The 69,059-nt window shown below is 33.9% G+C and overlaps 1 protein-coding gene, 1 non-coding gene and 1 pseudogene across 2 annotated transcripts; 1 reads left to right on the top strand and 2 right to left on the bottom strand.

Annotated features, from left to right (window-relative positions):
* The first annotated feature begins 20,745 nt into the window (after positions 1-20,745).
* LOC110667961 (L-type lectin-domain containing receptor kinase IV.1) lies at positions 20,746-23,118 on the top strand. The gene has a single exon (XM_021828970.2). The coding sequence runs from the start codon at positions 20,945-20,947 to the stop codon at positions 22,937-22,939; it is 1,995 nt and encodes a 664-aa protein (XP_021684662.2). The 5' UTR covers positions 20,746-20,944; the 3' UTR covers positions 22,940-23,118.
* Positions 23,119-27,323: 4,205 nt separating this feature from the next.
* Positions 27,324-48,521, bottom strand: LOC110668004 (L-type lectin-domain containing receptor kinase V.9-like; annotated as a pseudogene).
* Positions 48,522-53,245: 4,724 nt separating this feature from the next.
* On the bottom strand, positions 53,246-53,352 carry LOC131178856 (small nucleolar RNA R71). The gene has a single exon (XR_009147864.1). It is a non-coding gene; the product is annotated as a small nucleolar RNA R71 (small nucleolar RNA).
* Positions 53,353-69,059: the final 15,707 nt, after the last annotated feature.

Below are 69,059 nucleotides of genomic sequence, written 5' to 3'. Positions count from 1 at the left end.
GCAACAGCAGCCGTGTTCCAATGGAGCCGAAATGTAAGCTAAAAAAACAAGATGGTGAACCATTTGTTGATGCCACTGAGTATAGAAGAATTGTCGGCAGCTTGAGGTACTTGGTAAACACACGTCCTGATCTTGCGTACTCCGTTGGTGTTGTCAGCCGATACATGGACACACCAACGGTGACACATATGAGTGCTGTGAAACAGATACTGAGGTATGTGAGAGGCACTATTGGAATGGGAATTGTCTACAAAAAGAATCAAGAAAAAGAAGAACTTGTAGGCTTTAGTGATAGTGACCTTGCAGGAGATACGGATGACAGGAAGAGTACTTCAGGGATTATATTTTTCTTTGGAGAAAGCCCGATCACATGGGTCTCACACAAGCAAAGAATTGTTGCGTTATCTTCTTGTGAAGCTGAGTACATAGCAGCAACAGGTGGAGCTTGTCAAGGGATATGGCTCAAAAAGATAATTGCAGAATTGAGAGGTGATGATAAAGTCAAACCAGTGTTGAAGGTTGACAACAAATCAGCCATATCACTAGCCTATAATCCGGTTTTTCACGATAGAAGTAAGCATTTTGACACAAGAATTCATTTTATTCGTGATTGTGTTCAACGTGGAGATATACAGCTTGAATATGTCAAGATCAAGTACAAAGTTCTTGATTTGTTAACAAAGCCGTTAGCACGGCAGAGGTTCAATGAGCTGAGAGATAGAATTGGTGTTAAACAAGTTTAAGGGGGTGATTGTAGTAGTTAAACTTGTTTTAAATTTGTTTTATTTATTTTTTCTTATTATTGCTTGGTCAATAGTTAGTGCCTATTTCGTAGGAGTAATTGCTGTTTGTGCAGATATGGAGCAAATCTGTTACAAGAGATTACTGCTAAGTTTTTTCTATATATTGCTGTGTATTTTAGAGGTTAAATATGAAGTTAGAAACTTTTTCCTCTATTCTGTTGTGTTGGTCTCGATTTCTGCTGTTTCTTTTTTGTTCAGTCTGATATTCTAACAATCTCACCTTTTGGTATCTTATTCTCCAAAAGTCAAAAGCGCTCATAGTGAAAATTGACATATAGCTGCCTCTTTGGACCCTTTTTTTTTTTTTAAATCTGATCTTTGGACCTATCATGTGACAACGTGTTTTGCTTGATTGGAAAATAGAATACAAACATGTTGAAAAAACAGAACAACTTTTTCAGAAAAAAAAAAAAAAAAGGTTTTCAAGCACAGAAACATGAGCAGCTCTTACCTTAGAAATAAAGGGTGAAAAGATTTGACTTTTCTTCGGAATTACTTGACAAGTTCTAAAATGTATTGATATATCAACGTATCAAATCATTTAGTTTGGCGTTTTCTCATGAGTGTGTCAAAAAATTATTTGCATAGTTTTTTTAGCTTTCTCATGTATAAATAGATTGCAAATATACCTAAAATGCTAGAATCTCAAAAATTGAATTAAAGTACGCTTAAACTTTTAATCAAACAATTATGCATTGAAAATAAAAAATAAAATTTTCTAAAGATTTCTTGATATTGACCTACCATTAATATGTGTTTTGACGTATGGGGGCTTGATGTGTCTTATCAATTGTTAAAATTATAAAATTTAAATACTTAAATATATAAAAATAAATTATTTTTAGTAAAAATAATAATATATTAAAGTGTGGGGTAAATTATAGGGATTTGAGACAGGGAGAAGATCTCTTTATCTTCAATCCACATAATATCAAAGTCGAGGCTAGATTAAAGAGAACTAATCGAGCTTAAACCGAGTCGGAACGGGTTCGAAAACTTTTTCCATCCCTACTATCCTTTTATTAATTGATCTCTTTCTGGTCCATTGATCTCCACTGGCCAATCATGTCCATCATCATTTGCAATAACATAACCATTACAGCAAAAGTTAATTAAGAGGACATACTTTCATCTGGATCAAGAAGCTTTGTACTGATAAACATTAGTATTTGAAGCAAGAATTTCTTAGGCTACTACTTCTATGTTGTCATCTACATGGTTCTCATATGGGACAAAACTACATGGTTTTAATTAGTTTTGTGCTTTTTCTTTAAACAAAACTATTTGGTTTAATTTTTTTAAATAATATTATGTAATTTTTAACCAAAAAATCTTTAAAAAAATTAGTTTAATTAATGAAATATTTGACTTCTGATATAAATTAATTATAAAGATAAAATAAAAATAAATGTTGTCATAAGAAAATTAAAAATAATGACAAAGATAAAAATTATATTGTAAACTTCAATCTAGATAATAAAGTGCCTAAATAATCAAATGGATTATGAGGATAAAATATACACAAATAAAACTTAAAACAAAGAGAAAATATACTGCAAATAAATAAAAAAAATTACAAAAAAATAAAATGAATAAAATAAATTATTTTAGATCAGATGCCCTAGCTAATTATCCATGTTAATGTCGTTACAATTAAAAAGATGAATTCATAAAAACTTATTATAAAACATTTATCTATCTATAATCTGTGTAAATGTGGGAAGGGGGAATATTGGCTTTTCCAAAGATGCCATTCATTTTTTTGAATTAATTATAATTATATTTTTATTATTTAAATTAATTTTAGTATTTGTGTAAATTTAAAATTCTTAATACTACTTATATTTAACTTTAATTAAATATAAAATTTCATCAGAAGTAATTAACTAAAATAAGAAATTTTATCTTTTGTAATTTTGATTTAAGTATTTCTAAATTTGAAAAAAATTTTGAGAATTAATGTTGTGATTAGGATGATGGTGAATTGCGAATTTGGGATGTACTTCAGTATCGAACAATGATCACTACAAAATAAAAATGAATTAGCAACCGACCGAATTGGCTACTAATCTATTAAAATCAGTTGCCAATCGATTTAACAACTGATATAGTCGGTTGTAATGATGCAGTTGCAAAATCGATTAATAATCGACTGATAAATTGATTGTTATTGACAACTAATTTAGTAACTAAAAATCGGTTGTAAATAGTAATTGATAATCAAATTGGTTGCTAAATTAATTTATTTAAAAAAAATAAAATCTTTGTCAAAAGAATATCGTTTGCTACTATTATCAACCGAAATCCATTGCTAATAGCAACGGATACATAATCGGTTATAAAAATTCAGCGTCTTTAATTTTGTAATTTTGTAATCATTTTGTAAATCAATCGCTATTTACTACAGCTCATCAAATTCTGGTCTAGATCATTTTTGGCAAGACACATGGAAGCTACAACTACCAAAATCTCAGTTTTCATTTGGAAATTAATGAGGGAGCATCTTCCTTGCAATGAACTTTTGAATATGAAAATGTCACATGTGCCAAAAGAATGTTCTATTTATAGTGAGATTGAATCGTTGAAACATCTTTTTTTCCTATGTCCAAAAGCAGTCAAAGTCTGGATTCATTATTTAGTATGGTTGGGATCGGATTAACTATGAGGGTCATCTGTTAAAGACTTATGGTCGAAAATTTGCTCCTATGCTAGAAAACACGAAAATGGTGGTGATCTGGTTCATATGTTGTGTTTCATATTATGCCAAATATGGAAGGGGCAAAATCTTGGTTCGTACTCCTCAAGTATACAGATCGTTCAAGCAGTAAAAAAAAAAGATATCATTCCACAGGGGTTTATTGTTTGAGTACAAAACTATAAAAGTTACGATTATTTCAATAAGGTGTGTCAAAAAGTAAAGTAAAAAATGCAAGAATTTAAATTAGAAAAATAAGAAAATTATAATAAAATAAGCAATTAAATTTCTAAACACTATATTAATTTATTAAAATTTCAGCAAGTAAATAAAGATTTAATTAATTAATGGCAAAGTTAATTCCAGAGTTGAGGTTCATAAAGTAAACTTCATTGGGATTTGGATAGGCAAAACCAAATTTAAGGGGAATACAAATTTGAAGAAAGTTGATTCTAATTCCCTTTAATTTCTCTTTCAAGCAAACTAAAGTTTATTTTAAAAGAAATTAAAGTCCATTCTCATACGATATTTAATTACCCAAAACCTCCTCTTAACCCACTATTTATTTTTAACACTAGGTGATTAGTTCATTATTTTGATTATCTATCATAAATTTGCACCTCTTGGTCCTTTAATCTAAGATTAAGAACAAAACCCAAAGGGTATCAATAATGGGTATTTAAATAAGCACACATGATAAGAATCAAAACTTATATACATTAAAATCTGGTTAAAACTAGTTCAAATCCACAAGTAAAACTTAAATAATTATGCCTACTCTGAAATCTTAATTATCTACTCACTCATGTTTGTATTTACAAGTAGAAAATATGAAATAAAGTAAGAAAACATGAAAATAAGACTGAAAATAAGACTAAAAATAAAAGAACTCAGAAGAAGAAAAAATCAAATCTCTGGGGAACAACAGCTGGAGATATCACTTTACAGGTGGCCTTCCTCTAAAGATGTCGTTCTGCACAAATTTCCCTAAGAAGATTTTCTCTCTCTTTCTCCTTATGGTAAAAATGAGAATATGATGCTTATATATCCCCTAAAGTTTTGCCCTAAAATTAGTCTCTAAAGAGATAAAGACAAAAGGTGTAAAAGATGTAAAAAGAGAAAATTCTTCCATGTTAGCAAATCTGCTAGCTTCATCTAATGTGCCTTATGTTGAAATTAGTTATTTTCAACATGCCTCTCATTGGTTCAGAAGAGAAGCTTTTAGGTTCTGCACGACTAGCTATACAAGGCATGTCAAAGTCCTTGAAACTTTCAGCGAGTTTGGTTCCAAAAATTCTATCTATACGACCCAGTGTTGAATCTACATGCCTCGTGTTGATTTCTGCTGACTGAATCTTGACTTCACACGCCCTTCAACATGGGGAATATTAAGGCCTTTGAAAATCTTTACCAGTCTTCTTCCTTAGGCAAATATTCTTTGTTTTTCTTACCACTTTAAGCTTTCAAAATTCCTTTCATATGTACCTTTTTACCTTTAAATCATATTGAAACCTATAAAAAATATCAAAAATCCAAAAATCAAATATAATGAAACTAAAATTAACAAATTAACTAAAATAAGATAAAAATCATAAAATACTAAATTAAAAGGGCAAAATAGATGCAAAACTACCCTAAAATACCTATATAAAATTATTTTATCAAATATCTTTATCTTTCAACAATAGAGGGCAATCCTTAATGAGATCATTGGACTAGTAATTAGGCATTTTGATGAGTACAACCAAGTGAATCAATCTTTTCGAATGAATTCTGCATCTCCACTCTCACATGGCTCTCAGTTCACCTTGCCTCCAAGGGATAAAATAAAAATCACGCTTGATGGAGCTACAAAAAACATAGAAATTTGGGTGTAGTGCAGCCATAGCAAGGGATCATGTTGGCAATCTATGTGGTTGGTCTCTTAGAAGATATCAAAGGGATTCTAGACCCTTTGTGTTGGAAAGTCTAGCATGTAGAGAGGCTTTACAGTTAGCTGTGTCTAAAAATTTCAAGCAAGTGATCTTTGAAGGAGACTCCAAAATAGTTATCTCAGCTCTACGATGAGGGTTAGTCCCATTGGAAATTTCCAACATCTTGCAAGACATAATCAACCTTACTCAAGCTCTACAGGAGGTATCTTTCTCCTTTATTAGAAGACAATGCAATATGGCTACAAATAGCCTTGCCTCTAAAGCACTGAGAGATGAGTCTTTCTTTGTTAATCCTCTTACCCAATGCTCTTTTCCAATATCTGAAATGCCTGTTTAAGGTTATCAATGAATTCTTACCATTTAAGGGGGAAAAAAAAGGATAAGGCTGAGATAAACTACAGTTTGTTAAGGGTAAGTACAAAATAAATCTTACAAAGTATATTCGTAACAAGTTTAACTTGTCTTAACAGTCCACACCTATTTTTATCCATTATCTATTTACTTCTTCTTATATTTATCTACTAACTATCCATATTTATCTATTCATTTATTGTAACGCCCTCACTTTAGGTAGTTCGTACATTATACTGTTCTGATGACTAATGTCTGTTCGAACAATCAGGATGAATGGAACTACACTTAAACTAGAGTGAGGAGATAAGAATTGATTCAATAAAGACCAAGTGAAATTAAGGAAAAATAAAAGAAATGAAATGCAAATAGGTTAAAGGAGCCGAGGTTCCAACGATGGGTAACTCTAACGGGAAGCGACTGTGAATACAGTTGCCAACCTTAGACTTGTGGGGAACCCTATGAGATAAATATTTGGGATTTAATTGAAGGATTAATGAGGATTAATGACAATCAAAATGTCAAGGGAATGCAAGAAAATTTATGCTAATCGGTAAAGACAATTATAACTCGATGAACACAATGAAGGGCATTTTGGTCATTTCACCCTCAGTGTTGAGTCTTGATCTAAATGTCAATAAAAAAGAGTGAGAACAAAACATTTAAAATAAATTAAAATTATGAATTTGTGTAATGGAGAAGGGAAAGGAAAAAAAAGAAAAATGAAATTGAATTATGACATAAGTCTTACCACAAGATGACCTAAGCATGATTTTAGCATGATGACAAAATGACATCATTAAAAATTTACTTTAATTACATTAGGATAAATATATATACATAAGACAAATTACATTAATTAAAAACCTCATCTTCTTCCTTGAAGACCCCTTGGCCGAACCACCATATGCAAACTCCTTCCACCATTTTCAAGCTTCAAAGCTTGATTTTCCATGTCAATCCACCACAAAACTCCTAAGTCCCTTCACTAAAAATTGATTCTAAACCTTGGGGAAGCTATTGGCAGCCAAGAAAGAGGGATAAATTGAAGTTCTAGCAAGTCAAGATTGGTCACAAGTGAGGTTAGTGCAAATTTCTAGCTTCCCTCTTCTTAAGTTCTTTAAACTAGGTTGAGGTATGCTAGAATTGATTAAAATTTGAAGGAACTGATGCACAATTGAAAGCCTAAAATTTCGGTCAACAAGGATGGTGGGATGGATTGATGTGTTTGATGGCTTTAAGCTTATTTATGTGTGTTGATGGATGTATACAAATGATTTGTAATGAAAGTTTAAGTGAATTGCGTGGTGTTGCATGAGTTGAGAATTTTGATAGTTAAGGTTTTAACCCAAAATTTAGGGTTTTGTGAATTGATGTCTAATTGACATTGTTGAGACCATTTATTGACTATTTGAAGTGCAATGAATGTGATTGAAGTTTGGTAGGTGGGTGGAATTAAGAGTGGAAGTGCTGAATTTCTGTGCAAGGAATTCTGGACCTTGAGTCCAATGTGGTTATGTGGCCATAAGTAGAGCCGCATTGCTCCAATTGGTGTGAGACTAATTGAAGATGAAACTTAGGATATAAAGCCACATTTTTCATGTAGAAACCCTACCCAGAAACTGAACCTAACATGACCTAAAATTGGCTTGAATCCGGGTAACCACCTGCTGGACCTAGAAAAATGATCATATAAATAGTAAATGTTCAAATGGGCATAACTCACTTCAGGAAGGTCAGAATGACCTGATTCTTGAACCATACATAGGAGCACATTTTTTATGAAGAACATAGAGCCCAATTCTGACTCTAACCTAATCAATTTGCTAAAACAATTTAGGTCAACAATTCTGACCAGAACCAAAACTGACCTGAAATTCTGGACTTTGACCTGTCCGATCAGTTTTGGTAAAAATACCATAACTTAGTCCACAAAACTGCAAATGAAGTGAATCCAAAGCCATAATCTTCATAATACCTAGAACTAAAATTTTGGCGTTTTGACCAAAATCCAAAACCTAATGCAACTTGGACAATTTGCTAGGACAATTCAGTAGTCCAAATCCTGAAATTGAACTAAATAGCCACTTGACCCCAGAACAGTATTTATATCATATCTCCTACTGGGAAACTCCAATTGAGATGAGCCAAACTGTTCTGGAAACTTACAAAATAGGACTCCAACTTTGATTTAGGAACTTTCCTCAAATTTTGAGTGCAAGAACCCTAAAATGAGAATCAAAGACACTAACCTGAACCTGAAATCCTGAAGGCACAGGGTTCAGGAGTCTAGGTCAGTTAATTGGCCATAACTCACACTACATAACCTAAAAATTGTGATTCTTGAACCTAAGTGACCCTAATACATAGGGTAACAACTCATATGAATTAGGCCTAAAAATGACTGTAGCATGCCCAAATGACTAGGACTCCAGAATCTACTTGGTTCTGGAATCATAAAGGGTCAATGGACCAGTCTTGGAAAATTGACCATAACTTGAGTTTTAAAACTCCAAATGACATGATTCAAAAAGAAACAAAGATAAGACATAGAGGAATAACTTTCATGAAGGAAGTGTAGCCAAACAGTGGCTACATCTTGACCAATTAGCTAGGTAAATTTAAGAAACCATTTCTGGACCTAAAGAAAGGTTAAGAAAATAACTTGTTATATGGTATGGAATTAACCTATATGATTTGCTAAACATGAAAGTGACATAAATATATACATGAGACCTATATTTCCATTACAAATGTAATGAATCGTACCAATGAATAGTACTAATGAATAGTAACCTTGAATATTGCATAAAATAACATAATGCTATCAAATTTGCCAAAAGTATACCTAGACTTATGTATATAGTTTGGATCAATTGGTATACCAATTAGGAATTACAGATAGCAGTACTACCTACATGAGCGATCATTGGTAGACAATATATGTCTAATATGGTTGTTCTATAGGCGTTATGCTTGCCCGTTGGTCATTGTGCCTAATATGATTTCTAGCTTTATGCCTGCCCACTAGCCTTATGTCTGACATGACAAATGTATACATGATAGACATATGGATGTCTAACTAATATACTCCTGTGTATCCAGTCTTTATAATCTGTCATAGGTTATTTGGGCACAGATATAAGTAATAAACTTTAAAATTAAATAATTACATGAAGAGATCCTAGTAAACTAATATGCTCCTATGGAGCAACCAAAATTATGAAACGACTCATAAATAACAGAAACACACATTGTAATGATTCTACACATCAGAATATGAATTATTATTTATTTAAGTTATTTCCATTTACTTTATGCAACACTAAGCAATTCGCTTAGCACGTTGGTTTACCACAAGTAGGTATTGGAGACCACCATCAGCAGCAGCAGCTACAGTAGTGCCCACATAGGGATTTGATCAGATCTGCCATAGTGTATGTGTCACCTCAGCAGTCTATTTTTGGTAGGCTCATGTGTATTTAGATTTTGTATTTTGATCATTATACATAAGTGAGTAATGTAATTAAATTTTGAGATTGTATACTAAATTGTAAATATTGCACATCATTTTATATAAATGAAATAAAATATATTTACTTGAAATTTATATGAGCAATGATGATATGATGTGATATATGGAAAAATCAGATGGATATGAAATTGTTTTAACAGGTGAATAGTGGAACCCGCCAAACGCTAATAAAACAGAGGAGACTCTGTTCGGGTCTTCACAAAAATAAATTGTGATGAAAAAAAAATTTAACACATGGGATAATATGAATAAATAGAATTTAAATTAATAATGTACATGACAAGACAATATAGGATGCTCTGGCACCGAATGTGGTACGCCTTGCTCGACTACATTGCAGATCAGGTAAGGGGCATCACATTTAGTGGTATAAGAGCAAAGGTTTAGGCGATCCTAGACCTAGATAGACAGAAAAAGATAGTGTGCATAACATGCATGGACCTTTATTTAGGAGTCAAGGTGACACTAATGCAGATTTGTTCTCTTGTCTATTTTATAAGATCGATGGAGTCTGATCCCTCAGAGCACGTGTCTCTTAGACCTATAAAGGAGGAGGTAGAGAGTCATGCGCCCGCATCTGCTCATAGTCTAAAGTGAAATAGGAGAGTAGAGTCATCACATAGTGCTGTGGGTAGAGCACAGTATGCTTTTCTAGAGCAGATGACTCAAATGGTCCGCCAGGTTACCGGAGCCATACCTCAGCCACAGCCACCACCACCACCTCCACAGCCACAACCAGTGCAGAGGTCCCCTCTGAGAAACTGCGACAGTATAGGGCAGTCAATTTTAAGGGCAAGAAGGAGGATGACCTAGCAACTATAGAGCACTGGCTGGAGAGGACAGAAAGGGTGCTGCAGCAGTTACATTGCACCCCAGAGTAACAGTTGGAGTGCGCTCTATCACTACTACAGGAGGACGCCTACCAGTGGTGGATTGTGGTGTCCAGAGTTATGTAGTCAGTGACAATCACTTGGGATTTTTTTCTAGCTAAGTTCAGAAAGCAGTATATCAGTCATGTGTACCTGGAGGCCAGAAGGAGAGAATTTCTGGCATTGAAACAGGGGCAGCTCACAGTCTCTAAGTATGAGTGAGAGTTCATGAGACTCAACAGATATGCCTAGGAAATGATGCCTATGGAGGCAGACAAATGCCATAAGTTTGAGGATGGTCTAAACTACAATATCAGACTTCATGTTACTTCACACCAGTATACAGATTTCTCTCGGCTTGTGGCATCCGCCCTTAATGTGGAGAAAGTCAGAGGTGATGAGCAGTCCAGGAGGAACAAACAACACAAGAGGGGTTCTAGACAGGGCCAGTCTAGTACATCTGCTATTGATAGTAAGAGGCCTAGGGAGTCTCAGGACCAGACCCAGGGCCGAGGCTAGAGGCAGAGATCCCAGTTTGCTCCAAGAAGAGGAGCTCAGTCTGGTGTATCAGTTGGTAGTTCTATGGGTACTACAATACAGGGATCAGCCCTAGTGCCATTATGTACACACTGTGGGAGGAACCACTGAGAAAAGTGCAGATTGTTGACTGAAGGATGCTTCAGATGTGGATCCATAGATCATTTCTTAAGAGATTATCCACAGAGGAGTGCTCCCACTGCTCCACCACAGACTGAGAAGTCTACCCAGGCAACATAGAGGGATAGAAGACTTGCAAGGCCTGATATAGCTAGTACATCACAGAGACCTACTTCAGAGACTATTGAGAGGCAGGAGGCCAGAGTAGCACCCCATGCTTATGCTATGAGAGCTTGGGAGGAGCCAGATCCGGTAGACGTCATTCGGGGTACTTTTTCTCTTTATGACATGTTTGTTTATGCTTGATAGATCTTGATTCTACTCACTCATATATGTGCATTGCACCACTTACCCATAGAAGGGTATAGATAGATGCATTAGAGGAGGACATATTGGTCACTAACCCTTTAGGCCATAGTGTTATGGTGAACAAGGTCTATAAGGGTTACCCTCTAAAGATACAGGGATATGAGTTTTTTACTAACTTGATTGAGCTACCATTCCACGAGTTTGATGTGATACTGAGGATGGATTGGTTATCATGTCATCAGGCGATGATAGATTGTTGGCTGAAGAGGATTACATTATAAACAGCAGGTGGGGATGAGATTACAATTGTGGGTGAAGGAACAGGTTATCTTTCCACTATCATATCAGTCACTGCAGCCAGGAGATTGATAAGGAAGGGTTGTGAGGCTTTCTTAGCACATGTGGTCAATACCAAGAAGACTAACCCAAGTTTATAGGACATCCCAATGTACATGACTTTCTGAATGTATTTCCAAAAGAGTTTCCAAGTTTGCCACCAGAGAGAGAGGTGGAGTTTGCTATAGAGGTTGTGCCGGGTACTGCACCTATTTTTATTGCTCCATATAGGATGGCACCTACTGAACTAAAAGAGTTGAAAGTTCAGTTACAGGAGTTACTGAATAAGGGTTTCATACGCCCTAGTGTGTCACCATGGGGAGCACTGGTGCTATTTGTTAAGAAGAAGGATGGTACACTCTGGCTTTGTATAGATTACCGGCAGCTGAATAAGGTGCCTGTGAAGAATAAATACCCTTTACCACGGATAGATGATCTGTTTGATCAACTGAAAGGAGTCGGTGTATTCTCTAAGATAGATCTCATATCAGGCTATCACCAGCTAAGGGTAAAGGAGGCAGATGTACCTAAAACTGCTTTCAGCACCTGGTATGGACACTATGAGTTCCTAGTGATGCCATTTGGGCTGACGAATGCACCAATAGCTTTCATGGACCTAATGAACCATATCTTTTATCCCTACTTGGATCGGTTCATAGTGGTCTTCATAGATGATATTCTGATGTATTCTAAGAATCGAGAGGAGCATGATGGACACCTGAGAGTGGTATTACAAACACTGCGGGAGAAACAATTATATGACAAGCTATCGAAGTGTGATTTCTGCCTAGATGAGATTTCTTTTCTTGGACACATTGTATCAGCAGATGGGATCAGAGTAGATCCAAAGAAGATTAAAGCGATAGTTGAATAGAAGCCTCCCAGAAATACAATAGAAGTTAAAAGCTTCTTGGGGTTAGCTAGTTACTATAGGAGATTTGTGAAGGAATTCTCCCTTATAGCTACTCCATGGACTAAGTTGCTGCATAAGAATGCTAAGTTTGATTGGAATGACAAGTGTCAAGCTAGTTTTGAGAAGATGAAGACTATGCTTACAAAGGATCCAATGTTGACACAGCCAGAGTCAAGGAAAGACTACGTGATCTACAGTGATGCCTCTCACAATGGGCTTAGGTGTGTTCTGATGCAGGAAGGGAAAGTAGTTGTTTATACTTCCAGATAGCTAAGGCCACATGAAAAGAACTACCCAACTCATTATCTGGAATTGGCGGCAATCATATTTGCATTAAAGATATGGAGGCATTACCTATATGGTGAGAAGTGCTACATATACACAAATCACAAGAGCCTGAAGTACTTACCAACCCAGAAGGAACTCAATCTGAGACAGAGGAGATGGATTGAATTCCTTAACGATTATGATTGTGTGATCGACTATCACCCTGGGAAGGCAAATGTAGTGGCTGACGCATTGAGCAAGAAGTCCATAATGGCTTTGAGGGCATTGAATGCTCGATTGTCCTTAGCACCAGATGGAGCTATTTTAGTTGAGTTACAAGTGAAGCCAAGTTTGCTACTACAAATACAAGAAGCACAAAACAAGATGAAAAATTGATGACTATCATGGGTAGAATTAAAGAGGGGAAGGAGACTGATTATGAGCTGAAAGGAGATGGCTGCCTATATTATAAAGGCAGAATATGTGTACTAGGAGATGAAGAACTGAAGAAGAATATCCTGAAAGAGGCACACAGTAGTTTCTATGCTATACACCCAGGAAGTACCAAGATGTATCATGATCTGAAAGCACACTATTGGTGGCCCAGAATGAAGAAAGATATTAGGAACTTTGTGGCAAGATGTTTGACATACCAGCAGGTTAAGGCTAAGCATCAGATTCCATCAGGGTTTTTGTAACCCATATCCATACCAGAGTGGAAATGAGATCGCATCACCATGGACTTTGTCACTAGGCTGCCATTGACACAGAAGAAGCATGATAATATATGGGTGATTATTGATAAATTGATAAAGTCAGCTCACTTCCTACTAGTTAGAGCCGACTACTTACTGGAGAGGTTAGCAGAGATCTATATAGCTGAGATAGTCCGGCTACATGGAGTGCCAACATCGATTATATCTGATCAAGATTCGAGATTTACTTCAAGGTTTTGGAGGAAGTTACAGGAGTCATTATGCACTCAATTGCACTTTAGTACGACTTTTCATTCTCCGACGAATGGACAATCAGAACGGGTGATTCAGGTAATCCTTAAAACTTGGTGAATTATTATTGTAGTTTAAAGACTGATAATAATGACATGACATGAATTATATGATAGGTGCTGGAGGATATGCTTCGGAGCTGCATCATTGATTTTGAAGAAAGTTGGGCGAAGTACCTTCCTTTAGTAGAGTTTGCATACAATAATAGCTACCAAGCCAGTATAAAGATGGCTCCATATAAAGCATTATATGGGAGGAGATGTAGGACTTCCTTGTGTTGGACAGAGTTAGGTGAGGATAAAATAGTGGGCCCAGACTTAGTGAGAAAGACTGAGGAAAAGGTAAAACTAATCAGAGATAACTTGAAAGCCGCCTCAAATAGACAAAAGTCATATACTGATTTAAAGAGGAAAGACATAGAGTACAAGGTTGGCGATAAGGTGTTCCTCAAAGTATCGGCCTAGAAAAAAGTGCTAAGGTTTGGCAAGAAGGGTAAGTTAAGCCCCAAGTTTATTAGTCTATACGATGTCATTGAACGTATGGGTCCAGTAGCCTATAGACTAGCTTTACCACCTGAGCTGGACAAGATCCACAATGTATTCCATGCGTTGATGCTCAAGAGATACAAATCAAATCATTCACATGTCATCTCAGTAGAAGAGATAGTTGTACAACCGGATTTGACATATAAAGAAGAACCAATTAGAATCTTGGCACGGGAAATCAAAGAACTTAGAAATAAGAAGATTCCGCTAGTGAAAGTCCTATGGAGACATCATAAGACAGAAGAGGCAATATGGGAGACAGAGGAGATGATGAGGCAGCAGTCCCCTCAACTCTTCACATCAGGTAAATGTCGAGGACGAAATTTTTATTTAGAAGGGAAGAATTATAATGCCTTCACTTTAGGTAGTCTGTACATTCAACTATTCCAATGACTAATGTCTGTTCGGATAATCAGGATGACTGGAACTACACTTAAACTAAAGTGAGGGGACATAAATTGATTGAATAAAGACCAAGTGAAATTAAGGAAAAAAAAAAGAAATAAAATGCAAATAGGTTAAAGGAGCCGAGGTTCCAACGATGGGTAACCCTAACAGGAAGGGACTGTGAATACAGTTGTCAACCCTAGACTTGTGGGGAACCCTGTGAGATAAATATTTGGGATTTAATTAAAGGATTAATGAGGATTAATGACAATCAAAATATCAAGGGAATGCAAGGAAATTTATGCTAATCGGTAAAGATAATTACAACTCGATGAACACAATGAAGGGCATTTTGGTCATTTCACCCTCAGTGTTGAATCTTAACCTAAATGTAAATCAAAAAGAGTGAGAACAAAACATTTAAAATAAATTAAAATCATGAATTTGTATAATGAAAAAGAGAAAAGAAAGAAAAGAAAAATGAAATTGAATTATGACATAAGCCTTACCACATGATAACCTAAGCATGTTTTAAGCATGATGACAAAATGACATCATTAAAAATTTACTTTAATTACATTAGGATAAATATATATACATAAGACAAATTACATTAATTAAAAGCCTCATCTTCTTCCTTGAAGACCCCTTGGCCGAACCACCATAGGCAAACTCCTTCCACCATTTTCAAGCTTCAAAGCTTGATTTCCCATGCCAATCCACCATAAAACTCCTAAGTCCCTTCACTAAAAATTGATTCTACACCTTGCAGAAGCTATTGGCAGCTAAGAAAGAGGGATAAATTAAAGTTCTAGCAAGTCAAGACTGCTCACAAGTGAGGTTAGTGTAAATTTCTAGCTTTCCTCTTCTTAAGTTCTTGAAACTAGGTTGAGGTATGTTAGAATTGATTAAAATTTGAAGGAATTGATGCACAATTGAAAACCTAAAATTTTGGTCAACATGGATGGCGGGATGGATTGATGTGTTTGATGGCTTTAAGCTTGTTTATATGTGTTGATGGATGTATACATATGATTTGTAATGGAAGTTTGAGTGAATTGCATGGTGTTGCATGAGTTGAGAATTTTGATAGTTAGGGTTTTGACCCAAAATTTAAGGTTTTATGAATTGATGCCTAATTGACATTGTTGAGACCATTTATTGACTATTTGAAGTGCAATGAATGTGATTGAAGTTTGGTAGTTGGGTGGAATTAAGATTAGAAGTGCTGAATTTCTGTGTATGGAATTCTAGACCTTGAGTCCGTTGTGGTTATGTGGCCATAAGTAGAGCCACATTGCTCCAATTAGTGTGAGGCCAATTGAAGATGAAACTTAGGATATAAAGCCACATTTTTTATGCAGAGAACCTGCCTAGAACTGAACCTAACATGACCTAAAATTGGCTTGAATCCAGGAAACCACCTGTTGGACCTGGAAAAATGAACATATGAACAGTAAATGTGCAAATGGGCATAACTCACTTTAGGAATGTCAGAATGACCTGGTTCTTAAACCATTGGAAAGGTTAGACATAGGAGCACATTTTTTGTAAAGAAAACAGAGCCCAATTCTGACTCTAACCTAACCAATTTGCTAGAAAAAATTTGGTCAATAATTTTGATCAGAACCAAAACTGACCTGAAATTTTGGACTTTGACCTACCCGACCAGTTTTGGCAAAAATGTCATAACTTAGTCCACAAAACTGCAAATGTAGTGAATCCAAAGTCAAAATCTCCATAAGACCTAGAACTATAATTTTGGTGTTTTGACCAAAATCCAGAACCTAATGAAACTTGGACAATTTGCTAGGACAATTCAGCAATCCAAATCCTAAAATTGAACTAAATAGCCACTTGTCCCCAGAACAGTATTTATATCATATCTCCCACTAGGAAACTCCAATTAGAATGAGCAAACTATTCTGGAAACTTAAGAAATAGGACTCCAACTTTGACTTTGGAACTTTCCTCAAATTTTGAGTGCAAGAATCCTAAAATGGGAATAAAAGATACTGAACTGAACCTGAAATCCTGAAGGCACAGGGTTCAGGAGTCCAGGTCAGTTAATTGGCCATAACTCACCCTACATAACCTAAAAAATTGTGATTCTTGAACCTGAGTTACCCTAATACATAGGGTAACAACTCATATGAAGGACATTAGGCCTAAAAATAATTGTAACATGCCCAAATGACTAGACAAAGTTTGACTCCAGAATCTGCCTGGTTCTGGAACCATAAAGGGTCAATGGACCAGTCTTGGAAAATTGACCATAACTTGAGTTCTAAAACTCCAAATGACATGATTCAAAAAGGAAAACAAAGATAAGACATAAAGGAACAACTTCCATGAAGAAAGTGTGGCCAAACAGTGGCTACATCTTGACTAATTTGCTAGGTGAAATTAAGACATTATTTCTGGACCTAAAGAAAGGTTCAGGAAATATATGATAGAAATTACCTATATGATTTACTAAACATAAAAGTAACATGAATATATACATGGTACCTATATTCCCATCACAAATGGAATGAATGGTATCAATGAATAGTACTAATGCATAGTAACCTTAAATAGTGCATAAAATAACATAATGTTATTAAATTTGTCCAAAGTATACATAGACTTATGTATATAATTTAGATCAATCGGTATACCAATTAGGAACTATAGATAGCAGTACTACCCACTTGAGCGATCATTGGTAAATAATATATGTCTAATATGGTTGTTCTACAGACGTTATGCCTACCCATTGGCCATTGTGCTTAATATGATTTCTGGCTTTATGCCTACCCGCTGGCCTTGTGCCTGACATGACAAATGTATACATGATAGATATATGGATGTCTAACTAGTATACTTCCGTGTATCTGATCTTTATAATCTGCTATAGGTTACTTGGGCACAGATATAAGTAACAAGCTTTAAAATTAAATAATTACATGAAGAGATCCCAGTAAACTAATATGCTCCTATGGAGCAACCAAAATTATGAAACGACTCATAAATAACAGAAACACACATTGTAATGATTCTAGACATTAGAATATGCATTATTATTTATTTAGGTTATTTCCATTTACTTTATGCACCACTAAGCAATTTGCTTAGCGCGTTGGTTTACCACGCGTAGGTATTGGAGACCGAGACCAACAACAGCAACAACAGCAGCAGTAGTACCTACATAGGGATTTGATCAGATCTGCCATATTGTGGGTGTCACCTCAGCAATCTATTTTTGGTAGGGCTCATGTGTATTTAGATTTTGTATTTTGATCATTGTACATAAGTGAGTAATGTAATTAAATTTTGAGATTGTATAATAAATTATAAATATTGTACATCATTTTATATAAATCAAATGAAATATATTTACTTGAAATTTATATGAGCAATAATGATATGATGTGATATATGAAAAAATGAGATGGATATGAAATTGTTTTAACAGGTGAATAGTAAAATCTGTCAAACGCTAATAAAACATAGGAGATTTTGTCCAAATCTCTACAAAAATAAATTGTGATGAAAAAAAAATTTAACACATGAGATAATATGAATAAATGAAATTTAAATTAATAATGTACAGGACAAGACAAGATAGGGTGCTCTGACACTGAATGTGGCACGCCTTACTCGGCTACACTGTAGATCGAGTAAGGGGCGTTACATTTATTTTCAGGTCTTTAATTAATTAAATTAATAGAATAAAACTAGTTAAATTAATTTTATAAAAAAATAATTTAATTAATCTTCAGCCCAAAAATAATTTATATATATATATATATAAGAAAATTTTAAAAGTTTGGAGGCGATCTTACTTGCCCTCTCCCTCCACCCCTTAAAATAATCCTTTGAAATGATTACTTTTAGCTTTATTTAGAACAAGCGGGGCAGCTTTTAGGCTTGTCGTTTGTTTTTAAACACTGCACTTAAGTTAACGAACTCTTTTCTGTTTTAGAAGATTTAGAAGGCACCAAACTCTTAGGCAAAAAAAAAAAAAAGAACAGGAATCGGAAGAACTTGGCATTAAATTTGAATTAAGTTTAATGAAACAACCAACGAAAAAGGGAAGTACCATAGTCAAGAAAATGATAAAATAATGGAATTGACTAATGTTTCCTTGGGTTTTCTTTTCCATGGTCGTTTAATTTCTTGACTATTAAGCTCCATTGTAACATTTCAATGCCATTTTTTTCTTCCCCAATCAAAATCTTAAAACTAATATGTGTGAATCTTCTCTTCCACGCGATAAAGAGAGTTATAAAATAATGAAGAATGATAAGGACCTTCAAAACTAAATCTTCATCAAGCCCCGCGATTTCTTGTAACCATAAAAAAGTTTAAAGAAAAATATTATGGTTAAGGATTCTCTTGAATGATTAAGAAGTGTCTTGATCACATTTTGTATTTATTTTATTTTTTATTAAATAGTTAAATAATATTTAAATTTAATAGTCTAGATAATAATAGAATTGATGTGTATTTTTTATACTTATTCATAATCCTTGTGAAATTGGTAAATCTCTTATCATTATATCATCTATGACAATTTTGTGCACTTGTAAAAGTTAGCTTGTTAAAATTTTGACACGATTGGTGGATATTTTTTTTATAAAGGCACTAATTTGAATCCTATTTTTTAAAGAGTTTATGCAATAATTATTAAAAAATTATTACGTGTACTTAATATATCATGTCATATATATGATATGATATTCCAAATCAATAAAATTAACACACATCAGCGTAATTCATAAATAAATTTTATTTTTAAAAAAATAAAAGAGTACAATGTCAAAATAAAACCAACTAACAACATAATAAATTAGAGGCTAACATGTCTTCCTTTTATTAAATTTATACATTAGATCATATGCACGAAGTGATATACTATGCAGGAACTCATAACCCATACCAATTAAATTGACCCATCTGACAGCCACCCTAATCCCGGAAACAGGTAGGGCATCTAACAAGCAGACCTGATTCTGCTTCCTTTTAGCGCCGCTCACACCACCATAAGACTTCTTCTTCCTCTTGTAGAAATAGAGGGTCAAGGCAAGAACCATTAAAACAAACCTAACAAAAGGAAGCATTACAGCGAAAGAAACCCCTTTCGGATTGTTGCAGCAACCAAAAACCATGGGACCAACTATCAGGGGCCGTTCAAACGCAGATCGATGACATATGGGGTCTTTTCCTGGAAGACTTCAAGCACAGACTAATAAAAAATCATTTTATTAAAAGGTTAAATTTAATATATTAATTTTTTTTATTAAAACTATAATAATTATTTACTATTTATTTTAAAAATAAAGTAAAATAAAAAAATATAATTGTATAAATTTGATATATAATAATTAAAAAATGGAAACTTGAAAATAAAAATACTAAATATTTATTTATGCAATTTAGTTATCCAACTTTTGGTGTTATTTTTACATAAAATTCAGTTATTATTTTTTATTTATAATAATAATAATAATAATAATAATAATTAAATTAATACTGATATTATAATGTATAAATATTTTTTTTAAAAATTTATAAATTTTATGTGACAAATTATAGTATAAAAGATATTTTTTAATTAATATTTAATAGATTTTATTTTGGTATGGATTTTTTATTTGAATTTTATATTTCGGTTAAAATTAATTATATATAAAATTAAAGAATAAATAATTAAAATTTTATTTACTATCTGAAAATAAATAATACTATTAATATAATTTATAAATAATATGATATGCAATCACGGATCTAGAAAATTATTTTGAGATTTAATATATAAAAAATAAATAAGACAATATTATTAAAAAATTAACTAAAATCATTTATTAATTTATTATACATATAATTTTATTATTTTATCTTGATAGAGTTAATTATTAAAAAATTATAGTTAAATTTTAAAAATAAATAAAATTTTAAATATATAATTTTTTTTATCTCAATTAATTTTAAATTTTATTAAAATGAGAATTCAATAATTAAGTGTCAATCTGCCGCTAATCATACGTCGTCCTGCAATTTAAAGGCATCTGACGTCAGAATTAGTAGTATCCAAGAAACTTCAATGTTTGTGCTTGGCTCAGGGGTTCCCTACTCGTAGAATAATTGACAGATTAACTGAACCGTGGAACAAAAGGTCATGGGATTAATGAGTGTCCTCTACCCTGACACGATTACCTCGCAAAATTTGACTACTTTACCCAGCTTACCTGCTTGCTTCCTTGGAGAATTTCATGGTCAGATGCAAGCAGCCTAAGAAGGAAAAGAAAAACATTAAGAAGAAGAAAATTGGTTTATGCCAGGGCAAAAGCCATGTTATTCAAAGCAATCCTTTTGGTGTCCCTCTTAGTTTGCTTAGCAGCTTCCCAAGATCTCAGTTTCCGCTACAATGGATTTCGATCTGCTAATCTAAGCCTTGATGGTATAGCTGAGATCACCTCTAGCGGCCTTCTGAGGCTTACCAATGACACCAGGCAGCAAAAGGGTCACGCCTTTTTTCCACACCCAGTAACTTTCAAGAACTCCAATGGCTCTGTTTTCACCTTTTCTACTACTTTTGTCTTTGCTATTGTACCTCAAATTGCAGGTGTTACTGGTCAAGGGATTGCCTTTGCTATTGCGCCAACAAAAGGCCTCCCTGGATCTTTTCCCAGCCAGTACCTTGGGCTGTTTAATGAGACCAACAACGGTAATGATACCAACCATGTTGTTGCAGTGGAGCTTGACACCGTCTATAGCTATGACAGCAAATTCGGTGATATCAATGATAACCATGTTGGTATAGATATTAATGGATTAAGGTCTTATGAATCTGCCCCAGCAGGATATTATACTAATTCCAGCGGTAGGCTCACAAACTTGACCCTAGCTAGCAGCCAACCAATGCAAATTTGGGTGGAATATGATGGTGCAAAGAAGCAACTTAATGTCACTTTGGCTCCGATTAATATTGGTAAACCCAGTATTCCACTTTTGTCTGTAGTTCTTGATCTGTCACCATTCCTGCGAGATGCCATGTACGTTGGTTTCTCATCATCTACAGCCTCTGTCGTAACATCTCATTATGTATTGGGTTGGAGCTATAAGATGAATGGCCAAGCTCAAGCACTAGATCTTGCTCAACTTCCTAAGCTTCCGCGAATTGGACCAAAGGAGAGATCAAAATTTCTAACCATTGGGGTGCCCACAATTTCTGTAAGTGTGGTTTTCATATTAATATCAGGTTTAGTTTATTTCATATGGAGGAAACTGAAGTTTGCAGAAGTGCTTGAAGATTGGGAGCTTGACTATGGGCCTCACAGATTCAAATACAAGGATTTGTACATCGCCACTAAAGGATTTAGGGACAAGGAACTGTTGGGTAGTGGTGGATTTGGTAGGGTTTATAGAGGGGTGTTGCCATCTTCCAAGATTGAGATTGCAGTAAAAAAGGTGTCCCATGAAACAAGACAAGGAATGAAGGTTTTTGTAGCAGAAATTGTTAGTATTGGTCGGCTTCGTCACCGGAACCTTGTAACCCTCTTGGGCTATTGCCGGCGCAAAGGAGAACTACTTTTGGTCTATGATTACATGCCCAATGGAAGTCTGGACAAGTACCTGTATGACCAACCAAGGGTCACCCTGAATTGGAGCCAAAGATTTAGAGTCATAAAAGGTGTAGCTTCAGGGCTGTTTTATCTGCATGAAGAATGGGAGCAAGTTGTGATTCACAGAGATGTAAAGGCTAGCAATGTCTTGCTCGACGGTGAATTGAATGGAAGATTGGGAGATTTTGGCCTTGCTAGATTATATGACCATGGAACAGATCCTCAAACTACTCATATTGTTGGTACTCTTGGTTATCTTGCTCCTGAGCACGCTCGAACTGGAAAGGCCACAACAAAGACTGATGTGTATGCCTTTGGTGCCTTTTTACTTGAGGTTGCTTGTGGTAGAAGGCCAATAGAACGAAGAGAACAAGCAGATGATGTAATCTTGCTTGATTGGGTGTTTTCCTTCTGGGTCAGAGGTGAAATTCTTGAGGCCAGAGATCCAAATTTGGGTCCAAATTATATACCCGAAGAAGTGGAATTGGTGTTAAAACTTGGTTTGTTGTGTTCACATGCAGTTCCTGAAGCTAGACCAAGCATGCGCCAAGTTCTGCAATTCTTAGAGTGTGATATTCCTCTTCCAGAATTGTCATCGCTTGGCCTCTCTGCGAGTGGCCTAACATTTGCACACCCTGAGGGCTTTAGCGAATTTTCCATGAACATGGCACTCTCGCATTCATCTTCTGTAGCAGAGTCCCTTCTTTCAGGGGGCCGCTGATTTTCTTCCTTTTTTTTTTTTTACTTGATTTTTTTTTACTTGATTTTATTTTCTTACTTAATCTTCCCTTTTCATCTTGCCTTTTATGTATTCGCTGATAATAAAGGTCATTGTCTTCCTGGTAATATAGACACTGGAGAACAAAATAAAAAGGTGTACAGCATCAGCTTTTTGTTCTACCAACCCTGTGACACAGATTTCCTCAAAATATTCCTGTAAAATTGGCAAATAAATAACTGCTAAATTTCAAATTAAAACTGATTAAAAAAGAAAGCGAATCCAGGAATGGCTTCAAAAAATACCAAAACCACAGTGGCTTTAGAACAAATTGAAAAAAATCAACCATCTTACTTTTGAACTTTCCTATCCCAAGTAGCAGGCTGCTAGCTTTTTATTTAGAACTAGATTTTTTATTTAACTAACGTTATTTATACTCGCTACTAGTATTTGTAATTTAATTTTATTCATATATAATTTTTTTATAATTTTTACTATATTATATAAGATTAATATCACTTAATTAAAAAAAATATTTAATTTATTAAATATAAAAATTTTGAAAATTATAATATTTTAAAATATTAAATTTTATAAAATTTTATAATAAAAATTTAAAACAATTTTTAGCTTAAAAACTCTATCTTATAATAATAACAATAATAATTTTATCCCTACACATTTTTCAATTACTCTCTTTATAATTTACATATAAATATTAAATGTTAAATTACATTATAATATTAATGTTAATTTAATTAATTTTATAAATAAACATTTATTAAATTAAAAATTATAAAATATCTATTAAATTAAAATTTATTATATTTTAATCAGATTACATTTTCGTGGAAAGTTATCTATTATAATTAAATTTAATTATTAATATGTAATAAATAAATAAAAATACCAATAATAACAATGTAATCTCAATTTAGAGGAATTATCAAACTGAAATAAAAATTCCAATATTACCATAACTCTATGCCAATTTAGTTTTGTAATATATGCATATGATTTATTTAAATTTTATATTATTAATGTGTGATATTAAATTCTAAACTTTTAAAATTTGAAATTATAATTATATTAGAATTATAACTATAATTGTAATTAGAAAATTATAATTTTACATATGAATATTTTGCTATTGATAATTTTCTAATATAATTTTCAATCACAAATCAATTTGAGCAAACAAAAATAATAATAATTATTATTATAAATAATTAGAATTAAATAACAAATAAATATAATAATAATAATTTTGAATAATCAATTAACTTTTATAATAATTAACGGTGAAAAGAATTTTAATTAAAATTTTTTAAAAAAAGAATTTTAATAAAATACTAATTTATTAAGTAATCGTTTGTTAGAAAAAAAGAATATGGCACATAGTAAACTAAAGTTTAATATTTTTATGTTTAATTATTTACATGCATTATTATAAATAGAATTTAAACTCTTACGATTTTTTGAATTATAACTATATATTTTTATTAAAAATTTGAATCATAATTGTATTAGAATTAAAATTGTTGAAAAATATTAACCAAAAATTATGATAATCAATTAAATTTAGTCATTCATTATGGTAATATAAAATTGCTAGAGTATTTTAGCCAATCCCAATGCTTCCTCTCTTTTGCATGTGTGTATAATTCTATTTAATATAAATTAAAATTTAAAAATTTAAAGTATTTTAAACAAAAAAATATATATAGTAAATATATTGATAAAAAGTTAAATTATATAATTTAAAAATATACTGTTATAATTATATATTATATATTAATTTTATTCTTTAATATAACTCTACATCCTCATATATTTACATAATTAAATAAGCCTAAATAATAATAAAAAAATTCAAAACTTTTATGTTAATTATTAATTTTAGTAAAAATTTTTAATTAATCAATTTAATCAAAAAAATCTTTTCTAAATGTTTTTAATTTTAACAATAAATTTAGTTAAAAATAATTGAAGTCATCAATTGATAAAAATAATTTAATATTTTCATTTATTATCAATTTTAGCTACTCTTTTTAGTTTTATTAATATATTCAATAATTTTAATATTTTTATTAATTTTAGCAAATTTCAGTTTGATAAAAATTAATAAATTATATACATAATATTATTATATGTTTATTTTAATTTTTTTTCCATCTTTCTTTCTACTTATACTTTTAATTCACATCTTTTCTATCATTTTATTTCAAATTTAAGGTAAAAAAAAAAAGAAATAAAAATAAAATATGAACAAATAACAAAATCAAAGTAAAAGTAATTATAATTTTTTAAATGATAAATAAATTAATGAAAATAATATTTTTATCAACTTGAGAATAATAAAATTGATATAAAAATAAAAAGATTAATTAATATTAATAATGTATGTAAATATTTAAATTACTTTTATTAATTAAATAATTCAATTAGGCTAACCGCTAAAATTAAAAGTAATGTCAAAATTTGAAATTAAATTGATAAAATTAAAATATTTGGCTAAAATTGAAAAAAAATAAAGGTTTCGATTTTTTTAGTCATTTTGATTTTTTTTAGTCATTCATCCATTAATTAATAATATAAAATTTATATAAATAGATAAAAATTTGAAATAAATAAGCATTTAAATTTGATATTATAATTTTTTTATTATATTTTAATATAAAATTAAATTTTATTTTTATTTTAGACAATTAATTATCCAAATCAAGTCTAAATATTTTTTTATGAATAGTACTTTTAAAATTTTTTAATATATTTATAAATTATAATAGTTTATTGATGTAAAGAATAAAATTAATTTAAAAATTGGAGTAATTAATACAAAAATTCTAAGGTCTTTTTTTAATTTTATTTAAAATTTTTGTTATTTTATTAAAATTGTAAAATTAGTATTAGTTTTATTTCATTTACCTAAATTGATCAAAATTGAAATGCAATTATAATAATGTCATTAAAGGTTTCAATAATTTCTTTAATTTATTTATTAAATAATATTATGAGAATATAAAATTATTTATTTTTATTCATAATAAAATGAAATAAATGAAAATATATTTATATATAAAAATAAATTTTAAGTTTGATTAAATTTATATTTTTATTGATATAAATAATTAAAAAAAGTTATAAATTTATAACCAACAGTGTGATTATCTGCTTGAATTAAATTAAAAATTCAAATTCTTGATTCTAATACTTAGGTAATCCTAAATTTTTATTTAATTGTATACTTAACTTTCTAGTAATATTTTTGTAATTCTGTTAATTTAATAATTAATTTTTAAATAATAATTTGAAAGACATTTTTTTCTCCCATTATTCTCCTCTTTTCTAGTTATATATATATATATATATATATATAATTGAAAAAATAATAAAATTTTAAAATTATAATTTTATAATTTTAAAACAATTAAAATAAATTAATAAGAATAATATTCCGTGTTTAATGTTTTTTATTGATTTTATTAAAATAAATTGAACAATTTTATTAAATTAATAATAGTTATAGGATTATAATTATATAATTACTATATTAATAACTATAATATTTTTTTAGTATAATTAGAATTATTATTAAAATAATATTAAATTTTTAATTTATAAATAATTTTAATATTATAAATTAAGATGATTTGGTGTTTAGTGACAAATATTTCGTCACTAAAAATTATCAGTGATAATATAATATATTATAGAATTAGTATCATTGAGGATTTAGCAACAAATTTTCTGTCACTAAAAGTTTAACGGCAATAATATTTGTAAGCTAATAATTGCTAAAATAATCAGCGACATATCTTTTTATCGCTGAATAGTATTAGCGATGAATTTATATGGATTAGAGGCAATAAAATACTATTGACGACAAATAATTTATCTGTCATTATAAATGCAGTTTTTTTTTGTATTTTTAAATAATAGATAAATTAATAATATTTTTTATTTCTTAATTTCTTATTTTAATTAATTATTTCTTACAAAATTTTATAATTAATTAAAGTTAAAAATATGTAAGATTAAGAATTTTAATTTTATATGAACTCTAAAAATTAAAAATTAAAAATTTATACAAACTTTAAAATTAATTTAAATAATAAAAATATAACTATAATTAATTTTAAGAATGAATGGTAATTTAGGCAAAGTCAATGTTCCTTTTTCATACATGTATATATAAATATAAATATAGATCAATAAGCTTGCACATGCACACATATATAGAGTAATTTTTATGTCTACTTGATTGACCACACATGGCAGCAAATATAGTTCAAATGATGAACTCAAATCTCTGACTTGTGAAGACTATGAGCACTCCTTAAAAGCATTTCAAAATAGCTAACTTGTTCTCTCTGTATTAGTACAATTAATGTCCCACTGAAATTAGTGATTCAGTGATTCTTAGGGATGGCATAAAACCATGTGAAATGGCATGACTATCTAACTCTCCCCTGTACTTTTGTTCTTGAATATGGGTATCAAAATTTTCAAAGAGAAAAGCATCGCCTTTCAAGTATATTAGAACCTATAACATCTTTGGCCTAATTTCTGCAAGATTATGTGAGCAAATTATTAGTCCAAGTTTCAAAACTAGTTCAACCTCCTCTGCATTGAAATTTTTGTTAAGTTTTGGATTTGTAGTACTCAAGATATTCCCTTCTCTCAAATATTACTATACCCAATTTACCATATTCACCTCTTCTGGTGATGCATGGGGCTCTACTGTCCTTCTACTGCAAGCAACTTCCAAGCAAAATACCCCAAATGCATAAATATTACTGCATGTAGTTGCCTTGCCGCTTCTAGCAAGCTCTAGTGCTATGTAGCCCCAAATGCTGACTATATGAGCATCATGTGCATGTTTGCTACATCTTGCAAGCCTAAAATATCCCAATTTTCCATTTAATTCACCATCTAATAACACATTGCTGGTCTTGATATCTCTATGAACTGTAACTATTTCTCTTTCTTCATGCAGTTAAATAAGCGCTGAAGCTATATCTTTAATGATTTTAAATCTTTGATTCCAATTAAGAATAGCCTCTGGCTTATTAAACAGGAATTTGTCAAGACTGCCATCAGGCATATAATCATAAGCCAAAAGAAACTCACCTTTACTTCGACAATAACCAACCACCCAAACCAAATTGGGATGTTACAACCGACCAATTGTGCCAATTTCTGCAACAAATTCTCAGATTCCTTGTTTGGAATTGTGAGATATTCTTTTCACAGCCACAAGGGCATTTGACATTAGCAACACCCCTTTATAGACCTTTCCAAATCCTCCTTTACGGAAACTTCCTCTATGACGCACCTCACTCACCTACAGTGTAGCCGAGCGATGAGTGCCACATTCGGTGCCGGAGCACCCTATCTTGTCTTGTCATGTCTATTGTAAATTTTAATGTCATTTAAATTAGATAATTTATATGTAGATTTTTTTTTATATCTTATTTCTGTGGAGATCTGGACAGATCCTCCTCTATTTTATTAGCATCTGGCGGGTTCCACTATCACCTGTTAACATATTCATAGTCATCTCACATATTTCCATATCGTATTCTCTTTTATCATATCATTCACAACTATTTATGAAATCTCAAAATGAAGTATCATCTATTGCATTCATATGGAAATTCATAGATAATAAATTACAAGTTTTCATTTCAATCTCAAGTTTAATTTCAAGTCCAAAATGAAATACATCATAAACCAGTAATTACATCATGACTAAACATAATGAACCAAAATACTAGTCTATACATGGGCCCTATCAAAATACAAAAGACCGGTGAGGTGACTCTGGACAATGGCAGATCTGATCGAGGTCCGATTGCACCATCAGGCCGCATCGCACTGCCTGGGACTGATCTCCAGTATCTACACGATGGAAAACCAATGCGTTAAGCATAACGCTTAGTGGTGCATAATTTATAATAACAATAATTTAACATATGAAATAATATCTGCAACTCATAATTTCTAAGTCTTTTATATTTTTATTGCTCTTTAGAAACAATTAACATTATCGGGATCTTTTATGATTACTTATTGTATTTTAAGTCTTAATTAATTTTTTTTTTATCAGTGCCCAATAAACTTATAATAAATTATAAAAGCTGGATACACGGGTGTATACTGGTTAGACAGCTATATGTCTATCTAGCATACGTCTGTCAGGCATGAGGCCAGCTGTCGAGCACGAGGCCAGCTGTAGAGCACGAGGCCCGCTGTCAGGCTTGTAAAGCCAGAAATAAAGTTGGCACAATGGCCAGTAAGTAGGCATATAGCCTGTAGAACAATCATACCAGACATATATTGTCAGTTCATGATTTTCTCGGTAGGCAGTACTGCTATCTGTAGTCCCTAACTGGTATACCAATTTATCCAAACTAAATAAATAAGTCTAGGTATACTATGGGCAATTAAACATTTTTAATTAATTTAGCATTATTCACTATTACTATTTTCTAGTACTGTTCATTGGTATCATTAATTTCATATTAATAGGACATTAATCCTAATTTACATATTCATATCATTTTTAATATTTAATTTTCCTTATGAATATTTTAATTATCCTATATAGCATTTTTCCCATGAACCTTTCTTTAGGTTCATGTTGATGTGTTATCTTTATCTAAGAATTTGACTAGGTTAGGATGTCTATTTAGTCATACTTCCTTCATAACAATTGCTCCTCTATGTTCAAACTTGAATTTCAGTTTTTGAATCACTGAATTTGGGGTTATAGAGCTCAAGTTATGGTCAAAATACCAAAGAAATAGTACTTTCGGACAATTTCTGGGTTGGCAGTTTTAGTGACTAAACTTATGCTAACAATTTGATTTGGTTAAAGGCAAAACTGGGTCAAGTGGTCTTCATAAAAAGTGTATCCCTATATCTAAGCTTTCCATTGATGAAATTTTAGGTCATTTGGACCAATATAGAGAGAGTTATGACCAAATGAACACGTACTGTTTATTTGGTCATTTTCTAGGTTGGCAGTTTTAGTGACTCAATTTGTGCTAATAATTTGAATTGGTTAAAGGCAAACCTGGGTCAGTGGTCTTCATGAAAAGTGTAGCCCTATATCTAAAATTTCTATTAATGAAATTTTAGGTCATTTGGACCAGTATAGAGAGAGTTATGACCAAACGAACACGTACTGTTCATTTGGTCATTTTCTGGGTTGGCAGTTTTAGTGACCCAATTTGTGCTAACAATTTGAATTGGTTAAAGGCAAAACTAGGTCAAGTGGTCTTCATACAAAGTGTAGCCCTATATCTAAACTTTCCATTGATGAAATTTTAGGTCATTTGGACTAGTATAGAGAGAGTTATGACCAAATGAACATGTACTGTTCATTTGGTCATTTTCTGGGTTGGCAATTTTAGTGACCCAACTTGTGCTAACAATTTGAATTGGTTAAAGGCAAAACTGGGTCAAGTGGTCTTCATAAAAGGTGTAGCCCTATATCTAAACTTTCCATTGATGAAATTTTAGGTCATTTGAACCAGTATAGAGAGAGTTATGACTAAATGAGCACGTACTGTTCATTTGGTCATTTTCTGGGTTGGCAGTTTTAGTGACCCAACTTTTGCTAACAATTTAAATTGGTTAAAGGCAAAACTGGGTCAAGTGGTCTTCATGAAAAGTGTAGCCCTATATCTAAACTTTCCATTGATGAAATTTTAGGTCATTTGGACCAGTATAGAGAGAGTTGTGACAAAATGAACACGTACTGTTCATTTGGTCATTTTCTGGGTTGGCAGTGTTTGGTCATCCGGGTTTGGGTAGAGAATTGGTCATGATTTTGACAGAATTTGGGCAGGGTTCCTTCTTGAAAAAATGAAGGTTTAGATGTCCCAAAATACCTCCAATTAGCCTCATACCAATTAGGGCAACACAAAGGGAGATATGGCAATAAAAAGCTACTGGATTCAATAACAACACAACCTGCAAAAAATTCACATTCGCAATTTCAATCTCCTCCTTCTTCCAAACTCCAAATAAGCATATATGGCACTTCTATAAACACCAATCTCAACAAAATTAGGTCAAATTCAAAAATGTCACAAAATCCCCACTTTCAAGTGTACAACCCTAATTTCAAATATCAAATTCACATATATAACTATGAAATCAATTCCCACATATAATACCTTGTTAATTAACTTCCCTAACTAAACTAAAACCAACAAAATCCATCATTTTCATCGTTCCTCTAGGGCTGCCAAATTTAAAGGTTTCTTTCCCAAATTTTTCTTTTTAATTTCATGTAAATTTTCACTTGATTTAGCATGATTTTCATGCTTAAAGAAGAGATTAAGAGTTTTGAGCACTAACCTTTTTTTGTAACTTGTTAAACTTCACTTTCCTTGCTTCTTTTTTGTATCTATAGCTTTCTTAGGGTGTGGAGAGTATTTTTAATAAAGAGTGTTATGGGTTTTGGTGAGTGAAAACTTAGGAAATCAAGCTTGGAAGCTTGAATATCAATGGAGGACTTGAGGGGCCAATGTGGGCGGCACAAGGGAGAGGGAGAGAGAGAAGAAGTGGAGGAAGAAGATGAAGGTGATTGGGGGTTTGTCTTATGTAGTTTATATATTTATATTTTTATTGTACTTAATTTTATTTTAAATTTTCATAAACTTATTTTTCTTTTTTTGCTTTTCTTCTTCTTTTCTTCTTCTTTCCTAATTCAACTCATAATATTAATTTGTGTTAATTATTTTTATTCTCTAAATTTTATTTTTTGTACTAATTTATAAATCCTCTAAACTTTAATTTATTTTTCTCTAAATTTTTTCTATATTTTCTTAACATTTATTTCTTCAATTTATGCCTCCTCACTATAGTTTAGGTGTAGTTCCAGACATTTTGACTGTCCGAACAGACATTAGTCGTCGGAACAATAAAATGTACAGACTACATACGGCGAGGGCGTTACATCCTCTCACTAAAACCATTGGTGGCAACAGAGAGCTCCTCGTATGAGAACCTATGGCATCCAAAATCAACCTCCTAGTCTTCAACTATCTTTGTGAACTTGGCCTTCTTGTTTTAAATATAAATTAAATCATTATAGATTACATGATTAGAGAATATGTATACCTGAAAATACGCTTGTATCCATAATTTTCTATGAACAATCAAGAACAGAAGCGAAAGGGTAGGTTCACAATTCCCAATATCCACAGCTTTCAAATTCTATCTGAATTATATCTGATGTTAAATGAGTTTATCAGAATATATATATATATATATATATAACTGAGAGTTGGGACCTCTTCCTTAGTGGGCTTATGGACAACCTGACCCATTACAGGCTTGCCCAATCACATGACTCAATCCATTTAAATATTGCCAATTACTAAACTTATTATTTGATATCATTATTTAATTTGCAATGAGCCTAACAATTGATTATTGTTAATCAACATCCAGATATAAATAAATAATCCAACAATCTCCCACTTGGATAGTAGTAATCAATTTATTAAACTAAAAGAATAGATTAATAAAATATAAAACAATACCAATAACAAGTAAGCAATTTAACCTATAAAATCCAGTTAATGAAATGGCAAACAAAATAACATTGAATCCGATAGGGAAAATAATATTGTATATATGTGCCAACAAAATCTCAAAAACAAAAACTAAATTTAAATGGAATATGTGAAAAGATGTGTCCAAAAATAATGGTCTAAGCATTCCATACAAATGCTAACCCAAATATAACATAAAATAGACTCTCACTAAACCAAAGCATCATCAAAAGTTTTCACTACACCCATATGTTCAACATGCTTCTGAAAAACACTAATGGGCAAAGCTTTGGTTAAAGGATCCACAATCATTAAGTCCGTAGTAATCTATTCAATCCGAGTCTGTGATTCACGAATCTTCTCTTGAACAAACTAGATTTTGACATCAAAATGTTTAGTTCGACTATAATTCTTGTGATTTTGAGAATAGCAAATAGCAGGAGCATTGTCGCAATGAATGGTCAAGGGCCTTGAGATACTCTCAATAACAAGCATACCAAAAATCAATTTCTTTAACCAAATAGCTTGACAAGTGGCCTCATAACAAGCAACATACTCTACTTCCATAGTGGAGGTAGCGGTAAGTGTCTGTTTGGCACTCTTCCAAGAAACAGCTCCTCCAAACATCATAAAGATGTAATCAGAAGTAGATTTTCTATCATCTACACAGCCTGCAAAGTCAGAATCAGAGTACCCAATAACTTTTAGATTGCCAGATCTTTTGTAAGTCAACATATAATTCTTAGTACCCTATAAATATCTCTTAACTTTCTTTGCAGCTTTCCAGTGACTCCATCCAGGATTACTCAAGTATCTACCAAGGATACTAATAGCAAATACTATATCAGGACGAGTACATACTTGATACATCAAGCTCCCAACAACACAATTATATGGAATCTTTTCCATTTCAATCTGTTCCTTGTCATCCTAAGGACACCGAGCTTTAGAGAGTTTCTCACCTGACAAAACAAGTGCAACAGAAGAGGAGCAAGTGTGCATTTTAAATCTCTTAAGAACTCGTTCAATATAAGCTCCTTAAAACAAACTCAATATGCCTTGAAACCTGTCACGGTGAATCTGAATACCCAGAACATATGGCCTCACTAAGTTCTTTCATGTCAAAATGACTAGTAAGCATTTATTTTATCTTATTTAAGAGATTGATGCTATTACTGGCAAGAAAAATGTCATCAACACGTAACACTAGAATAATGAAATGGCTTCCACTCACCTTTTGACAGATACATCAATCTGAAGCATTCTCCTCAAAACCAAGAGAAGTCAAAGCTTGATCAAACTTCAGATACCATTGTCTAGAAGCCTGTTTCAACCCGTAAATGAATTTTTTCAATTTGCACACTAAGTGTTCTTTACCAGCTTCTATGAAACCATTAGGTTGAACCATATACATATCTTCATACAAGTCTTTATTTAAGAAAGCTATTTTAACATCCATCTGGTAGAGTTCTAAGTCATAATGAGCAACTAAAGCCATAACCACACGAAAGGCATCTTTAGTGGACACTGGAGAAAATGTTTCTGTATAATCTATACCTTCCCTCTGATTATAACCTTTTGCTACTAGTCTGGCCTTATACCTTTCTATTTCACCTTTGACTCCACGTTTGGTCTTAAAGACCCATTTACAACCCATAACTTTACAACCATGTGATAATTTAATAAGATCCCATACTTGATTGTGAAACATAGAAGATAGTTCATCCTGCATGGCTCTCATCCATTCAGAAGAATTAGGACCACATATAGCCTCCTGATAAGAAATAGGATCATAAATATCATCACCATCAAATTCGTGTTCCTGTAAATAGGCCATATAATCATTTGATATTACAGGTCTACGAATACTTTGAGATCTTCTCAAAGGTATAACTTTATCAACTGTATCAGGCCCCTCAGCATCTACAACTGGTGGTTCTAAATTGACATCAACATGATTTTGAACTTCATCATCGCCCTTAGGAGGATTAAAATCTACTGAGAAAGGCAGCAAAGGCACAGGAAAGACAATAGTCTCATCTCTAAGATCAATAACACAAGGCATTTAACTCCCACTATCCATCTCATCCTCAAAATAAATAGCATGATCTGATTCAATAACTCTAGTAGAATGAGTTGGACAATAAAATCTACTACCTCTAGAACTTGTACAGTAGCCAATATAGAAACCACTAACAAATTTAGCATCTAGCTTTCTAATCTAAAGGTTATATGGCCTCACCTCTGCCTTACAACACCATACATGAAAATGTTTCAAACTGGGCTTCTTACCAAACATTAACTCATAGGGAGTCTTAGGCACTAATTTACTAGGAACCTAATTAAGAATGTACACAGCAGTTTTCAAGGCATTACCCCACAAAAATTCTGGTAAAGAAGAATGACTAAGCAAACATCTCACCATATTCATCAAAGTACGATTTCGCCTATCTGCAACCCCATTTTGTTGTGGAGTCCCAGGCATGGTGTACTGTGCCTCAATCCTACATTCTTGTAAATACAAAGCAAAAGTACCAGGATTTCTACCAATCTCACTATATCTGCCATAATACTCACTAACCTTATCTGAGCTTACACATTTAATCTTCTTCACAGTTTCCAGTTTAACTGCAGCCTTAAATGTTTTAAAGGCATCTAAGGAGCTAAACTTCTCATAAAGAAGATCAATCCAACCATATCTAGAATAGTCATTAATAAAAGTGATGTAGTATTTAAAACCTCCCATAGCAACAGGAGACATGGGTCCACAGATATCTGTATGAATCAAATTCAACACAACTTCACTCTTAATTGCCCCTTTCTTTCTAGCTCTAGTAGGAAATTTTCCCTTAATGCAATCAACATATGTATTAAAATAAGAGAAATCCAAACTATGTAAGACACCTTGTTTAACCATCCTTTCTAATCTTTCCTTAGAAATGTGACCCAATCGTCTATGCCATAATATTGAAGAGTTCTCATTAACTTTTTGACGTTTGTGCCCAATAACAACATTGATAGGAACATCAACAAATTGAAAAGGAACAGAATTTAAATCCAAAATATATAAACCATTGTGTAAAATAACGAAACCAATAATATCAGATTTAAAATAAATAATAATTTTTCCATTGCCCTGAAGAAACAAATAACCACACTTATCTAAAAATAGAACTGGAAATTAAATTTCTCCTTGAAGAAGGAACATAAACAGTATCATTTAATTCCAACACATGTCCAAAAGATAAATTCAAGGAAACAGTCCCTATGAGTTCTACTACTACAGCTCTATTTACTCCTAAAATAGACTTCTCCTTTTCACTTGGCTTCCTTACGTTTTTGAACCCATGCAAGGAATTTGAATGGTAGCACCAGAATTCAACCACCAAGAATTTGAAGGAACATTAACAACATTCGATTCAAAACATACTAGAGCTAAGGGGGCAAGTTCTAGACTATTACCTTCCTTCTCATGCTTCTTCTTAAGCTTAAAACAGTCCTCGGACTTATGGCCAGGCTTCTTGCAATAGTTGCACTTGCCTTTGAAGGGCTTCTTCTTAACTATTAATTATGATCATGCTTACCACCATTCTTGTTCTCAAGTTTAGCTTTAGGCTTCTTATCCTTCTGAAATTTCTCATTCGTCTTACGACTAGACCCTTTAAAAATATAGTTAACAAAAGGAGTATTCCCTTTCCTCATAAATTCCTCTTCTTGACACATAATGGCTATCAACTAATCAACTGTGCACTCCCCTTGTTGGGAGTTATAAGAAGTCTTGAGAATTTTAAATTAGGGTGGAAGAGATTCAAGAATGAGCCAGACCAGAAAACTTTCTCCCAAATCAAGATCAAAAAATTAAGCTTATTGAAATAACTTATAAGTGTCATGATGCGTTCCTGTACACCACTGACACCATCATATTGAGTGTGCTCCAGCAAAGAAAGATAATGACTCTTTTGAGCCTTGTCAAACTTAGTAAACTTTTCAGCGACAGCCTGCAGAAATTCCTTAGCAGTCTCCTTATCATGAATACCCTGTCTTGTGGACTTATCTATAGTATACTACATCACCTTTAAGCAAACCCTATTAGAATTTTGCCACTTCTCATGATAAGTCTTTTCAGCAACAATGGATTCATTAGTGAGTTCAGCAGGTGCATCAACCTTTAAGGCTAAATCCAGTTGGGCTATTACTAGGTACATGCTCAGAGACTCTTTCCAATCATCAAAATTACAGCCATTAAGAGTTTTCACAGTAGTTAATTGCATAGAAATAGCCACTGAAATAAAAAATAGAGGAAACATGAATTATCTATATAACATATTCACAAAACTAAAGTTTCCTTTCAGATCCAGCCAAGAAAGCAATTATGTACAAAACTATTATTTATTATAATCCTGCCTAAGGGTCCTGGATTATAATAAAATCAAGAAAACCCATTGAACTCATCAAAATACACACACACACACACACACACACACACACACACACACATACACACACACACATATATATATATATAAACCAACATCTTTAACACTTTTATACCAATAGGGCATTAAAAAAATTAAAGACAATCAACAAATAACATTACCACTAACAATAACGTATTATATTAATAGTGTTATACCAATGGATATATCCACTATTAATATAATCCAAATAACTTTTGAAATCCATGGAATAAATTTTTAAACAAATTAACAAAATAATTTTATGACTAGTCCCGTGATAAGTGAGCTCATAATCATAACAGTGTTTACCATAATAAGAATTTCCATAGACACTATCTTATAAACATAAGAATAATGTTACTACTCACGAATATGTTCTCAATATGCCTGAACATAATTAGTCCAACAAAACCAATAACTGTTAATAAACACACAACCAAACAGAATTGTAAATATTTTATGCTCTTGGCTTTTGTTAAATTAATTACATGTGACAGTATGCAGGTTTCATATGAGTTACGAAATTCAATCATATTCAATCATAATCACTATGCGAATATATTATATACTATTTCGAATACCAACATATAACCATGTGGATTTTGAAATTCAATATATATATATATTTAAGTATTGAACGTAAAAGAAAAATTTTTTATTAAACCATGAAATCAAATTCAATATTTGTTTGCCAAGACTAATATTCAAACACACAACAACGAAATTAACAAAAAAAAAAATTTAATCTCTAACCTGGCTCTGATACCAATTATTATAAATATAAATTAAACCATTATAGAGTACATAATTAGAGAATATGTATACTTAGAAATACACTTGTATCCATGATTTTCTATGAACAATCAAGAACGGAAGCAAAAAGGTAGGTTCACAACTCTCAATATCCACAGCCTTCAAATTCTATCTGAATTCTATCTGATATTAAATGGGGTTATTAGAATATATATATATATATATATATATATATATATATATATATATATATATATATATATATATAGAGAGAGAGAGAGAGAGAGAGAGAGAGAGAGAGAGAGAGAGAGAGAGAGAGAGAGAGAGAGAGAGAGAGAGTTGGGGCCTCTTCCTTAGTGGGCTTATGAATAGCCTGACCTATCACAGACTTGTCCAATCACATGATCCAATCCATTAAGATATTGCCAATTACTAGACTTATTATTTGATATTATTATTTAATCCGTCAATGAGCCTAACAATTGATTATTGTTAACCCACATTCAGATACAAATAAATAATCCAACACTTCTTTCTCCTCCATATAAAGATGAAAGTGACTAGTATTGCGACCAGAGTCACTCTTATCTATTAGTAGTATGCCTTAAAGTATATCATTTAGTATGTATCTTGTACATATTTTATTAATAAAAGACAATTTCACTTTTTCGTTTATATAATGTATTTATGTGTAATAGAAAAGGTCCATTGATATTTTGTTAGAAATTCTATTCTTAAGTTGTTAAGAATATGAGTGACAGTATTTCTAGCACAAAGTATCATAAATTGGTTCACAATCGAGGATACTTCACAATAAGGATATGACTTATCCAAAAATATTGTAATCATGTTTGTTCCCAAGGTATTTATATAAGATATAAATAAGATGGAATGGTAAGTCTCATGTCATATAACAAACATGATAGGCACTGATACATAATAAGTAGGCCGAACCAGTGATGCATATGACAAGCACATGAAGTTTACTCTTGTCAATGCATTGTCATATATCATATCAGTGCATATAATCTTTAGACCTGAGATAACACAGTTATCTTGTATATAGGTGGTTTGAGTTTGATACTGCTTTCATACTTGTACTGTGTATGAGTATATGGGCATGTGTTGGCTCCTACTAGTTATATATGGAGGTAGGTGTTAATCAAGATGAAATCTGTTATCCTAAGTAAATAGGGATAAAGTCCTATGTTCATTTAATTGTTCTTGATGTTTTAAGTTCCTGGCCAGGATAGATAGATTTAGTCAGAAAAGAGTTTCTGATAAGAAAATCTAATTAATCAAGAACTGGAATTAAAAGAGAACATAATATTCATAGCAAATGGGGTTTGACATAAACCATGACTCCAGCTCGAATAGGGATTTTGTAACAGAGAGATTCTAGTGCATGGTAACATATGATTAAATGTTCATTTAAGGTATAAGAAAGAGTTCTGATGATATTAAGAGTTAATATTATATCTCATTGCCAATTAGTGATGAGCCTAGTAAGTCACACACATACACAAAATAATCACCAAATAAAATGTGATTTAATTGATTAATTAAAGAGTTTAATTAATTAATTAATTAGGTTTAGTTTGCAATAAGATTGCAAAGTTCCTAGCATGACTTGAAACCAAATCTAGGTTATTGGATGTATAGTATAAGTTAAATTTATATTTAAAGTGTTTAAATATGAATTTAATTGTGAGAAATTAATTCATAGAGATTAATTAATTAATTTATATTTGATATAAATTGATTTGAAGAGGAGAAATAATGATTTTGGATTGAGAACTCAAAATTACAAAATAAGGGTAATTTGGTCATTTCACATGGTGACATGTGGCACTATAAGATGGTGACACATGGCATCATATAAGTTTGTTATTTGTCTTCCTATCATGCAAGGTGATCAAAGTCAAGATTAAGTCTAGCTTTGACACTTGGCTTAATATGATTAGGTCAATTAAAAATAAAATGCAATGTGGTGGTGACATGTGGCATAAGATTTAAGTGGCTTAATGACCTAATTATAAAAGGGAAAAGAAAGAAGAAAAAAACACAACATTCTCTCTTCCTCAAGGTGGCGGCACCTCTTTCTCCCTCTCCTCTCTTCATCTTTTCTCATCAATTCAAAGAGAATCACTCCATTCCCTTTGAATTAAAATTGTTAGAAATTGTTTCTAGTGTCCTGTATACACATATAACCTCTCTAAAGGTAAGAACCCAATTTATAATTGATTGGCAAAGGCTTGAGAAGCAAATTGGAGGCTGCCCATTGGTGATCTTGGTGTGGATAAGCTAGAGGGACAATGCTTGGGGTCCCAATGCTTCCTAAAGGTGCCAATCACATCCATAGTGCATCAAAGAGATTAGTGCTCTAACTCCTCTTTTAAACTAGGGTTTAAATGAATTAATTTGTTGATTCACAATCTTGAATGGCAAACATAGATCCTAATACATATTAAAAGTGTTTTAATATGCAATTGAGCATTGAAATTAATTAGGCACATAAAAGATGTGGTTTGATGCATGTAACTCTAGAAAAAAATTTTTGAAATTCAATGCTCTAATGAACAATTTTCATGCTTTCGCTCCTTCAATTGGTATCAGAGCCACTATATTTACCAATAAAGATTTAAATATGAGATTTAATTGTGTGATTTAATCAAAATTTGATTGATTCAATGCTGTTTGGGTCACCATAGGTGGCGGTATGTTTGTATGCTCCATGGGTGCGCATGGCATGGGCCCTTCCAAGTGTGTGCATGGTTATGGGTTTCATTGTGCAATTGTTGTATGATCTAAGGCCCATAATTAGGCCCATACTTAATTAAATTGTTTAATTAAGAATTTTAATCACACAATTAAATTTTGATTCAATTATTTGAATGAGATTCAAATCTAAATTTTTAAATTGTTTGAATGAGATTCAAATCTGAATTTTTTAGTTGAATATGAGATATTCAATTTAATTTTAGTATGTATATTTTGTTTAATTGTTAAATGGTAATATGCATAATGGATGATCATGGACAATAAAAGACCAATGTGATTGGATTTATTTCTTTTATTTTTCTTTGGGTTGTAAAATAATTAATTTTATTTTTGGTGGCATGTCTTATAAGTGTTGTAATAATTTGAGTTGTAATTTCATTTATTTAAGGACTTTAAAGTCCATATTCTTGTAAATTCTCCTAGGTATGCCAAGGATTACAATATAATTGGATTGCAAGAAGATCAAGGAGGTCAAGAGCATTGGTAGGACCAGTGGGAGGAATTCAAGATCAAGTGTTGATTATGTACTCCTTCAGCAACTCATAAAATGAATGAATGAAATGCACCTAGGAATGTCCTGATTTAATTCTTGGTGGCTCAGAATTGAATCCCTTAGAAAGTCCATGATCATACCATATTTATTGTTTATCCATGTATGCATGAGATATATGAGAATGTATGCAAGTATATGATATATGCATGCTAATTGGATAATATGCAAAGTGAGACCGTAATAGTAATTAAGCCGACCACTAAATCTTCCAAATAAATGATTAAGTTGGAAATGGTATAATTAAAGTAATTATATCATGGGCCTTCCATTGAGGCAATTATTTTAAGAAATTTTAAATACTTGCGTGTGATGCATTTAATTTAAGAGATTTTCTTAAGAATAATTGTTAAGCATGAGATGTTGTAAATATATAAATAAGTTGATGGCCAATAATGGATGTGTTTGAGGACATTAAAATTATTTGCATGTTTACTGGCTTAATGGGATCAACTTAACTAATGCAAGATGAATCAATAATGGATGTGCCTGAGATTATGAGCATTAAGGGCTAGATAAATGATTGAACCTCACATGAGATGTGATGATGGATATGCCTGAGGATGATCAATAAGACTATAAGAATTCAATCACCCACTAGAAATCCATCCAACTAGGATTTTCGTTTCCTACTTTGGAAGTGCAGGATTCACTAAGTTAGTGGAAGGACCAATTTGATTAAAAGACCATAATCATTTTGATTAATTACTTGATACATTTACTAATTAATCTAGTTATTTTATGCAGTTATTCTTCTGATAATAATGAGCACACAACAACCACCACCATCCAATATACTTGCGAGCATACTTGATCACAATAGGTTGACGAGACCTAATCTTTCTGATTAGCTAAGAAATTTAAAACTTATCCTAAACCTAGAAGGTATTTGATATATTCTAGACTCAAAGGTTTCTCGTCCCTTACCTCCAGAGGCCACTCAAGAGGAACATGAAACTTTGGACAAGTGGAAGGAGCATGATATGAGAGCCAAATGTTACATGCTTGCTTCCATGAGTAATGAGTTACAGAAGCAGCATGGGAACATGCAAAGTGCAAGTGAGATCCTTCTTCACCTACAAGAGTTGTATGGTGAGCACAGCAGGAATGCTAGGTGTGAGATATCTAGACAGTTATTCCGCATGAGGATGTCTGAAGGAGAGAATGTAAGAGATCATGTCCACAAGATGATTCGGCTTATTGAGCAGCTGGAACATCTTAACTTTCACATGGATTTCCAACTACAAACAGATTTGATCCTTTAGTCCCTACCTGAGTCATTTGGGAATTTTGTGACGAATTTTCATATGACTAAGCAGAAATATACCTTGGCTGGTTTACTTAATATGCTGATTATTGCCCAAAAGAATATGTTGGGTAATAAAGAAAAAGAGGTAGCTTTGATTGCATCTTCTTCTGCTGGCAAGTCCAACAAGAAGAAGGGCAATAAGAAAAAGAAACCTCAAGTTCCAAGACGTTCCAAGAAGATAGCCAAACAGAAAGGGAAGACCAAAGCTAATGCAGGCAAAGGAAAGTGTTTCCACTACCAGAAGGATGGGCACTGGAAAAGGAACTGCCCAGAGTATCTTGCTTCTTTGAATGACAAGAAGGATACACCTTCAGAAGGTATGTCTATATCTTGTTATTTAGATGCTGATAATGCTCATAGTTCATCTATAGCTTGGGTTTTAGATACTAATGCCAGTTCTCACATTTCTTATGATATGCAGGAACTAGCAAATAGTAGCAGCTTGCATGCTCGAGATGTTAGACTCTGGATTGGCGATGGCTCAACTGTATAAGCTTTATCCATAGGATCTAAATCTTTTTACATGTGTAGACATATTTTGTGTATGAGTAATATTTTGTGTACCTGATGCTTTTAAGAGCATCATTTCTATATCTAGTTTGACTAGAAATGGTTATGAATTTCAGTTCACAAATAATGTTTGCAATATTTATTTTGAAAATAAATATGTTGGCTTGGGTTATATGCATGATGGTCTTTATTATTTGGAAAATAATGATAAACACAAATTGAATGCAAGCAATCTAAAAGAATTCAATGTCATGATGAAAATCAACTCAAGTTCAAAATATATTTGGCACTTACGATTAGGTCATGTTGCATAAGATAGGATTGTAAAACTGGAGAAAATGAGGATTTTATCCTCATTAGGTACTGAATCTACTTCAACTTGTGAATCCTGCACCCTTTATTGGACAAGAACTAAGAGCTAAAAATATTTTGGAGCTAATACATAGTGATGTATGTAGTCCATTTAAAGAAATGGCTAGAGGAGGTTTTTATTACTTATTACCTTTACTAATGATAAATCAAGGTTTAGGTATTTGTATTTGATGAAATACAAACATGAATCCTTTGAAAAGTTTAAAGAATTTAAATCTAAAGTAGAAAATCAAACAGGAAAAAGTATTAAAACTCTTTGATCAGATCATGGAGGTGAATACTTAAGTACTGAATTTGATGAATACTTGAAAGAGTATGGCATTGCTTTGCAGCTGACTCCTCCAAGAATGCCACAGTTGAATGGTGTATCTGAAAGGAGAAAACGTACCCTATTGATATGGTACGTAGTATGATGAGCTATACTGATATGCCAATCTCCTTTTGGGGATCTGCATTAGAATTAGCTTTGCATATTCTGAATAGGATTCCATCAGAATCAGTTTCTTTCACACCTTATGAGATATGGCATGGAAGAAAACTAAGTCTTAAGCATGTTAAGATTTAGGGTTGTCTAGCTTATATCAAAAAGCTAAACACTGATAAATTAGAAACTAGATCAGAAAAGAGTCGATTTGTTAGATATCAAAAGAAAGTTTGGGATATTATTTTTATTTGCCTACATCACAAAAGGTTATGATAAGCAGAGATGCCATATTTCTTGAACAACAGTATATTCAAGAAGGAGGCAAAGGAAGACAAATAGAGTTAGAATTGGAGAATTCTAACCAATCAAAAGATCAAATGGATATAGAATCATCTAGTCAACCTACACTTATTGATGAAACATCTATAGTAATTCCTCGCAGATCAACCATGATATCTCACCTACCAATGAGATATGGTTTTCTTCATGAAGATGAACAAGAGTTGTTTACTCATGAAGAAGTATATCATGGAGATGATCCACTTACCTATGAAGAAACTATATCAGATATAGACTCTTCAAAATGGATTGAAGCTATGAAATCCAAAATTGATTCCATGTATAAGAATCAATTTTGGGATCTTGTTGACCCACCTAAAGGTATTGTACCTATAGGGAATAAATGGGTTTCAAGAAGAAAATTGGTTCTGATGGAAAGGTAGAGACCTATAAAGCAAGGCTAATAGCGAAAGGGTTTCACCAAAGGTAAGGAATCGACTATGAGGAGACTTTCTCGCTTGTTGCCATGCTTAAATCAATTAGGATTCTATTAGCAATAGTTGTATACTATGACTATGAGATTTGGCAGATGGATGTCAAAACAGCTTTTCTCAATGGATACATTGAAAAAAACTTTTTCATGGAACAACCTAAGGGTTTTAAATCCTAAGATGGTTCCAAGGTATGCAAGCTAAAGCAATCCATTTATGGATTGAAACAAGCTTCGAGGAGTTGAAACATCCATTTTGATGAAGCCATTAAGTCATTTGGTTTTATGAAAAATATGGATGAACCATGTGTATATAAGAAGGTTAGTGATAATGCTATCACTTTCCTTGTCTTATATGTGGATGATATTCTGTTGATAGGTAATGACATAAGTATGTTGACAGTTGTAAAGGTATGGTTGTCAAATACATTCTCCATGAAAGACTTAGGGGAGGCAACCTATATTCTTGAAATTCGCATCTATAGAGGTAGAGCGAAAAGAATAATTGATTTATCCCAAAGTCTAAACTTGGAAAAGGTGTTAAAGAGGTTTAACATGCTTGATTCCAAGAGAGGATTGTTACCAGTGAGACATGGTATCCACCTTTCTAAAGAGATGTCTCCAAAGACACCTGAAGAAAGAGATAAAATGGTCAGGATTCCATATGCTTTGGCTATTGGAAGTTTAATGTATGCAATGATGTGTACTAGGCTGGATATCACACATGCTGTTAGTTTGACTAGCAGGTTTCAATCTAATCCAGGTTTGAAATACTGGATAGCTGTCAAGAACATCCTTAAGTACTTGAGAAAAACTAAGGATTTATTCTTGATTTATGGAGATGGTGACTTACAATTGGATGGTTATACTGATTCTGATTTCCAATTACATATCGATGATAGAAAGTCTATCTCTGGGTTTGTGTTCATTTGTAATGGAGGTGCAGTTAGTTGGAAGAGTTCCAAATAGAGTACGATGGTTGATTCCACTACAGAGGCCGAGTATATTGCTACATCAGATGCTGCAAAAGAAGCTGTTTGGATAAAAAAATTCGTGATAGAACTTGCAATAGTTCCTTCCATTAAGTCAGCAGGTCCACTCAACTGTGACAACAATGGAGTGGTCATACAGGCTAAGGAACCCCGGTCTCATCAGAAATCCAAATACATAGAAAGGTACTACCACATTATCAGAGAAATAATTGGGCAAGGCGACGTAGCCATGCAGAAAATAGCATCAGCTGAAAATCCAGCTGATCCATTCACGAAGCCTATGTCACAAGCTCAGTTAGACCGACATCTTGAGAAGATGGGTCTAAGATATTGTAATGAATGGCTCTATTGCTAGTGGGAGATTATTAGTAGTATGCCCTAGAGCATATCATTTAGTATGTATCTTGTACATATTTTATTAATAAAAGGCAATTTCACTTTTCTGTTTACATAATGTATTTATGTGTAATAGAAAAGATCCATTGATATTTTGTTAGAAATTCTATTCTTAAGTTGTTAAGAATATGACTGACAGTATTTCTAGCACAAAGTATCATAAATTGGTTCACAATCGAGGATACTTCACAATAAGGACATGACTTATCCATAAATATTATAATCATATTTGTTTCCAAGGTATTTATATGAGATATAAATAAGATGGAATGGTGAGTTTCATGCCATATAACAAACATAATAGGCACTTATACATGATAAGTAGGCCGAACCAGTGATGCATATGACAAGCACATGGAGTTTACTCTTGCCAATGCATTGTCATATATCATATTAGTGCATATAATCTTTAGACTTGAGATATCACAGTTATCTTGTAAATAGGTGGTTTGTGTTTGATACTGCTTTCATACTTGTACTGTGTATGGGCATATGGGCATGTGTTGGCTCTTACTAGTTATTTAAGGAGGTAGGTGTTGATCAAGATGGAATCTGTTACCCTAAGTAAATAGGGATAAAGTCCTATGTTCATTTAATTGTTCTTGATGTTTTAAGTTCCTGGCCAAGACAGACAAATTTAGTTAGAAAAGAGTTTCTGATAAGAAAATCTAATTAATCAAGAACTGGAATTAAAAGAGAACATAATATCCATAGCAAATGGGGTTTGACATAAACCATGACTCCAACTCGAATTGGGATTTTGTAACAGAGAGATTCTAGTGCATGGTAACATATGATTAAATGTTCATTTAAGGTATAACAAAGAGTTCTGATGATATTAAGAGTTAATATCATATCTCATTGTCAATTAGTGATGAGCCTAGTAAGTCACACACATACACAAGATAATCACCAAGTAAAATGTAATTTAATTAATTAATTAAAGAGTTTAATTAATTAATTAATTAGGTATGGTTTGCAATAAGATTGCAAAATCTCTATCATGACTTGAAACCAAATCTAGGTTATTAGATGTATAGTATAAGTTAAATTTATATTTAAAGTGTTTAAATATAAATTTAATTGTGAGAAATTAATTAATATAGATTAATTAATTAATTAATTTATACTTGATATAAATTGATTTGAAGAGGAGAAATAATGATTTTGGGTTGAGAAATCAAAATTAAAACATAAGGGTAATTTAGTCATTTCATATAGTGACATGTGGCACCATGAGAAGGTGACACATGGCATCATATAAGTTTGCCATTTTTCTTCTATCATGCAGGGTGATCAAAGTTAAGATTAAGTCTAGCTTTGACAATTGGCTTAATGTGATTAGGTCAATTAAAAATAAGATACAATGAGGTGGTGACATATGGCATAGGGTTTAAGTGGCTTAATGACCTAATTATAAAAGGGAAAAGAAAGAAGAACAAAACACAACATTCTCTCTTCCTCAAGGTGGCGACACCTCTTTCTCCCTCTCCTTTCTTCATCTTTTCTCATCAATTCAAAAAGAATCAGTCCATTCTCTTTAATTAAAATTGCTAGAAATTATTTCTAATGTCCTATACACACATACAACCTCTCTAAAGGTAAGAACCTAATTTATAATTGGTTGGCAACGGCTTGAGAACCAAATTGGGAGCTGTCCATTGGTGATCTTAGTGTGGACAATGCTTGGGGTCCTAAGTGCTTCCTAAAGGTATCAATCACATCTATAGTGCATCAAAGAGGTTAATGCACTAACTCCTCTTTTAAACTAGGGTTTAAATGAATTAATTTATTAATTCACAATCTTGAATGGCAAACGTAGATCCTAATACATAGTAAAAGTGTTTTAATATGCAATTGAGCATTGAAATTAATTAGGCACATAAAAGATATGGTATGATGCATGTAACCCTAGAAGAAATTTTTTAAAATTTAATGCTCTAATGAACAATTTTCATGCTTCTGCTCCTTCACTGTCATGGATAATCCAACTATCAATGCTACTTTTCCCTTTCTGGTCACTTTACCAAGTAGAGATGGAACACAGGATAGATCAAGTTCCTGAGCTTGCTCATCAAATAGAAGCTCCAACCTAGAACATAATGACTCTGATCTAATTGGTCTATGGAGGAGGAAAAACCCACAAACATTTAGTCCAAGATGACTAGTGAGATATCAATATCCAAAGACAAAAGTGGAAGTTTGGGCTTACTTGTATGAATTGGAGACAATGTAATATTAAGTTGATTCCTAGTGGCATCATACTCCACCCAAATCTGAGTTAGTTCCCCGCTTGCAAGACTCAGATTCTTGAATTCTCCATATTCATTTAGGAAATAACTTGCAGGAGCTGATTTGATAGATATTAAGCTATTGATGTCGATGCCAACATGATTATCATTGATATCATTAAATTCTTGGTTTTGGAACGTATCAAGCTCAATTACAACAATATGATAATCAGATGATAGTCCATTAGATGTCTGGTTCAATATTCTAAAAAACTGCCCTGATGAAGCTCCAGGCAATTCTTTCAAAGGAGTTATCAGAGAATTTCGAATTCTCATGGGACATAGTAAATATAAGGGTGGTAGAGAAAGAAAGCACACTATTCTTGAAGTTCAGGGGCTGAGTATAAAAGGCATGGCCAATTCCTGACGAAGTGTTATCGGTGAGCTGGAAAAGACCATTAGGCATGACCAGAGCCAGGAATTCAACTGAGGGGGTCCAATTAAAATATGTAATTTGTAAAAATAATATAAATAAATAAATATAAATTAACAAGAGGATTGTTTAGAAAATATTAATAAATTGTTAAAATTAAATTACAATAATCCTCGTCTATTTTTCATTAACTGAAATCTATTCATAATAACTTCATTGCCAATACTTGCAAATACATCCCTTTCAATGTAAGTCACTAAACAATCATTTAGTAGCCCGTCTCCCATTCTATTACAAAGTGAACTTTTAGTGATATTCACTGCAGAAAAAGCTCTTTCCAATATGGTTATAGCAACTGACAAGATTAATGATAATTTGACTGACAAATACACCAAAGGAAAAACAAAATACTTTCTTGTAGTAACCATTTTCTCAACAAGATCTCCAATTCTACTCACTTTAAAAAATTTCTTATTCATACGCATATCAAAGATAAAGTTTTCAAGTTAAGATTCAAGTTCTGCAATACCTCTATTTGCATAGGCTGGTATCTGTTACTGTTCCAGTGATCGGTATCAGTCCGAATAATTAAGAGGATTAAAACTATGTTTAAGACACCTAGAAAAACCCTGATTGAAAATAAATAGTGATTACCAGATAGAAAAATAAAAATAAGAAAAACAGAACATAAAAGGTAAAATGAGCCGAGAGTCACAGCGATGGTGACCTTCTCGGGAAGGATTACGAAGTCGATTTAAACTCAAATTTCGAACCGTAAAATGTGACGCCGGGGTCCTTAGGACTATTGTGAACACAGTGGAAAAGAGAAAATCACAATAAAAAAAAATTATTAAGCCGGTCAAATAATTAGGTCAGGGATCCGGAAGAAATATTGAATTATTTGCAAACTAGGTCGAACCGACGAGGGGCAATTTGGTTAATTGACCCCTAGAGCTGAATCCTGACCTAACTGTCTAATAAAATCAAAGAAACAAAAATTTTCAGATCAAGAATTAAATTAAAGAACTAATGGAAAAATAAATGTAAAAGAAAAAGAAAATTGAAAAAGTTTATTACATCACCTTTATGACATCATCATGATGTCAAGCATAACTTGTATTAAGTTTTAAATTATTAGTTTGTGCACCACTGAGTTCACCACTCAGCGATAGCTTTGTATGCTGTCGCAGGTGAAAGAAATTATAAAGCAGCTAAGCAAGATTACTGAAAAACATAGTGAGACTATCTTCGGGTATATCATAGGTATACCCTTGAACTTTAGATTTTGATGTAATTCTTTAATTATATGTATGAAATGTACTTTGAGCAGTTGTACCAACTCTTTTGTAATATATTTTTGGATTGTAATGAAATACAAATTATTATAAGGTTATCTTGAGATTTTGTTTATTTATAAAGTTTTGCACTACTAAATTTTTAATGATCCCATGAATGTAAATATTAATTTTGTTACCTTAATAAGAGGTTTCAATGTTTGATTTAATTTAAACTGTGTATTGAGTTACTTGTGCTGATTTGTGAAATGAAATTGATTAATGAAGTTGTGATTGAGAAATATATTAGGAGTGTCTTTATTTTCAGGTTTTGAAGAATTGTTTTCTTAAAATACAGACGACACTCTGTCGAAATTTTTGTAAAAATTATGTGTAACACCTCTATTTGTGTAGCCTGGTATATTTCACTGTTCCAGTGACCGGTGTCGGTCCGGACAATTAAGGGGATTAGAACCATACTTAAGACAACTAGAGAAACCATAAACACAAATAGTTAGTAATGTTCAATTAGTTAAGTATAAATAAGAAAAACAGAACATAAGAAGTTAAACAAGCTGAGAGTCACAACGATGGGTGACCTCCTCGGGAACGACTGCGAAGTCGTTTTAAACTCAAATTTCGAACCGTAAAATGTGACGCCACAGTCCTTAGGACCCTCATGAACACAGTGGAAGAGAGAAAATTATGAAAAAGAACTGTTAAGCCAGTCAAATAATTAGGTCAGGGAGCCGGAAGAAATATGCAATTATTTGTAAACCGGGATGAACCGGCGAGGGGCAATTTGGTCAATTGACCCCGAGAGCTGACTCCTGACCTAACTGTCAAATAAAATCGGAGAAAAGAAAATTTTGGGATCGAGAATTAAATTAAAGAACTAATAGAAAAATAGAAAAAAAAAAGAGAGGAAAATGAAAAAGTAAAAAGGTGATGACATCATGCATGACCCCTGAACATTTTGTACGGGTATTATTTTATACCCTTGTAAATAATTTTGATGTAAATATAGAAATGTTGTATGTATCAATGTAAGTCGAGCAGTTTGTAAATAAATTGTAATAATATTATTTTGGATTTTTTTTCTGTAAATTTAATATTTGTACATATGAATTTCCTGCTTTATTGATGAATACATTTTGCATAGTCATTTAGGTCTAATTTCATAGCCATTTTATTTTATTATTAGTTATTTTTAGCTAATTTCATTAGTTATTTAGTTAGTTTTTCATAATTGTCAATTTTGGATTAATTTGTAATTTTTACTTTGTTTTGTAGGAAAAATGGTGTTTTTGAAGGACTGAAGAGAAATTTTGCCATTGAGGAGTGACTTCTATAGCCAAAGATGTCAAAAACAAGTTTTCAAGCTGAAATATGTATTGACCAAATTGTCCATAACTTGCCGCATAAGCTATGCAGATCTGCATAAGGAGAAAAGTCACTGTTCCAATACCTGCCGAATGGTGCATAAGGAGAGTGCATGGCTTATGCAGATTCACGCCTCCCTTATGCACTCTCGCGAAATTGTGCATAACCTATAGTCATGCAATTTCGCATAAGAGAACCAGAACCAGTCGAAAACTGCATAAGGGACTGCATATATGCAGTCCCACAAAGGTTTCATTAATGAGCTGGCAGAAGATTCCCTCAGAAAATTCCTCCTAGAACACACCATTTTAGGGCTCTATGTCAGAAAATACTATAAATAGTCCCATTTCCCATTTTAGAAAGTGGAGACAAGGGGAGGAAAAAGAAGAGGAAGACAAGGAGGAGGTGTAGGCAGCAGCTGAAGAGTCACTTTCACCTTCCACACCATTTTCAACCAAGATTTGCAGATTTCTTTCTTTCCTTACATTTTTCCTACATTTCTAGTGTTTAGTTTCTTGTTTCTTAGCTTAGATTAAAGCTTATTTTCATATAAACTCAGATTATCTTGTAAACATTATGGATAGTGAGTAGTTTTACTTAGATTCTGGAGTAAGGGTTGTAATATTTGAGATATTTTGTGGATTTTGATTGGGTAATCCATATTTTGTGGTCTTAATGAGTTTTATTCATTTCTTGTGTGCTTAATGACATACTTAGTGTAGGATCCCATTAAGTGATGTTCTTAATCCATGGTTGAGGCACCGAAAGGAGAAGGCCTTGTGATAGATAATCAAGAAATTGGACTTAATTAACTTAGATCTAGAAATAGACTAAGGATTAAGAGGATTCACAGATTAATTAAAGAACTTAATGGGTCTTAATTAACTCTAACTTCACGAAAGTAGGATTAGATTGATTAAGGCACTCTTTGTCTCACTCGAAAGGGTATTCAAAGGATTTAAGAATTAATCTCCTTAAAACCCGTAAGTTCCACGAGATTGGATAACTAATTTAAAATCCCAAAATAGCTCGAATATGAAATCTCGAACTCCGGAATCGCCTTTTTATCATTGTCAATTTCTAATCGAATTTAATTACTTGCCATTTTGAATATTGCCATATTTGAATTTACTTTATTTTAATTTGATGCAAATTTAGTTAAATCATTATATAGTTGAATTGATTATTGATTTTGCACATATAGATTTCATACTCCAATACCCATTAATTCATTGCTTTAATTTCAAAAATAGTTCAATTTAGTCAACTTTTTATATCAAAAATTCAATCATTAACACAACTCCTCGTGGGAACAATATCTTTTCTATATTACTTGTACGACCCGTGCACTTGCGGTTAGGCCACATCAAGTTTTTGGCGCAGTTGCCGGGGAGTTGTTTGTTTAAGATTGAATTCTTGATTATTTTAGTTGTTTTTAGTTTTATCTTTGTTATCTTTTCATTTTGTGTTTATTTGTTCTTTTTCAGGTACTTTTAACCTTTTATGAGAAGAGCTAGAAGCACAAGTGACATATCCTTATTGTTTGATCCTGAAATTGAGAAATTTTATAAAGCCAACAAGAAAGAATCCAGAAGAAGAAAAGAAGCATTGAGAGAAACTGAATTAGAAGCAAACATGGCTGATGAAAGAATGAGAATTGGTGGTAATGCTGGAAATGATCGAAACAATGAAAACGCAGCCCAAGGTGAAGAAGTTGTTAATGCTAATGTGCCTAGGGGAAGTATGATGCATCATGCTTTTCCTCGTTTTGATGATTTGAGAGAAAGCATAGCAAGACCAAGAATTGATGCAAATAGTTATAAGATGGATTTTGGAGTTCTTCAAATGATTCAAAATTCCCAATTTGGGGGACATCCTTCTGAAAATCCACACACACATCTGAAGAAGTTTGCTATGATTTGTGATATGCAAAAACAACCTGGAGTATCTGATGATGCAGCAAGATTGAAGCTATTCCCATTCTCTTTGAAAGATAGAGCATTGGATTGGCTTGATTCTTTACCTCACAACTCCATCACAAATTGGGAGCAGCTCACTGATGCATTTCTTGCACAATATTTTCCACCTGGAAAAACTCAAGAATTGAGGAATCAAATGACAGCTTTCAGACCAAGAGAAGATGAAACTCTTTATGAATCATGGATGAGATGGAAGGAGTTGGAGAGACTATGCCCACATCATGCCATTCCAAAATGGATGATAAATCAGAATTTTTACACAAATGTCACTCCTGCAATTAGAGGGATTATTGATGCTCAAACAGGAGGAGAATTTATTATGAAGTATGAAGATGAAGCTTATGAGCTATTGGAGAAAATTGCGAAGAACACTCATCTTTGGAGTAGTCCAAGAGGACCAGCTCCAACTCAAAAGAGGCAAGCTGCTGGAATGTATGATCTTGATCCTTTCAACATGATTAATGCAAAGTTTGATGCACTTACAAATGTCTTGGCTAAGAAGATGGAAGATTTGAGTATGTTGGTTAGTTCATCATCATCATCTGGAAGTTCACAACAAGTTGCTTATGCAGAGGGAATTACCAGCTGTGGAGTAGACTATGGAGAGCAAGCTGCATATGTTGGTAATTATGGAAACAAGCAAATGGGGAATCCTTACTCTCAAACTTATAATCCAACTTGGAGGAATCATCCCAACTTTTCATGGGGAAATCAGCAAAGTCAAGTTCCAAATCAGAATTTTCAACCACAACAGCAACAAGGAATCCCATATCAGCAAAATAGGCAACCATTGCCTAATTTTTAGTAGAAAATATAAATCCTCCTCCAAAACAGCAAGAACAAAGTTCCACCACAGAAGCTTTATTACAACAGATTCTTGCTAACCAAACTAAGCATGATGAGGAGATGAGAGAGATGAAAGCAAGGCTAGAACAGATGCAGACACATAACAGAATGCTGGAAAATCAGATTGCACAACAAGCATCTTCCTCAGGTACCAAGTCTTTTGGAAAACTTCCAAGTCAACTAGAAAACCCAAGAGAGCAGTGTCAAGCTATTACTTTAAGAAGTGGGAAAGTTTTAAATAATGAGAAGAGTGAAAATACTGAGAAGAGAGAAAATGAGAAAGAAATTGATGAGAGTGAAAAACAAGAAAGTGAAAAACAAGAGAGTGCAGAAAAATGTAACGAGAAAATTGAAGAGAAGGAAGAGAAGTATATACCTCCAGGGCCCTACAAGCCACAACTTCCCTTTCCACAAAGATTTCAAAAAGCTAAGCTTGATAAGCAATTTGGGAAGTTTTTAGAGGTTTTGAAGAAGCTATACATAAATGTGCCTTTTATTGATGCTCTTTCACAAATGCCCTCTTATGCAAAATTCTTGAAAGAAATTCTCTCAAACAAGAGGAAACTTGAAGACCATGAGACTGTAGCTTTGACAGAAGAATGTAGTGCTATCCTCCAAAGGAAACTTCCTCCAAAGCTCAAGGATCCAGGGAGTTTTTCAATTCCATGCCATATTGGGGAATCATGTTCCACAAAAGCTTTATGTGATTTAGGGGCTAGTGTTAGCCTTATGCCCCTCTCCATTTATGAGAAGCTCAATATGGGAGATCTTAAGCCAACCCACATTTCTCTCCAGTTAGCTGACAGATCAATTAAGTACCCTGAAGGGATTTTGGAGAATGTGCCTCTAAAGGTTGGGAAGTTCTATATACCTGTTGACTTTGTCATTTTGGACATGGAGGAGGATTCTAATATCCCAATCATCTTGGGGAGACCCTTTCTAGCTACAACAGGAGCATTGATTGATGTTAAGGGAGAAAAATTGACTCTTAGAGTTAGTGAAGATCAATTGGTTTTCAATATTAATAACACTATGAAGAAGCATCATTCTGAAGCTGATACTTGCTTGAGAATTGATATCATTGATGAGCTAGTTGAAGAACACTTCAGAAAGAAATATCCGGAAGATCCACTTGAAAATTATTTGGTTCATGGAGGAGGCATAGACTATGACAACCCTCATGTGGCTGCATATGCTCAACACTTAGAGGGTAGTCCACCATTCATTTCTGCTTCAGTTTTTTAACTCACACAAAAGGAAAAAGTCAAATCTAAGCAACCATCATTCAAGGAAGAAGATGCACCTAAGGTAGAACTTAAGCAACTTCCTTCTCAGCTCAGGTATGAATTTCTTGGCACCAATAACACTTATCCAGTAATTGTAAATGCAAACTTAAGTACCTTAGAGGTTGATAAGTTGTTAAGAGTGTTGAGGCAATTTAGGAAAGTTTTAGGATATACCATAGATGACATTAAGGGAATAAGCCCACACTTTTGCATGCATAGAATTATTTTGGAAGAAAATTGTAAGCCATCTATTGAACATCAGAGGAGGTTGAACCCAAATATGAAAGAAGTTGTTAAAAAGGAAATTTTGAAGTTGCTTGATGCAAGGATCATATATCCTATCTCAGACAGTACTTGGGTGAGCCCAGTACATGTTGTTCCAAAAAAGGGTGGAATGACAGTGGTCAAAAATGAAAATAATGAATTAATTCCCACTAGAACAGTGACTAGTTGGCGAATGTGCATAGATTACAGAAAACTAAATGTTGCCACTAGAAAAGATCATTTTCCACTTCCCTTCATTGATCAAATGTTAGAAAGACTGGCTAGGCATTCTTATTTTTGCTATTTAGATGGATACTCAGGTTTTTTTCAAATCCCTATCCATCCAAATGATCAAGAGAAAACCACTTTTACTCGTCCATATGGAACCTTTGCTTATAGGAGGATGCCATTTGGGTTGTGTAATGCACCAGCCACTTTTCAAAGGTGCATGATGGCAATCTTCTCAGATTTCATTGAAGACATAATGGAGGTTGTTATGGACGATTTTTCTGTTTATGGATCTTCATTTGACATATGCTTGGCTAACCTTTCTAAAGTTTTGCAGCGATGTGCAGATACTGACTTTGTGTTAAACTGGGAAAAGTGTCATTTCATGGTTCAGGAAGGGATAGTGCTTGGACATTTGGTGTCTAACAGAGGAATAGAGGTTGATAAAGCCAAAGTTGAAGTGATAGAGAAGATGGCTCCTCCTACCAATGTCAAGGGAATTCGAAGTTTTCTAGGACATGCTGGGTTCTACAGACGCTTTATCAAGGATTTTTCTAAAATAGCTAAACCTTTGTCTAATTTCTTAAGTCATGACATACCATTTGTATTTGACCAAGAGTGTTTGGATGCCTTTTGCAAGTTGAAGCAAGCTCTTATCACTGCACCAATCATGTAACCACCTGATTGGAGCCTACCTTTTGAAATTATGTGTGATGCTAGCAACTATGCAATTGGAGCTGTTCTTGGTCAAAGAAAGGACAAAAAGGCTTATGCTATTTATTATGCTAGTAGAACACTGGATGAGGCTCAAACAAATTAAGCAACAACTGAAAAGGAATTCTTAGCAATTGTCTTTGCATTGGAAAAGTTCAGACCTTACATTATTGACTCAAAGGTGGTTATATTTTCAAATCATGCTACTATCAGGTATTTACTCCGTAAAAATGAGGCCAAACCTAGGCTCATTAGGTGGATTCTGATGCTACAAGAGTTTAATTTGGAGATTAGAGATAAGAAGGGAGCTGAAAATGTAGTTGCGGATAATCTTAGTAGGTTGAAATTGGATGATGAAGAAATGGATGAAGTCCCTATTGATGAGTTTTTCTTGGATGAACAACTTTTCTCTCTTGTTGCTAAATTACCTTGGTATGCAGACTTTGTGAATTATCTATCTTGTGGAGTTTTACCTCTAGGAATGACATGGCAACAAAAGAAAAAGTTTTTGCATGAGGTAAAATTTTATAGATGGGATGATCCTTTACTCTTTAGGAGATGCTGTGATGGTCTAATTAGAAGATGTATTCCTGATGAGGAGACACAGAGTATTATGCATCATTGCCATGCTTCTGATTATGGAGGACATTTTGGAATCTCTAAAACAGCTAGTAAAATTTTGCAAGCTGGTTTCTTTTGGCCAAATCTTTTTAAGGATGTGAGGAAATTTGTGTTAGAATGTGATAAATGTCAAAGGAGTGGAAATTTGTCAAAAAGAGATCAAATGCCCCTAAATGATATTCTTGAAGTGGAATTATTCGATGTTTGGGGAATAGATTTTATGGGGCCATTTCCTCCTTCATTTGGTAATAGATACATCCTAGTTGGAGTTGACTATGTGTCAAAGTGGGTGGAAGCTATTGCAACTCCAACTAATAATGCTAGAGTGGTAGTGAAATTTTTGAAGAAATTTGTCTTGAGTAGATTTGGAGCTCCTAGGGCTATAATTAGTGATGGTGGTTCACATTTTTGCAATTAGCAATTTGAGAGCTTAATGAGGAAGTATGGTGTAGTGCACAAGATAGCTACCCTATACCACCCTCAAACTTCAGGACAAGTTGAAATTTCTAACAGAGAACTCAAGCATATTTTGGAGAAAACAGTGAGCAATTCTCGGAAAGATTGGTCTATCAAACTAAATGATGCTTTATGGGCATATAGGACTGCCTACAAAACCCCTATAGGAACTAGTCCCTTTAGGTTGGTGTATGGTAAGTCTTGTCATTTACCTGTGAAGCTAGAACATAGAGCACATTGGGCCATTCAGACCTTGAATTTTGATCTTAAGCAAGCTGGTGAGAAAAGGTTATTGCAACTCAATGAGCTTGAAGAACTGAGGATGGATGCTTATGAAAGTGCCCGTATATACAAAGAAAGAACCAAAGTTTGGCATGATAAGCATCTTAGGAAAAAGGAATTCAAAAAGGGTGATTCAGTTTTATTGTTCAACTCAAGATTGAAATGATTCCCTGGAAAACTTAAATCAAGGTGGACTGGTCCATATAGAGTTTCTAAGGTTTTCCCTTATGGAGTAATTGAAATTTGGAGTGAAAAATCTGGGAATTTTAAGGTCAATGGGCATAGATTGAAACATTACATAACTGGAGACCCAATAAAAGGAGCAAGCTGTTACAAGCTCTCCAATCCCTCACCTTTTTTCAGTGAAATACATGAAAAGTCCAGCTAAGGACTATAAATTAGCCCTCTTGGGAGGCATCCCAAGTCCTTTTATTTTGCTTTTGCTGATTTACTTTTACTTTCATTGCTTTTGTTTTTTTTATCTTAAATCTCCCCAAATTCAATTTTTGACATTGTTGAATCTTGTCCCTTATAGATGTATTTCAATGGAGGAAGGTTGGTGAACTGCTGGGGAGTGACCCTTAACCTGAAATTATATTCTTTAAATCTCCTACAAATTGATTGATTTTTACTGCATAACCTGTGCAGGGGCTGTTATCTGGTTTATGCAGAGGAAAAATGACATTTTGCAGCAAGGAAGGGTCTGCAACAGATTACTTATGTTCTTGGTGAGGTTGGGTATGTAACTTTTAAATATTTGTGCTTATAATGTTAATATGGTAGTATGTGAGTCATTTTTGCAGTTTTGAACTTATTTGGGTTGTGGGATTCAAGGTAGATATGCTGCATTTTCTTGGCATAACTTGGGGAGTCATTTCTCATTTGTGGATAAATGCAACTTTATGCAGATTTTATTGAGTCTTAATGTGCTAAATGTTGATTTGCAGAATTTGAGTCAAAATGGCATGGTTCACAAAGGCCTTTTATGCAGAATCCATTTCTACAAGCTTGTGTGATGCAATTTTGATGGACTTTGTATATATTAATGTGTTTTTAATGACAATTTCTCATGATTTATGCTTCATAGAATTATATTTCTTCATTCTAGGGTATTTTTCACACTTGTAAATCATTTTCCATTGCAATCTCAATCTTGTTGAATTGTGCATAAGCAACTGCATAGCTTATGCACTCCTGCATAACCACAATTCTTGCCATTTTCATCCTTGTTGCAAACTGCATAAGGAGAGTGCATAGCTTATGCAACTCTGCATAGCCACATTTTTGTCAAATTTCAAATCTGCCGAGGCTTGCACAAGTGTGTGCATGACTTATGCACTTTTGCATGACTTCAAATCCTGCATTTTCTCTCTCTGCCGAAATCTGCATAAGGAGGGTGCATAACTTATGCACTTCTGCATGACCAAAGACTCTGAATTTCAAAACTTGCCGAGAGGTGCATAAGCAGAGTGCATGACTTATGCACTTCCGCATGACCTCACTCCCCAAAACCCAAAACCTGCCGAGAGGTGCATAAGCAAAGTGCATAGCTTATGCACAACTGCATGACCACATTTTCCAAACACCAAAATCTGCCGAGACCTGTATAAGGAGGGTGCATGACTTATGCACTTCTGCATAACCACAAACCCTGAATTCCAAAACCTGCCGAGAGGTGCATAAGCAGAGTGCATGACTTATGCACTTCCGCATGACCACTCTCCCTGAAAATCAAAACCCACCGAAAAGTGCATAAGGACAGTGCATGACTTATGCACTTTTGCATAACCCCTTTCTCTGAAATCCAAAACAAGCCGAAACTTGCATAAGTTAGTGCATGAGCTATGCACTCTTGCATAATCAGTTTTTCACACTTTTTTATCACCCACCGAATCATGCATAAGAGAGTGCATAAGTTATGCACACTCACTTTTCACTTATGCAGCCTTAACACATGCCCTGTTTAAATCAAAAATTTGTTTTCGGCACTATTTTTCCCACCTCCACTTCCCGATATCCCTGTTCATTTCCTTCTCCCCCATGATCTTTATTCCGGCATAACCCTTCCTCTCCCTTTCCTCTCCACTTGCATTTTCACCGCATAAACCCTAATTTCTCCCTACATTTTTCATTTTCGCCCTCATCTCCTCCATCCTCACTATCGGGAACCATGGAGTCGCCTCCTCATTCTCCTCAAACTTCCCCTCTCCAAGTATCGCCATTGTCAACGCGACCTCCCAACCCCGATTCCCCTCCACAAGAGACACCCCAACCACCTTCCACAGCCACCTACAAGCGGAAAATTAGGTCAAAATCTACGCGACCCATTGCTTCTATACCTCCTCTCTCAAAACGCAAAGAACCACCCACCACCCCAATGTCAGAGCCTCCACCCAAAAATCCAAAAACTTCAGCCTCCACACCCTCTTCTAGCAAAAAGCAAACATCAGTAGAATCCCAAGTATCAAAATTACCCTGGCCCCTTCAGGATACAACTCACAAGGCAACCTTTAAGAGACTTAAAGAAAGGAAGGTGCAACCCACTAGGTATATTTCTGCAGACTCTCTCCAATCACTGGGTTTATTTGACAATGTGGTTGCCTATCTTGATGGTATGGGTTGGATGGAATTTGTGCACAAGCAAGAAATTGTATATCCAGCTTTAGTTTTGGAATTTATTTCCTCATTCTCTGCCACCCTGAAATTGCATGATGTAGATTTTAAGCCAACTATGAAATTTAGATGTTTGGGCAAAATAGAGAGTTATCATTGGACCAATTTCATAGCATTCTTGGGTTTGCAATTGATGGACTATTTAGGGTGCCATATACAGGGGTAGAGGTAGCAAACAAGGGTATTTGGAATGCTGCTCAATTTTAGAGAATTATCACAAACCAACCTCAGACTTTTTCTGCTGGCAGATCAAAAACCTCTCAAATACTAGACCCTGCACTTAGGTTTATTCATAGACTGATTGCTAGCACTATCTTGGGCAGAGGGACTAGTTCTGGTGCTATGGGGAAATATGAATTATTCATGTTATGGTGTGCTTTTCACAAGGTCAAGGTTTCTCCTGGTTACTTCTTTTGTGAGCATGTGTTGCATATTGCCACCAAATCCATAGGTGACATTGTCTTGGGTGGGCTCATAACTGTCATAGCCAAGCATTTTGGTTTTAATCCTGAAGAGCACCCAATACCAGCACTTGTAGACACCTTATATTTTGATGCTGCACACCTATCCAAAACAGGGTTCAGTTTGCCACATTCTGACATTGCACAACCAGCAGTAGAAACTGAACCCATTGCACAACCAGAAGCCCAACCTGTCCCATCAGTCCCACAGCACTCTACTGAACCTACCCCACCTACTCAATCTGCACAGGACACCCCAGCAGTTTCTGCACAGCCCACACCTCCTACAGCTGAACCCTCCTCATCCACAGCCCCTCCTGCATTCAACACTAAAGCCTTATTCACCTATCTTGAAAAGCTTAGTGATGATATATACTTTGTGGATAGGAAGCTTGACACTGGTCTTGATACCTTCAAGGATCATCATGATCACCTATTTGATCTTGTCATGGAAACCAGAGACAAGCAGAAAGAATTGAAGGAGATGATGAAGAAACTCATGATTTTTCTGGGAATGCCACCTCCACCTCCATCACCTCCTCCAGCACCATCATTTCGACAACAGCCAGATGCAACTAGCCCCTTAGCAACATCAATGGACAAGGGCAAAACAATAGAACTAGATTAGTTTCTGTTTTACTTTTGTTCAAACTTGTAGGACTTTTTCTTTGTAAATATGTTCAAACAATTGTAGTTTGTTTTGAATTATGTTTGTTTGTTTTGAATTAGTTTGTTTTGAATTTTGTTTTTCTTGAAGTTTTATTGGATAGCTATTACATTAGTTTTCTTTGATTTTCATTGCACTTATTGCCCTTTTGTGCATATTTGTCCATACTCTGTATATATTTGCATGCTTCTACTGCTGGTTGTACATTTTCCCTTGCTCATCATCATGCAGCAGCTTTTGAATATACTGCACAGGCTATGAATCCCCTTATGCAAATGTTCTGCATAGCCTGTGCAGTCCTTATTCCCACTCATGCAGAACCGCACAGCTTATGCACCTTACTTATGCACTTGTTCTGGACAGTACTTTCTTTTGCATAACCTGTGCAACTTCTTATGCATCCCCATTATCTCTTGAATTCTCATCTACTCTATACCAAGTACCTCTTTCTTTTTGCTCTTAACTTTCACAATTCGTGGTAATTATTACTTGCTTTGAGTTTTGGTAATATACTGCTTGAGACATTGAGGGCAATGTCTAATTTTGAGTTTAGGGGTGCACATTTTGATTTTTGCTTCATTTTTCACATTTTGAGTATAAGAGCATCTCATCCCATTCCATTTACATATACTGTAAATATTTTACATGTACATCCATACATATATATACATAACACATTTACACACACATTATACACCACTTAGAATTGGACACATTGAACACAAATAGACAAATAGATTTCCTCCATTTAGTTAACGCATTACTCATTTTTAGGAATCATACATCATGCATTAAAATCTTTTTCTAAATCCCTTGAGTATTGAAAAGTTGCCTATGAGAGTGATTTGACTTACCTTTAGTTGGGTTTGTGGATTGAAAGTTTCCTAAGAGGTGCAAGGTTTTGAAGTGTCTATCCCTTGCCTATATCTTCTTAGCCAAAAAGCCACCCAACTAGTCCTTCAGAGATTGGAATGTTTAGAGGGAGTTATTGGATATAAGGTAGCCAAATGATGTCTCACCAATCCTAGAACAAATTTTCTAAACCTTTCAAGGCGAAATACCAGCTTGTACTTGAAAAGAGAGATGATTAGGCATTCTTTGATTTAAACCTTCTCATTTTAAACCTTTGGCCCTTTTTCTTAATTAAAATTGACCCTTGCAAACCCCTTTGAGCCTTTTTATCCCTAATTTTCCTTGAAATCCTTATTGTTACCTAACCAATGAACCAAACACTCCAACCCTTTTCATGAGAATAATTATTTACAACATTAGGTATATATAAAATGTCCCTCCATTTTTATGTGTTTTGTAAACTATGCTAGCACTTGACAATCCTCATTGTGTATTTCTCTCTCCCATATAAAAAAATAAAAAAAAAAAGAGAAAAAGAAAAAAATATATAATAAAATAAGAAGTGTACCTTATGTTTTCAAAAATTGAAAATATTCTCATGCTTTGAACCCTTTTTACCCATTTTCCTTCTTAGCCTCATTTTGAACCCCATAGCCCCATTACATCCCTAAAAAGACCTTTGATCTCTTGATAGTACTTGCTACATTAGTGGAGATAGGAGTAGGGAATTTGCCTATGGGATTGGAAAATTATCCATTCATTCATTTAATTCCATCATTCTATATAGAGACACTTTGGTTATTGATTGTCCTAGAATTTCTTTTGAGCATGACTCTCTCTTTTGATTGGTGGGTTTGGGAATATTGAATGATAATTGACTTGATGGCTAAGCGATGAAAGCTTGGATAAGCATTAGATTCTTTGCATTTTGAAGGATGGGTATATGGATTGCTGGTATGGCTAAATGTGTGTTAAGTTGCTTTAATAGGTGATTTTCATAGCTCTTTGGATAAGGCACCCCTAAAAATTTTTGCATCACATTTTAAAGTTTGCTTGAGGACAAGCAAAAGCTTGAGTTTGGGGGTATTTGATGCATACATTTTGCATAGTCATTTAGGTCTAATTTCATAGCCATTTTATTTTATTATTAGTTATTTTTAGCTAATTTCATTAGTTATTTAGTTAGTTTTTCATAATTGTCAATTTTGGATTAATTTGTAATTTTTACTTTGTTTTGTAGGAAAAATGGTGTTTTTGAAGGACTGAAGAGAAATTTTGCCATTGAGGAGTGACTTCTACAGCCAAAGATGTCAAAAACAAGTTTTCAAGCTGAAATATGTATTGACCAAATTGTGCATAACTTGTCGCATAAGCTATGCAGATCTGCATAAGGAGAAAAGTCACTGTTCCAATACCTGCCGAATGGTGCATAAGGAGAGTGCATGGCTTATGCAGATTCACGCCTCCCTTATGCACTCTCGCAAAATTGTGCATAACCTATGCGCCAAGTCATACAGTTTCGCATAAGTGAACTGTAAACCAAAATCGCATAAGGGACTGCATAACTTATGCAGTCCACTTATGCAATCCCACAAAGGTTTCATTAATGAGCTGGCAGAAGATTTCCTCAGAAAATTCCTCCTAGAACACACCATTTTAGGGCTCCATGTCAGAAAATGCTATAAATAGTCCCATTTCCCATTTTAGAAAGTGGAGACAAGGGGAGGAAAAAGAAGAGGAAGACAAGGAGGAGGTGTAGGCAGCAGCTGAAGAGTCACTTTCACCTTCCACACCATTTTTAACCAAGATTTGCAGATTTCTTTCTTTCTTTACATTTTTCCTACATTTCTAGTGTTTAGTTTCTTGTTTGTTAGCTTAGATTAAAGCTTATTTTCATATAAACTCATATTATCTTGTAAACATTATGGATAGTGAGTAGTTTTATCTTGATTCTGGAGTAAGGGTTGTAATATTTGAGATATTTTGTGGATTTTGATTGGGTAATCCATATTTTGTGGTCTTAATGAGTTTTATTCATTTCTTGTGTGCTTAATGACATGCTTAATGTAGGATCCCATTAAGTGATGTTCTTAATCCATGGTTGAGGCACCGAAAGGAGAAGGCCTTGTGATAGATAATCAAGAAATTGGACTTAATTAACTTAGATCTAGAAATAGACTAAGGATTAAGAGGATTCACAGATTAATTAAAGAACTTAATGGGTCTTAATTAATTCTAACTCCACGAAAGTAGGATTAGTTTGATTAAGACACTCTTTGTCTCACTCGAAAGGGTATTCGAAGGATTTAAGAATTAATCTCCTTAAAACCATAAGTTTCACAAGATTGGATAACCAATTTAAAAATCCCGAAATAGCTCGAATATGAAATCCCGAACTCCGGAATCGCCTTTTTACCATTGTTAATTTTCTATTGAATTTAATTGCTTGCCATTTTAAATCTTTCTATATTTGAACTTGCTTATCTCAATTTGATGCAATTTTAGTTAAATCATTACATAGTTGAATAGATTATTAATTTTGCACATATAGATTTCATACTCCAATACCCATTCAATCTATTGTTTTAATTTCGAAATTAGCTCAATTTAGTCAACTTTTTTTATCAAAAATTCAATCATTAACACAACTCCTCGTGGGAACGATATCTTTACTGTATTACTTGTACGACCTGTGCACTTGCGGTTGAGCCACATCATTTATGCCTTGTGAATGAAGTATTAAATATCTTGTGATGATCAATTTTGATTAAATTGTGGAATTTGCTTTGAAGTGATTTGAATTGGGTTGATTTGAGTTTTATTGGAGGTTGGGAGTTGTGAAAAAATTTTGGAAGTGTTTTTCGCAGGTATCTGAAGAACTGTTTTCTTTAATTACAAGCAGAACTCTGTCAAAATTTTTATAAAATTTGCGACAAAATGTAAATGGACAAAATTTTTATTAGTATTTAAATCTTGAATAATGATTTTTGATTCCTACCAAAATGCTCATCACTTTCAAAATGTAAGAAAATTGTTTTAAAATCCCTTGTAGGGTACTTAATGAGTTATCGGTAGGCGAAGTTCGGTAGTTCATTAAGTATTCTACGGGATCATGTTATGCCTTACAGAGGGGTAAGGTGTGACATGTTTTAGTGGTATCAGAGCATGGTTTTTCAATAAATTTTGACTATGTGTATGAACATTTTATTGATAAGTACAACTGCTCAAGTGTCTTCAATTGATACATATGACATAATTACATCATGAATATGCACTAACGGAGGTCAACCTCCTTGTGTTTGATCTCAGGAAGTAGAAAATTTGAGAAAACGGAATGGAAGGAGGAGATCATTCCGAAGAACAATCTGTTGAGGCTGAGGTTCAAGGGGAAGCCCCAGCACTCCAGAACGTGAGTGGGTCAGCCACTCCAGCTCCTGCTCCAGCACTGCAGTTTCCTGCTCAATTTGTACAGCAGATGGCTGCGTTTTTTCAGCAAATGGCTGGTAATGTGCCACCCCAAGCTCAAATGCCAGTACCTGTAGCACAACCACAGCCCTCAGCTCGACAATATGAAAAGTTGATGAAATTTGGGGCCACCGAGTTTAAAGGCACTGTGGATCCACTGGAGGCAGAACAGTGGTTAGAAAGAATGGAACGGGTTTTTAGCAAGCTGCAGTATACGGAAGAGCTGAAGTTCGAGTATTCAGTATCTCTTCTCCAAGGGGATGCATATGAATGGTGAAAGACCATCCCCCACAGCCTGGTTGAGCCACCTGTGTTGACATGGACAGACTTCCTGAGGGAATTCAGGCAGAAATGGGTTCCTGATGCATATGTAGATAAGAAATTGCAAGAATTCTTGAGTTTGAAACAAGGGGACAGAACCATAGCAGAATATGAGAGAGACTTCTCAAGGCTAAGCCACTATGCTGGAAGCTTAGTCTCCACCCCCAGAGACAGATGCAAGAGGTTTGAGTCCGGATTAAGGCCGAATTTGAGAATGCAAGTCGTGGGTTTTCGACATCAGAATTTTGCTGAATTGATCTCACAGGCCTTGGAATTAGAAAGGATAGAATCTGAAGGGGCAGTGAAAAAGGGTTCACAGGAGAAAGAGAAGGCTGAAAAGACTACTGGACAAGCATCTGAAAGTGGTTCTGGCAAGAGAAAACAGTTTGGGGGATCCAGCTCCCGTAGATCCGGCAGAGGCAGATTTTCTGGCCAAAGACCACCCCGGTCTGGTCAGCAGACCCAACAGACACCCCGAGGAGTTCTATCAGTCCGGCAGTGTGAAACTTGTGGTAAAACTCATAGTGGGGTTTGTTTCAAGGCCACCGGAGCATGTTTTAACTGTGGAGGGAGCGGACATTTCTTTAAAGATTGCACTAGTCCGCGCTGGTCTGGATCTTTTGCTACATCTGAGGGATCAGCCCAAGTCTCTACACCTCGAGGATCACAGTCAGCTGCTAGAGGTAGAGGCAGAGGTAGGGGTCCTGGTAGCACTCCTGGAAGTCAAAGCACTGTTAACCAGCCAGTATCCAATGGCACACCAGTCAGAGTGTATACTATGCGTCAGAGGGAGGAAGCTGAAACATCAGACGTAGTAGCTGGTATTTTCTCCATCCTTGACCAAGATGTGTATGTGTTATTTAATCCTGGCTCCACACATTCGTATGTTAGTGCTAGGGTGATGTGTTCTACTGCTATTCAGTGTGTACCAATGGACTATGATGTGCTAGTAACTAGTCCATTAGGCCAGGAGGTCAAGGTAAAAAAGCTATATAGGGACTGTCCTTTGGCGATCCAAGGACACACATTTTTGTCTGATTTAATTGAAATGCCCTTCAGAGATTATGACATTATCTTGGGCATGGATTGGTTAGCCAGGCATCACGCCATGATTGACTGTAGATTGAAGACAGTCACTTTTGGTCTTCCTTAGTATGGTGATGTAGTAATACATGGGGAGAGGCAGTTATTGCCTTCAAACATCATTTCAGCTGCACTGGCCAGGAAAATGATTAGAAAAGGGTGTGAGGCGTACTTGGCACATGTGATAGACACCTAAGTGGGGAGTCCAGCACTGAGGGACATTCCTACTATATGTGACTTTCTGGATGTGTTTCCTGATGAAATGCCAGGATTACCTCTAGAAAGAGAAGTGCAGTTTGAAATTGATGTTATGCCTGGTGTGGACCCAATCTCCATAACACCATACAGAATGGCACCAGCAGAACTAAAAGAATTGAAAGTACAGTTGCAAGAGTTGCTTGATAAGGGCTTCATTCGCCCTAGTGTGTCACGTTGGGGAGCACCGGTGTTATTTGTTAAGAAGAAGGATGGCACTCTCCGGTTATGCATTGACTATCGGCAGTTGAATAAGGTGACAATAAAGAACAGATATCCATTGCCCCGCATTGATGACTTGTTTGATCAGTTGAGAGGGGCAGCTGTGTTCTCCAAAATTAACCTGAGATCAGGTTATTATCAGTTGAGGGTACAAGAGCAAAGTATTTCTAAAACTGCTTTCAGAACCCACTATGGCCTTATGAGTTTTTGGTCATGCCATTCGGGTTAACTAATGCTCCGGCTGCTTTTATGGATCTGATGAACACTATTTTCAGACCATACCTCGACCAGTTTGTTGTGGTATTTATCGATGATATATTGGTCTATTCGAGGAATGCAGAAGAGCATGATAGACATCTACGGATTGTACTGCAGACTTTGAGGGAGAAACAACTATACGCCAAATTGTCGAAATGTGAATTTTGGCTGAAGGAGATATCCTTTTTGGGGCACATAGTATCAGCAGAGGGTATTAAGGTAGATCCTAGCAAGATTGAAGCTGTCCTTAATTGGAAGCCACCCAGAAATGTCACAGAGATTCACAGTTTTCTGGGGTTAGCTGGATACTACCGTCGATTTGTGAAGGGATTCTCCATGTTGGCATCTCCATTGACCAAGCTACTTAGAAAGGACGTGAAATTTCAGTGGACGGACAAATGCCAGCAAAGTTTTGATGAATTGAAGAGATGTTTGACAGAGGCTCCAGTCCTGACTTTACCTACACCGGGTAAAGAATATCTGATTCTGATGATGCTTCTCACAATGGGTTAGGTTGTGTGTTGATGCAAGATCGAAATGTTATTGCCTATGCATCACGCCAGCTAAAACCGCATGAGAGGAATTATCCGACACATGATTTGGAGCTTGCAGCCATTGTGTTTGCTCTTAAGATTTGGAGACATTATTTGTATGGGGAGAAGTGCTACATCTACACAGATCATAAGAGTTTGAAGTATTTGGGTACCCAAAAAGAGTTGAATCTGAAACAGAGGAGATGGTTAGAGTTGATAAAAGACTATGATTGTCTAATAGACTATCAGCCAGGGAAAGCTAATGTTGTGGCTGACGCCCTGAGTCGCAAGACTATGGCAAGTCTACAGGTTACTCCTTTGTCTTTGGTGAATGAGTTAAGGTCACTGCATGCCAACTTAGAGATTAATGATGAGGGGCAGACAGCAGTTGCATGGCATGTACAGCCAGTGTTGATTGATCAGATCAGAATGGCTGCTCAGAATGATG

Source organism: Hevea brasiliensis, chromosome 3, assembly GCF_030052815.1.
Source record: "Hevea brasiliensis isolate MT/VB/25A 57/8 chromosome 3, ASM3005281v1, whole genome shotgun sequence".
Taxonomy (NCBI): Eukaryota; Viridiplantae; Streptophyta; class Magnoliopsida; order Malpighiales; family Euphorbiaceae; genus Hevea; species Hevea brasiliensis.
The sequence above is the reverse complement of the archived record's forward strand: the minus strand, read 5'-3'. Positions and strand labels throughout refer to the sequence as shown.

Bases quoted from the DNA above. Each gene is read 5' to 3' on its own strand.
- LOC110667961 (XM_021828970.2), top strand. From the start codon at position 20,945: ATGTTATTCAAAGCAATCCTTTTGGTGTCCCTCTTAGTTTGCTTAGCA.